Here is a 70697-nt window from a genome sequence, read left to right as displayed (position 1 = left end):
AAGAGGAATAAGGGAATTACAGATTTTACTCCATTCTAAAAGAAATTTTTATCCTCTCCTTTTAAAACACGGTGCTGTAACGCATCGTGCGGCACTGCACAGACCATGTGGCACAGGGGCCTGTGCAGCGCCACACGATACATTACAGCATCGGGCTGTCAAAGGTGACGATATATTCGTCCGTGGAGCTATATTTATGAGAGGGGTAAATGAGTTCTTGTCAAATTTCATAAATTCATAAACCCCTTGTTGCATTAGGATTTGACTAATTTTTTTACTGGGCAAGAGAATGCTATATGATCGTGCAACCCCTGCACCAGCACGGTGGCCAATGAAAGCGTGCACACAAGCATCTTGGTTGTAACCACCACCTCTACATAACTTTCCCCCCACATTCCTCTACGATAATACCTTCCCATAACTTCTACCATATTGTCTGTTCTGTTTCTCAAGAGTGGGCAAATCTACGGATTGAGCTACTCTCCCATGCGGCATAGTGTGCTGCACAAATCGAGTGGTTGGGAGAAGCCTTGATCCACACGCCAATGCACTGGGATGTGTGCCATCGTGTGGAAATTGGAACTCCCCAGCCACACGATGTGCACTGAGCATGCTGTACGATGCACAAATACGCTGGAGAGGAGCCGGATCCCAAATCTATTGGTTTTATTTGCAAATCTTCATGAACACAATCAATATTGATGTTCCAAAAAGTTTGAAACAACTATTGACAACAATATATCCATTTTACATTAAGTTCTATCCTATTTTTTCTCCTATCTTCTCTCTATCCTTTATTTTCTCTTTTATCTTTTATTTTCTCCCACAATATCCGTGCACTTATCAATTAAGCACACAATCATGGAGGTAGGGAAGAGAGCAAGAGAAAGAGAGACTTACTGTTTTTATTTTTTTTTTGGGTAAAGAAAAGAGATACTTACTTGAGAGTAGTGAAAAGAAGACACCTTGCTTTTTGAGCTTCCATCTTTTTTATTTCATTCATTCTCTTAATTAGTAAATCCCAACAATTGGGTTTCCTAATTGGTTGCATCTCTCTCTCTCTCTCTCTCCTCTATCAGATAAAGCCGCTAAATATCCAAGGTTGTTAAAATTAGAGAAGGCGTAGGAACCCATTGGGAATAATCTACCAAAGATGTTATTGGAAGTGTTTCCATCAAATCCAATTAATTAATTAAATTTATTTATTAAGGCCTCAGTAATCCTTAGGTTTAACCTGTTTTGTTCATGACTAGGGATGAGACTGAACACCATTTTCATATGGCCATCGAACTATCTATATGTAGAAATGGAGATTTTAGGGCATATGTACGAGTGTATATACTGTGTGTACATTGAATCAGATCATATGAGAATTTTACATGTGCATTACTATTGGTATATTTGGAACGCAATTCTCATCAATAGTGTACGATCAATCCTTTGACTTGAGAAGGCGTTTATCGATACAATTACGCATTGTGAATTTTGGTGCACCAATGATTGATGTCTCTCTGATTATATATTGGTGTACTAGATTCGCAGTGTTTGGCCATATTCAAAAGAGATTCCCACCATGGAATCCATTGCCCTAATTGGAAGAATATCGTAGAAAGAATGTCTATATTTGATTGGACACAAATCTAGTGACATTTTGATAAAATTGTGTGCAATCTTTTGAAAATAATACTATTTATTAATATTTATTTTCACAAATAGTTTTGGAAATGTTTTAAAGTTCCAATGGAAATTATAGAATCTAGGGGTGAAATAAGGGTAGGTTGGACCAGGTTTTTTAAAACCCTAGCCCAATCCTGAGTCCTCTTAGCTCAACCCAAGCCCAACCCAGTCCTATGTCGGGCTGAGATATCAGCTCATGCCCAACCTTGATGGGCTCAGCCCAGGCTGATTGACTTTGATTGGGCCCGGTTGGTCCTAATTGACACTGATTTTTGCTAGGGCATGGTTGGCCCTTATTGACCGGTCTCATGTGATTGGGTATTGGTTTGTTTCATACTCAATTGACTATTAGACTATTTTTCGGGTTAATAAATTTAGCCCAATCTTAAAATTTTAAATATTTTTATTCAATAGATAATTAACCTATTTTTTGGTAAGCCAATAGAAAATTAGATACTAAACATAAATTGTAAAGCATAACCTAACACAGGGCCGGACCAGGTTGGGCTTAGCCTAAGGCCTCAACCGGGTCCCAGCCTGACCTTGACTTCGGGCCTGGAAATTTCAACACTAACCCACCCCGGTTGAAAAATCAAGCCAAGGCCCTGTTCGGGCTCAGAGTGGGCCAGGGCGGGCTCGGGCCGAGAGGGTCAAACTTACACTCCTAACAGAATCTCTATAATTGCATTTTGGGTAATTTTTCATGGACACCCCTTGCAGTTAGGTTGAATGGCACCTACTCTTTTCCTTCGAATTCTGGACCTTTTGCTAGAGTATTTAACTGGCTGTGTAGGATAGTGATTCTCTTACATTATTGGATTACTGGATGACTCCTATCGAAATCAAAAGACCATATAGCCCAATACACAGATATTTCTCTTTAAAAAATGCATAGGATGATTGTGTGTCAGGATGTGTGCGGCATAGCCCAATCATATTTTTTTATGATGGGTTGTGGAATATACATTTTTTGATTGGTCAACCCAGAGAAGTGATGCAATCGTAGTAATGCCATAACTAATGATCATTCCATCAATATGATGATGCTGTAAAATAAATATTGATTTAGATTGGCAATATGTAAATTGGAAAAAAATTTAATAAGAATTTTTTTTTTTACTGACAGTCAACTATCAAAAGTCTCTCTTAGGCTATGTTTGGTTGCAAGGGGAATTAAAAGGAAGGGAAGTGAAAATTTTCAAACTTTAAAAAGAAATTTTTGTAATAATTACCCCATATGATTGTATAAACTACTTAAATTCCATACCATATTTAGTAATGATACATTTTACATGTAATTGTTATTTTATTTTTTAAGCCAAAGGGAATTGGATGCAAAGTAAAGTGAAATTTAATAACCAAATATTGAATGATTTGGAGCAAGTGATATAGTCACATGGGGTAATGATTACAAAAGTTTCCTATTTAAGTTTAAAATTTTCACTTCCCTTCCTTTTAATTTCCCTTGCAACCAAACAGAACCTAAATTGTTTACATAAAAAATAACTTACACAAAGAACAAAGAATATGATAAATTAGCACCACAAGAAAGATTCTTGTTTGAATTCAAATTGTGCAATCTCTTTTCAACTCTCTTGGGTTATTTAAAGGGGACTTCTGGACCTTCACAATCATCACAACACTACTACTCACTGCAATAGCAGCAATCCCTAGAGTTGATGCTTTGGATCCATGTAAGTATCTAATGGATGAGATCAAGGTATTGGTTCCAATTTGGAAGAAAGATGTCTATTTAAATGGAGAAGTTTTGAAGGAGAAGAATTCGGACTTTTTAGAGAGGAGGAGATCAGATCGAGTTTGGGACTCTAGAAATGACCTAACCCCCCCCCCCCCCCTCCGCCCTCCCCCCTGTTTTTGCTAGGTTGGATCCTACAACTCCCACTACGGCTTGAGGAGAGCTAGGTCCCTCCCCTCCTTGTCACCGGGCCTTTCTTTAGTGTAGTAACATCATACAATAGACAATAGATGCCCTTAGCTATTACATGGAGAATTTGCAACTATGAATCTAAAAGGAAACCATGATCTTCCTCTATCTCATTGATTTAGGTTTTGAATTGTGAACCCTACCTGTAGGAAGATCACCGTGATTTTGATATAAGAGTGTCAATTTGGAACAAAAACCCAAACTAACCGTATTGGTACAAATTCGGTACGATTTCAATATGGGAAAATAGAATCTCTCTTAGTATGGTAAGATATCGATTTCTAATACAAAACCGACGATACATACTGATACCGTATCTAATTAATCAGAAGGGCAATCAGAAGGGCTTTTTATCCACGTACTCATCTAAGATTGAACCGTGAGTCAAAAAGGTGTTGATGTGAGAAGCCATCTTTAATATCTCCTCATCGTCAGCTTCGAAACCATCACAATTCCTTGCATCAAGTAGCACCAACTCTCTACATCCTTGCAATATAATCTTGAGACTCTTACGGGGTAGTGAACTCTCCTGCAGCCTCAAATACTTGATGTTTGGAAGTATAGTTGCAATAGCTGATGCTTCTTTATTGCCAACAAAACCTTTTACAGATAGAACATTGAGATTTTTGCAGTTAAGTCTGATTTGAATAAGAATTTCCTGGAAAGAATGTTGAGTGTCTCCCAAGTATAACTGCTGCAAATCCTTCCATTTACTTGTGAGTTCTTCGATAAGTTTACCATGATATGGGCTTTCATAGAAACCCATTCCGAAAGGCAACTCTAAGCATTTCAATGAAGGACACCTGGTGACACAACTTCCTTCTATTAGTATTAGCTAGAGACCGAGAACAAATTAAATATGATATGGAAATAAAAAATTAAATTTCGTGATTGGTACAGCAAACTTACTCGTTCTACAAACTCCAAAGCCTCTGGAGTGCACTCTGAAGGAAGAAAAACAGAGATAGCAGAGTTATGACTTCGTGTTATAACAATTTTAACAAAATCTGTGAGAGAAAATTTCTGTATTCGGTACTCGTCTTTGAATCTTCGGACAAAACAACGATGGGTACTACTCTGGCAGCACCACACACATGGTTGTTGTTCGTTGGAGAATTCATGATAGTAGTAGTAGTAGTAGGAGGAGATTAAATCAGGGAAATCAAGTATTTTCCAACATTGAGGATTGAGGGAGGCTTTGTACCAATACTTGCAAACGAAGGGAATATCAGAGATTCTAATCCCGCAGATTCTGATCCCAGCATCTCAAACACCTTAATCAAGCAATCCGTCTCCAACTCCTCCCACTTCCTCCTTTCCTTCTTCTTCTTTTTCTTTCTTCTAAACTTTTAGAGAGAGATAGAGAATTATAGAATGATCATTTGGTAAAAAAAAAAAAAAAAATTTATCTTATTGAAGAATGGAAAGACTGGAATGTGCCCTCTCTTCTCATATAGCAGTCTCGAATTAGTTTTGATGATCTACTTGATAGATAATAGAAAGGGGTAGTGATGTTCAGATAACCTGGACCGTTGATTCCTTAGGGCATGACAGATTAATAGGAACTAGAATTTTAGGGTTCTTCCTCTCCAGTAGGCAAAGAAACCTCTGAATCTGAAACTTCTTTAAAACCTAGCTTGTATTCATTTTAGGGAAATCTAAAAAGTTAAACCTTGAGACACAGATTCACGAGCCTCAAAACCATGAGCCAAGGGTGTCAGTCGGGCGGTTCGGTTTTTTCAGTTTTGGTGTGGGTTTCAAGAAACCCAAAACAGAATCAATAAGGTCTTTTCGGTTTTGGCTCAGTTTCAATTTTGATCTGAGTTGAACTCGGGTTTGGCACAATTTATGATATTGGTTTTAATTTTGTTCGATTTGAAACCCGGGTATAGGCAACTTTTGGGTAGAGATTAGGTAGAGTTTGGGGGTTGGTTGTAGTATTCCCTTCGTTTTGGTTCGGTCTTATTGGGAGAGCCAATCGATGGCCCGTCGGTTCGGTCCGAACCAAGCCAAACCTGAATTGTGTTCTAAAATGTAAATCGAAGACAAACCGATAAGAGGTTGGTTCGGTTTGAATAGACTCAAACAAGTCTGGTTGGACCGATTTACCGTTTAGATTTTGACACCCTTACCATGAGCCCTTAGACTTGAAACTGCCTAATGTTGAACAATTAAATATATGGCTAAACCTATAACAACTTGATCAAATGGTTGAAAGTAACCCCAACCATGAAAATATGTTACCAAAGGTTGAAATACCAATCCATGACGGGATCCAAATCCTCTATTGTCGAACTGCCCGACAGGACTGTGCTGCCCAGACACGACTCTGCATGCAATGACCGCCTTACCCCCACTTTAACTCTTGCACAACGACAATGACACTCTTCTTCTTCAACACTATTGGGTTCCACAACCCTAAGGATTCTAGAGAGAGAGAGATGACTAAGATTCTCTTGCTGATTTAAGTTTTGAAGTGTAGGCCCCTACAGGTAGAACGATCCCCGTGAATTTTTCATGTGCCATGCCCACCAAAAATGCTATGTACATTTTGCGGAAGGGTTCCTGATCCTGTAATCATCGGTCCTAGACTGAAATCACTACTATCGAAATATCTATCTCTTTCAAATTAAATGTGGCATACCTTCTATGAGAGGTTTGGAATGCATAAGATGGCAGAATAAGATAGATAGATGTGCTTTATATTAAATAGATGTTGTCATTATGAAATCTAAAGACAATTCAAACAAAGCAAAGAGCAATTTTGGTTCATCAACAACATACAGAAACATAGGGAGCTAGGCAGCAAATCTAAAACACAAAATAAAGGATCTAATTTGCAACCCTCAGGTCACAATTTGAAGAAACCTTACATTAATCCTTCTTGAATAACTGACAAAAACTCTAGCACATCATCAATAAACTGTAAGGAAATTTAATTAATCAGAGCAATAATCATCATCAATACAGCCATCCCTGTAAGAAAGACTCTCCTCATACTCCTCATACTCGCACGAACCCTCAGTCATAAAGGTCTTGATGTGAGAAGCCATCTTTAATATCTCATCATCTTCAGCTTCAAAACCTTCACAATTCCTTGCATCAAGTAGCACCAGCTCTCTACATCCTAGCAATATCATCTTCAGACTCTCAAGGGGCAGTGTAGTCTCCTTCAGCCACAAGTAATTGATGTTTGGAAGTAAAGTTGCAATAGCTGATGCTTCTTTATTGCCAACATAACCTTTTGCAGATAGACCATTGAAATTTTTGCAGTTAAGACTGATTTGAATTAGGATTTCCTTGAAAGAAAATTCAGTGTCTCCCAAGAATAACTGCTGCAAATCCTTCCATTTACTTATGAGTTCTTGGATAAGTTCACCATGAACTGACAAGAGATTGGAAGGCAACCCCAAGTATTTCAATGAAGGACACCTGGTAATTAATGACAATTCTATCTATTAGAGGGAATACAATATCAATCAATATGATGGAGAGACTATAAAAAGTTAAATTTCGTGAGTGGAGTGGTGTATATGAGTTCTTACTGGTTTGATATAAGCTCCAAAACCTCTGAAGTGCAATCAGTAGGAAGAATAACTGCGACAGCAGAGTTATGACTTCTTCTAACAAGAAGTTTAACAAAGCCTGTGGTACGTACGTACGCTGGTTACCTATCTTGATGAAGAAGAGAACTAAGATTGAAGAAGAGAAAATGAGAATTTAACGGGTACTATAGGCTCTATTGAGGAAGCCTTGCCTCAATCTCATTAGAGATGTTTGTGGGTAGATAATCAGGTGCTTCTTCATTCAATTTCAAATAATAAATAGACTAATACACCACCACATACGGTTACTCCACTTCTCACAACTTCCCCACCCCACTACCTACTAACTTCCCTCATTCCCATAACTATCTCCACTCACAATATACTCCTACCTACAAAGATATTGCTGCTACGTGCATGTGATAACAACCACTCATGGAAATTACTAAATACCCTACACTCCCTACTACCATATGATAATAACTATACCATACCCACATGAATAAACAACCTACGTATAACTACCATGCATATAACAATTCCCTCCCTCTTAATTTCAGGTCTTGTCCTCAAGACCGAGTTCTTCGGTGTCTTTCCACGTGGCGTCCTCTTCGTAACAGCCTTCAATCAAGAATAATTTCTTGCATCGATGTCCAGGCACGAACCGTTCATTACAATTATAACAAAGTCCCTTAGCCCGTCTTTCTTGTATCTCAGTTGACGTGAGTCGACGAACGGGAAGAGGTTCGATGTCGTGGAATGCTCTTTCTCTCAAGTGACTGGTCACGGGCCTCGCTAATCGAGCCAATCCAATAGCGCAGAGATAGGGTAGTTGGTGTACCGCCAATACATCTGCTCTAATATGTTCCTTCAACCCACTCATGAAGAGGCTGACTTGCCGGCTTGGAGGGAGTCGTCCGACCTTGGACAACAGCTTCTCAAACTTAGATTGGTAATCGCGAACAGAACCAACCTGTTGTAATTTCGCCAATTCTCCAAAGAAGTCCTGGAATGGGGTTGGACCAAATCTGCAGTGAAAACCGTCACAAAATTCTTGCCAACATATCATCCCTTCATCCTGCTTGAAGATTTGGTACCATAGTTGTGCGTCCCCTTCCAAATGAAAGGATGCCAATGACACTTTTTCTTCTTGATGAGTTCGATGAAATTCAAAGAACTGTTCCCTACACGTCCAACTGGTCGTGTCTTCATTCCCGTTGTATCGAGGGAAATCCAATTTGACCAACTTAGGCATAAATGATTGGTGTGTGTTGGTTGAGAGTGGAATCGTTTGTTGAGGTGGTCGGTCATTAGAAGGAGGGATAGGAGCTCTTGAGCTCTCTCCTACCGCGTTTAAAGAAGGAGCTTGAAAAGCAGTGAACCTTTCGAAAAGTTCTTCCAGTCGATTAAGAATTTTTTGTTGCCCTTCATGAAGAGTGCTTACCTCCTCTTCCAGCTTCTCCACCCGCCCATCCATATTCCGGCTTTGATACCAAGCTGGTACGTACGTACGCTGGTTACCTATCTTGATGAAGAAGAGAACTAAGATTGAAGAAGAGAAAATGAGAATTTAACGGGTACTATAGGCTCTATTGAGGAAGCCTTGCCTCAATCTCATTAGAGATGTTTGTGGGTAGATAATCAGGTGCTTCTTCATTCAATTTCAAATAATAAATAGACTAATACACCACCACATACGGTTACTCCACTTCTCACAACTTCCCCACCCCACTACCTACTACTTCCCTCATTCCCATAACTATCTCCACTCACAATATACTCCTACCTACAAAGATATTGCTGCTACGTGCATGTGATAACAACCACTCATGGAAATTACTAAATACCCTACACTCCCTACTACCATATGATAATAACTATACCATACCCACATGAATAAACAACCTACGTATAACTACCATGCATATAACAATTCCCTCCCTCTTAATTTCAGGTCTTGTCCTCAAGACCGAGTTCTTCGGTGTCTTTCCACGTGGCGTCCTCTTCGTAACAGCCTTCAATCAAGAATAATTTCTTGCATCGATGTCCGCACGAACCGTTCATTACAATTATAACAAAGTCCCTTAGCCCGTCTTTCTTGTATCTCGTTGACGTGAGTCGACGAGCGGGAAGAGGTTCGATGTCGTGGAATGCTCTTTCTCTCAAGTGCGGTCACGGGCCTCGTCTAATCGAGCCAATCCAATAGTGCAGATAGGGTAGTTGGTGTACCGCCAATACATCTGCTCTAATATGTTCCTTCAACCCACTCATGAAGAGGTGACTTGCCGGCTTGGAGGGAGTCGTCCGACCTTGGACAACACTTCTCAAACTTAGATTGGTAATCGCGAACGAACCAACTGTTGTAATTTCGCCAATTCTCCAAAGAAGTCCTGGAATGGGGTTGGACCAAATCTGCAGTGAAAACCGTCACAAAATTCTTGCCAACATATCATCCCTTCATCCCGCTTGAAGATTTGGTACCATAGTTGTGCGTCCCCTTCCAAATGAAAGGATGCCAATGACACTTTTTCTTCTTCGATGGTCGATGAAATTCAAAGAACGTTTCGCCCTACACGTCCAACTCGGTCGTGTCTTCATTCCTGTATCCGTTGTAGGGAAATCCAATTTGACCAACTTAGGCATAAATGATTGGTGTGTGTTGGTTGAGAGTGGAATCGTTTGTTGAGGTGGTCGGTCATTAGAAGGAGGGATAGGAGCTCTTGAGCTCTCTCCTACCGCGTTAAAGAAGGAGCTTGAAAAGCGGTGAACCTTTCGAAAAGTTCTTCCATCGATTAAGAATTTTTGTTGCCCTTCATGAAGAGTGCTTACCTCCTCTTCCACTTCTCCACCCGCCCATCCATATTCCGGCTTTGATACCAAGCTGGTACGCACGCTCGCTGGTTACCTATCTTGATGAAGAAGAGAACTAAGATTGAAGAAGAGAAAATGAGAATTTAACGGGTACTATAGGCTCTATTGAGGAAGCCTTGCCTCAATCTCATTAGAGATGTTTGTGGGTAGATAATCAGGTGCTTCTTCATTCAATTTCAAATAATAAATAGACTAATACACCACCACATACGGTTACTCCACTTCTCACAACTTCCCCACCCCACTACCTACTAACTTCCCTCATTCCCATAACTATCTCCACTCACAATATACTCCTACCTACAAAGATATTGCTGCTACGTGCATGTGATAACAACCACTCATGGAAATTACTAAATACCCTACACTCCCTACTACCATATGATAATAACTATACCATACCCACATGAATAAACAACCTACGTATAACTACCATGCATATAACAGCCTGTGACAGAAAAATTCTGGATTCGGTACTCGTCCATGAATCTTCCGATAAAACCATCATCGTACCACCATGAGTCCTCGTCCTCGCAGAGTGAAGGAGGGAAACGAAGTATTTTCCAACATTGAGGATTGAGGGAGGCTTTGTACCAAGACTTGCAAACGAAGGGAATCTCCAATGTCAGAGATTCTAATCCCACCATCTCGAACACCTTAATCAAACAATCCGTGTTCAACTCCGCCCAGTTCCTGCTTTCCTTCTCCATCTTTTCTCCTGGACTTAGAGATAGAATTATAGAATGAATGAACAAGAATTAACATTTGGTAATTGGATTTATAAGAGATGGATCGAGAAGATGAGAAGAGAATGATAACAGAGCCATCTTCTTGCTGAAAATTCTCCAGTAAACAGACAATCATCCGAAGGAGCACATGCGGTTGCGTTGAGTGTGTGCACAAATTGTGTCAGTGCCAGGCAAAAAAAAATGTTTTACAATCCTTTCCATTACAAGATTTTATGGCAAAAGGATAAGAAAAATGTAAAAATGCTACCAGTGAAGATAAATCCAACAGACATTGAAAGAAAGTAAGATGAATGGCTAGAAAAGGACGCTGAAATTACAGCAATGCTCAAGATTTGTAACATGTTAAGGTTTTTTTCAACCCAAAATTGAAGAAAAGAAGAGAAATACCTGCTTGAGGCGTAGAAGGTCGGCTCTTTGAACTCAGGGAGTGAGGATGATCTTAGGGCTTGAGGATCCTTGGAATTCTTCAACACTACAACGAATCCACAAGTTTGTTTTCTGAGAACGAGATGGATCGAGAAGATGAGAAGAGAACCCTAGTCAGGGATTAATGGAACAAGGAGAAGAATCGCGAAGATGGTACCTGATGTGGGTTTCGTCGATCTTCAGAAGAACCTACGTTGCAGTTCGCAGTCGCAGGTGGTAGAGGAAAGTGGGTTTTTCTTTTTTGATGAGGAGGAAAGTGGGTTTTGATATGTCTTTTTTCAATCGGGATAGAGGCCAGCCAGGCATCGGGTTTTCACTGTTGACTTTTCTAAAAAGTTGGTCTTGGAAGTCAAAAAGTTGTCTAGTGCCTCTCACAAGAGGAGGGTGGACCCCACCCAAGCAGAGAGTTCAATCAGGTGCCCTGGGTAGATCCCACCCCCCTCTTGTGAGAGGCACTAGGGAACCGCACCAGTCAGGGAACCATAGATGATAACGATTCTTTGGCGTTGCAAGTCTCCTCCTCTTCCCCACTTGATTGCAAGAGATAAGCCCTTTGAATTTCAAACCCAGCTAAGAACCCACGGGGTTTTCCCTTTTTTCCTTGATGATAGCTTCAATTAATTTGTTCTCGTTCTTTACAGACCAAGTCTGAGGCGTTTGGTAAATGTTTGAACAGCGTTCAGAACAGGTTTTTCGTTCTTTAAGAACAAAAAAATGTGAAATTGCGTTCGGCTTGACGGTTCGTTTTTTTGTTCTTTAAGAACGAACCAAAGGAATCTTTGAGGAAAAGAACGTTCTTTATAGACCGTCTTGGAGACGGTCTGCAAAGAACAAAGAACGAAAATCACGTTTTACGAGAGTAAAATCCCGTGAACAAGCCTCGAAGAAAAGAGCAAACGCAAAAGCCACATCTGGGGAAGGAAGAGGAGGACGAGGCGAATTTGCAGGTACTCTCTCTCTCTCTCTCTCTCGCTCTCTATCCCTCTCTCTCTCGCTTCCTCTCTCTGCTCTCTCTACCTCTCACTCTCCCTGTCCCGTTTTCTCTCGCGCTTCCTCTCTCACTCTCTCTGTTTTTCTCTCTCTCTCGCTTCCTCTCTTTGCAGATCTGGGGATGAAGATCTAACTATGGATTTTTCTCCTTTGTCTAAGGATTTGGAGCAACAACCCTTACAATTGAAAGTTTCCTCCCTAGCATGACCCTATCTGGAACTGAAGTTCACAACAACGAAGGTGACTCTCTCTCTCTCTCTCCCTCTCTCTGTAATTAGGTCTTTGATCTTCGTTTTTCTTTTTGATTTTAGTAGATTAACTATGAAAGAATGCTATTGGCTCTGTAATTAGGTGATTTAGTTGGGGGTTTTTTTTTTTTTTTTTCCTTTTCTCTATTTACCTGAATATTCTGGTGTACGTTCTATGGGTAATATATTCCAAAAATTGCTCTGTATGTGTTTGTGTGTGTGTGTGTGTCTTAGAGAGAGAGAGAGAGAGAGAGAGAGAGAGAGAGATGGATTTGTTGGTTAATTGAACTTGGAGAAACAAGTTGCAGGTGGAGAGAAAGGGCCTTGAGGGGATACGGGTTCTTCAATGACAGATGTTATCTCTGAGCCTTTCTTCTCAAATCCTTCTATTTTCTTCTTCATTTATTTTGTTCTCCAACTCTGCCTCTTCTTATTTCCTACATAGGTCTCACAACAAGGTATATGGGATATACCTTCAAATTTTGAAATCAACCAGGGAAGAAGTAAAAATCATTAAAAATTGAAGCTTTAGATTAGGTTTGCATTTGACATATCCATTAGTATTGTGGTATGGTATGTTATATTGTTTTAAGATTACTATTTCAACAAGGTTACTTTGGTTTTGATTTTTATTGGTTGTTTGCTTGGATACTCTTTATATTTTGGTGCAAAGTTTCTGATATTTTCTTGGAGATAAAGCAAGAAAATAAAGGATATACTTGGACTTTATCATGAAGAGATGAGAAACTTTAATTCTCTTGCCAACATATCTGTCTTTAGAAGGTAATGGGTGGGAGGATATGTTACTTATATTCAGATTTTAATTCTCTTGCCACTGTTGGTCATCCTATCTTGTGATTCCTATGGCTTAAGAGGAAGATATGTAGTATTTGATACCTTCATGTAAGTTTGATGCTCTCCTAACTTGGTTCTTTGTATAACCATGAGGATCTGCCAAGTAGAATCTCTAGTATCTGTCCTATGAGTTGTGTTTCAATATTTTGTTCTGAGAGCAAAAAATAAAATAAAAAAGTAAAACTGAAATCTGCTTTGGATTTCAAATTTCTCTAACTTTTACTCTTAATTGTGTTTGTTTTGTTGGTCCAAACTACAATATAATCACATGATAATCTTTGTTAAATCAATTTCATCTATGTAGTGTTATACCCTCAATTTCCTCGGTGTGGGTGTGACACTGTAATTCTCATATTGCTCAGTGTCACAATTTTATGCCTGTGATAGCTTCTGAAGGGTACTGTTATGCAAGAGATATATATGTATATAAGGTGAGTTGAATTTACATATTTGTAGCTAATTAGCAGGTGATAGTTGCCATGACTATGTTGCCCGTCTCTATTATGATTGTGTTGTGTGGTAAAAGCATTTAATCATTGTTGTCAAATTCTATCCTCTTTGCATAGATATTTAATTATGAGAAGAGGATCATCGATTCATGTAGTTTCTTGATTTTGGATCGTAATACTAAGTATAAATATAGTTATCTTGATTGTATCTAATGTTCATAGCTGTTTACAATTTGATTTTAATACTAGAGCTTGAGATTGCTTTAATATAATTTAGTACTCCTCATTTTGTTTTGCTTTCATACATCCCTTCCTTTGTTAGTCAGCCTTGATGTTGGTAATGGATCAGTAGAGCCTTGTGCATAACATGTGTATATCATCTTCTTTTTAATATTGTTTGTTACCTATATTCAGATTTTATGGCTACTGCATCAAAATCAAAAGGAAAAGCAAAAGTAGGGCCTGTCTCTTGGTCCAACAATGAGACTGCCATATTAGTTAGGTTCATGGTAGAGAATGTAAGGTCTGGCAACAAGAGTGGGGCAACCTTTAATAGGAATGGGTGGAAGGACATTCATACTTGATTAGAAGCCACGCTTGGTAGGACTTTTGATAGGGAACAGATAAGGAACAAGTTCAACAAGATGAGGATAGAGTACGAAAGTTTTAAATCATTGCTCCAAATGACAGGCTTTGGATGGAACGCAGTTACCAACACAGTTACCGTTGATGATGACAACGTTTGGGATAGAGCTATAGCGGTAAATACTATATACTTCTATTTTTCCTTGGTTGAATATAGACTACTATATTTGTATCGTATAATTCTAATATTTTACTTTATACCGTGTATAGGTCAATCCTGCATGAAAAAAATTTAGGCATTAAGGATTGTCACATTGGCATGATTTTCAAATTATATTTGGATATTCTTATGCCCATGGAGATGGTGGACTAGATCACACGCAAGACTGGGTGACAACTGGACTTGAAGATCTAGAGGTTGAAAAGGAAATTACTACACCACCCCACAACACTCCAACCAATGTAGATATTTAAAATTATGTTAGTATGTTTTTATAAGATATTTTTTAATTTAAGTTTGTTATGTAAGACACATTTTATTTTATTTCCTTGTATGGATGGCATTATTGTAATTAATATCAATCATCGTTCAAAACAGGTTTTACCAAACACTATTTTCATTCTGAACGGCGTTCTTGAGACCGTTACCAAACAGTCATTTTTGGTCTGAGAACGCCGTTCTAAACAAAGAACGCGAAAGAACGTTCTAAACAAAGAACGCCCATTCTTTGTTCAGACATTTATCAAACTCAAGATTCCTTTCAGTTCGTTCTTAAAGACCAAAAGAACCAACCGATTATCCAAACAAGATTTTGTGTTTTTTTGTTCTTAAAGAACGAAAAAACACCAAAGAACGTTCTTGAGACCGTTACCAAACGTAGCCTAAGACATGCTCGTTGCAATGATATTTTAGAGTGATTACCAGAACCCTCTGTCCCTTCACAAATTTGGCACTCAAACTAAAATTCAAAAACATCTTGATATGGAGTCCTAATATTTTAGAGTGCTTAACCCCTTTCTTAAACAAATCACAACATTCCTAATCCTGGTTTTCTAGCCAGTTTCTATTTGATTAACCAACGGTTTTATGGTTTTAAATCGAACCGATAATAGAACCTATGAACTCACGATTGTATCGTTTTTTTACGGTACGATTTGGTTCGATCGTAAACGATTGGTTCCGGTTTCGATTCCATTGTGACACCCTTAATGATATGAATTTTCAAATTCATCCACAGACTGATGGGGAGGGATCAAAAAAAGGATTCATTTCTTTTGTACTATTTAGTTCTCTTTGCATAAACAAATGAATAAACATTAATAATCTATTATACAAATTTAGAGTGGCGTAGCGGAAGCGTGGTTGGCTCAGACCCCACAGGTAGGGATGTAAATGAATAGCCAAAATCCGTTTCCGTATCCGTTTAGCACTGTCCGAATCGGTCCGAAAGCTAAACGGATACGGATACGGATAAGTTATAGCTATCCGAAAAATTATATTTACATGTAAACGGATAAAATATTTGATCCAAATCCGTGTCCGTATCCGTTTAGCACTATCCAAGTCCGTTCGAAAGCTAATCGGATGTTGATGCAGATATAGCACTATCCGAGCCGTGTCCGTATCCGTTTAGCACTATCCGAATCTATCCGAAAGCTAATCGGATGATGATGCGGATATAGCACTATCCGAGCCGAAGTCGATCCGTTTACATCCCTACCCACAGGTCTCCGAATCAAAACCTCTCTTTGATAAAAACAAATATTTTCATTTTTTTTAGTCCTACATCGATTACAATTAGTAATATAAGCCAAGTTATATGCTCATATGTAACCATCTACTGCACGACCTTACTTGAACAGGATCTGTTCTATTGGCTCGTACCTCTATATCCTTGAATTTTAAGGAGATAGGAACCTAAGTCTGGTGAATGAACCATGACCGTGTGATCAGAGCATGGTCACACGGTTGTCTGACAGACTCAAACCATAATTTTTTTTTTTGGGGGGTAGAATGTTCTTAGTATTAGTCGAAGTATGTGTAGTAGTGGATTCAATCCTTCACATTCTCATCTTCAATTTTCATCTTCTCCAGTTTTCGGCTGCTCGGCTCTTGGTTTCTTCCTGAACTTTATCAAAACAAGAAAATTTTCATCATAAATCAAAAGAGACCCCAAATGTTTTAGGAAGGATCGAGAACCATCCGAATCAATAAAACAACTACCGACCAAAAATCTGAAGAACCAAGAATATGACTGGAAGACCAAACTCCAAAGAATGCATATTTTATTCCATAGATGCCAGGACTCACAAAGGCAATTACAAGGATAACTAAGAAAAGTTTTCAGAACAAGAGTAAAGGAGTAGAACCAACAAAGAAGCGTTGATTTTATTTTTAGCATATACTTTGCCATCAAGCAACATTGAAGCACTCAAATTATCAATAAATCAAAAAGCATATAAGACTGAAAATGGGCTTCCTTTATACTTCTGCAATATATTTTTTCCATTGTAAGTCACATGGCGGACACATAGAACTGTAAGATTGTCTGCCTTCTCACTCGGATTGCAATCCGCTAGTTGTAAAAGATGTAATAGAGGAAAAGAAAAAAAGGAAAGGAAAAAAACAGGGGAAATATCTTAGCATCACCAATCACAGACCTCTGATTCGCAGCTGCCAAGAGACGGCTTCTGGTTGCATTCTTTGGCGGCTTCTTTGGCAAGCGATCAAGTGAGGGAGAAGCAACTGCACGTGAGAGAGGAGAGAACTACGGGAAAGAGGCAAAGAGTAGAGAGAACTATCGGGTATTAGGGTTTATCAGGGTTCGGCTCTGGTTGCCATCTCCGAACGTGAGGTATCTCCTGCAGCGAGAGATTGAGAGAATGCGAGGAAACCCCTACGTGTGAAAACCAGATGATTCGAGAGCAACACAAATCCTCTACGGCCCAGCTGCCCAAGTGGCCATAACGGCGCAGGCACATGGCCATGCATAATGTCCGCCTTACCCCTGCCCAAGCGGGGGTAAGACGGTCATTACGCACGGCCCTGTTTGTGCGCCGTTATGGCCGCTCGGGCAGCTGCGCCGTAGACGAATCCGACGGTCGAGCAACCAGAGGTGCACTGGAGGTGAAATAGGGGATCCGTGTACTGGGGCGATAAAAATCCGTCCCAAAGCCCGACGGTAGTAAGAGGTTCGATCTTCTTCTTCCCTGTCTCTCCATCGCTCTCGCTCTTCTCTCTTTCATAACCCGTTCTTTACCCTCTCTCTCTCTCTTCAGAACCCTGATTCCGATTTAGGTTTTTTTTTGTTTTTTTTCCCTGATTTGAACCTATCTGCGGTTAGGATTCTGTTATTATTTAATTTGTGCTAGTATTTTCTTGCAGGCATTTGGTTAAGGTTCGTTTCCTGCTACTAGAGCATACTTTAAAGGTGAGTTTTTCTTGTATTCTCTCTCACTGACACTCTCTCTCTCTCCCTGTTTTGATTTGGGTAATCTTTTGAAGCGTTTGATTTATTGATTTAGGTAATCTTTTATTCGTTTCCTGCTTAGTCCCTTAAAAGTGTTTGATCTTCTGTTTTGTAATGTTTATTTTGCTGTTGTTTTTGTTCAATTCTGCTTCTTGTGTTATAGATATTCCCAGAAATTAACAGATGACAATGTCATAAATAAAGAGTGTATCTCTAACATCTCATCGTTTCTATTCTTATATAGATATTCTGTGATCCTGTACCAGCTAGAGTTCCTATATTGAGAAGGATACTCCAGCAATCTTTGTAATCCTATTTCTGTACAGAGTGGACACAGAGTACTTCCTTCTTTCTCCACTGTGCATATCGGTTTCGGCTCATCCATCTCTCTTCCTCCTGGACTCCATTGCTGCTTCTTCTTCTTAAGTTTTTTTTTTTTTTTTTTTTTTCCCCATCTGCTTTGTTTGTGGTATTGGTTATAGTTTATTTATTTATTTTTTGATCTGCTTTGCTTGTGGTATTGGTTTTGATTTCAGTTTCTTGTTTCCTTTAAGGTGAAGATATTATAAGTATCACGGTATAATATTGTATATGCATATGTTTATACAGATCCACAGATCAACGATGAAACATTGGATTATTTTTCAATCCAAAATTTATTCCGAATTGTAAATAAGGATTCTTGGTTTTTGTCCAAAGATGATATGCAGATGCTGGAATTTGTAAATTTATAAGAGAAACGGCTCACCCATCTCTCATACAATTTTAAAGATCCTTTCATTAGTAGTCAGAGGGAAAAATCTATTTGAAGGCCAATTTTTGTAAATCGAAGGGTGATGTTGAATAAATTAAAAATATCCTTTTATTGGTAGTCAGAGGGAAAAATCTATTTGATGGCCAATTTTTGTAAATCGAAGGGTGATGTTGAATAAATTAAGGATAAACTGTTGTTTTCTGTCGTCTTTTCTATTTTTATCATCTCACATGATCCTTTTAGAGCATTCTCTGCATAAAGGTTTCAAAAAGTGGAATCAGGGATTCGAATATGCCAAATCCGCCGATTTGGATCCTCTGCGGCTTAGGGTTTAGCGACCATCATGTTGCGCTCAACCCACAGGTGGTGCCGCCACATGGAATTAATGCTTATCTAATCGTTGGTAGATGGTGGCCTGTCATTTTGAATTTTGATCTACCAACCATTGGATCGGTATTAATTCCACGTGGCGGGCTGTTGTGGGAACTGGCCAGTTGATTCCACGGATTTGAAAATCTCTCTCTCAGCATAGAATAATATTAAGGAAAATCTCTTTGGTTCATAGGATTTCCTTTTCAGACTTACAAAATTGAGTGGTGGTTCTGGGGTTGGGTTCATCCCTAGCTATCGATTCTATATCCATATTCATTCGATTTCTTACTTCATCTCTCTCATAAGCAGGAGTGATCAGCAGCAGCGCATGCACAGCCCTCATAGCTACAGTAGTACTCTCAGCAACATGTCTGGCAGTAGTGGAGAGACAAAGACGCAGAGTTGTGTGGAAGTGATGAGATTCTTACAAATATTCTAATTTGCTTGCCAATCAAAAGGGTCTTCAGATTCAAGTGTGTATCAAAGAGGTGGCACAGCCTTATCTCCGACCCTTGTTTCCTTAACAGTTACTTGTCCCACAAAAAAAGTAGAAGAAGAAGAAGCAGAAGCAGAAGCAATAGCGGCCCACTATTGGGTTTCTTTCAAACAATACCTATTGGAACATTCTTGGAAACACTACCAAAAGTGAAGAAGAAGAAGAAGGTTTAGATATCATTATCAATTTAAAATCATCTCAAGGAAATTCTCAATGAATTCGGCTACATCATCTGTTCTTCCAATGGCCTTTTTCTGGTCCGCAGTCTCCACCCTATACCAACTTATTACATATACAGCCCTCTGTCCAAGGAGTCTTACCAACTTCCTCCTCTTCTTCCTCCTCCTCCGCCGCCTCCTAATCCGCGGTTGCTGTTGGTGAATATGGGTCTCGTTGTTGCTGCTGCAGCTGATTTTGAAGATGTATGCTCGCCCAATGCTGCTGCTTCAATCCGATACAAATACAAAGTGGTGCGTGTGATGACTGTCCGGTCGAAGATGAATATGAACACTATTGGGTCAATTGAGATTGTGACTTTCTCCTCCGAGACGGGCGAATGGCGGCTATCCACTGTGGCGGTCACTGTTGAGACGTATGAGCAATTCTGCTTGCAGAAAGGGGAAATGAAGTCTACTGTGATAAGAGGAGCCATTCACTGGCTCAGTAATGAGTATCCCGGCGGCATAGTTGTGTATGATCCGTATAATAGAGATGACCATTAAAACTCCTCCTTGTGACTACTTCCTACCCACCTCCTCTCTCATAGGGGAGTCTATCGATGGCCTACTCCAGTTGGTAGCGCTTAATTCTAATCGTTCGCTCATGAAGTTATGGGTTTTTAATTCAAACAAGTGCCAATGGTCGTTGAGACGAGAGCTTCAAATCTATCCATATTTTGATTCTCGATTAATCCATTGTCACTATTGCATTCTAGTGGCGTTCCATCCTCATAACCCCAAAGCTGTGTTTATTAGTATCAGTGGTTTCATCTTTCTCTTTCACCTTATCAAAACTCCAAGAGTGGAAGCAGTTCAGTGCCGTTACCGTATATGGACTCCATAGTCTACACTGAGTTACTGCCATACTTTCTCCCACTGTGGCCCATCTCTCCTCTCCCACTGTTGGAAAGATAGACAGCTCGATTCCCCTCATCTGGAGCTGTCTATTTTAGCAGATTATGGTTGTGTTATGTGCTGATACGTGAGTATTTTGATTTGCAGTTGTAAGTAGTTAGTACAGCCTATAAAACTATGTTAGTGGAGGTAGTTAGACGCTAGTACTTAAGAGGTTGGAACTACATCGAGTCTTGTAGTCGGTTGTTGTATCAACTCAACTATTTATTTACATTTCAAATGAATGAAGTGACTTTTGATTGTGTTGAATCTTAAATTGTTTCTGTCTGTAAAACAAATCTCTATTCTCTCTCTCTCTCTCCTCCCTATTATTTTTCTTTTTTCTTATTATATTTTTAGATTATCTTTGCATGTATCAGGTTGTCAATTTATTGCAAAAAAAGTATTGGTGAGTTATTTACAAAATAATTGAGGTGAAAATTATGAACTTCCCATTGCTACTAGGAGATCTTGAGTTCAAGTTTCTTGGTTCACATCTCCTATCCCTCCCTCATAGAATAGGATAGAGTAGAACCTATCCCAAAAAAAAAATTATGAATGACTTTGATAGAAGCATTTCTCTTCTAAATAAATGAATCTCTTTACCTCCCCAAAAAAGAGAAAATTACAAGATTATCTAAAAATAGGTTTTCGTTCACCAAATTATCCACTCAATGTTTCATTTTCTTACATTTTTGTCCCCCCATCTTCCCTCTATCGCTCTGTCATGAAATCTGCATCGATAGTGGTGGTGGAAGCTCCTATTACTTCCAAGAGAGAGAGAGAGAGAGAGAGAGAGAGAGGGGGGTTCGGGTTTGCATCCCACCGGCAAAAACTTAAATCCATAACTCAACGATTGTAGCAAATCCCTGTATGAACCAAGTGACAATCTCTGCTCCTCCATGAACATATAATCTTAGATAATTGAGTGAATGTATATATCCACTTGTCATTGCTGGATTTTATGGAAAAATATTTTTACTAATTAAATAAAAATAAGTTTTTTGGTGCTATACTAGATATTTCCATACCATCAAATATAATTTTGTTTTGTGTATAAATCAAATATAAAACATCGTAATTATATACTTGTGAACACAATTAAATTAATTTTTGTCACAAACATTTTTAAGATTTTTACCAAAAAAAAATATTTTTAAGATAGTATCCATCTATGGATGGGGCCTCCTATTGGAGCTCATGCAAATCACATGTATCACATTTCTCACATGTGATATTACACCTGAACACATTGATCTTCTCTTGATCTTATTCTTTCTTTCTTTCCTTTTACAGATTATTTTGTATTTTTTACCACAACACTACTATCTCTGAACTCAGTTGCTCCACTCTCCAATCTCTAGTAAGGATGTAAATGGATAGCCAATAATTCGTATTCAATTTGTGTTCGGATTTGTGTAGGAGATCTATAATCTAAAATTTGGTTTAAAAAAAAATAATTCAAATCATTTCAAGACTTTATTGGTTGCGAATATGGTCAATGTTATATTCAATTTGGATTTAATCCGTTCACATCCCCAAAATTTACTACGAAGAAGTCCTTTCCGAGTTACATTTGTATGGTACATTTTAAGTACTCAGAAAGAGGGAGGGGAGGGGAGGGGAGGGGGGATAATATTATTGTCACAAGTGTTTAAATTGTTATTATTTCAAACTTTACGGGCAGATATTCTTCTACGATGTGGATAGATGATGTGTATGTTTAGACTATTAGATAGAGAGGACATTGTCTAGACTCTAGATTAGCCATATATCAATTTTCATAGTCTAATTCAATTAAGAGAAAGAGATCGTTGTCAGGCTATGTACAGCTTGTGCCCAAACATAGGACCACATGAAATGACAACCCCACCCCCCTGAAATGAAAAAAAAAAAAACCTCACCTCGTTGATGCCCTTGTACAAGCTCTCATTGGCCCCATGCTTGTGCAGGGGCCACACAGCCTGGCAGCATTCTATTCATGGCCCAGAAAAGCAAGATTAGGGAGAATATTCTTTGTGCTGCAACGCAGGCTACGCCCAGGCACATGGGCCTGTCACTCAGGGGGGCCGGGTGGTCATTGCGCCCACCCCCATGTGCTTGGTCGCAGCCTCCGTTGTAGCACAGACAACAGCGCCCCTTAAGATAAATAAGGTAAAATAGTCTCACAGGACCTCTAAGCTGAGAGTTACAAGCCAGAGTAGCAAAGTAATGCACTATAAATAAGTAAAAACTTAAATCGACAAACTTAAAATTAGACAACACCTTTGAAACTAAGAAAATAGCAGGGAAATGATCCCACGGTCGCACCGTTCTATTTCTGGTGTCAAACCATTGAACCATATAACCAATAACGGTCAATACGTCGAGCTTTACGAATCTCATTTTCATTGCCCGGAGGCCGGAGCAGTCTACCTTCTCTCTCTCTCTCTCTCTCTCTCTACCTTCTTCGATATTGGAAAACCCCACCCAACCGTCCCTCTCTGTTCCTCACTTCACATCCCTCCATTAACCCAATGCTCCTGCACTGACTCCACCTTACACCACCAAAGTTGTGCCCAAATCCCAATATATCTACTTCCTCTGCAAGTCACCCCAAACCCTTTGCATTTAGCCCTTCCAGTCTGAAATGTCCAAAGGACACAGGCAGGGTTCATTAAGCGTTCTCTTGGCTGAGAAGGCATATCAGATGAAAATACACAAGGAACAATCCAATACAAATGGGTCATATGATCCAGTGAACTACCAAATTTGACACCATTAGATTCTACACTTTCCAACATTTTATATACTGGAAGAAGTTTCTGAACTTAATCTAGATCAAGTATGGATATGGAATATAAAGAAAATGGGTACCCAGAATAAGCAAAAATGAACATGATAAAATCATAAGGGGAAAAAAAAATTCAGTACATGTATTGCAGTTGAAATAAGAGAAATATGACTGACATGTCCATCAACAAAAATTCTACTGTCCTCAGTTGAAGATTTCTCACATTTATGCAGGCTTTTTGAAGGTCTAATTCAAGTCTCAAACCTGTTAGCTTAGGAATATCTTTCAAAGTTTTCTCTTCAGTGAATCTGTATGCAACATCCTGGTGTGATTTATCATGGTTCAGACAACTTTTTGAACAAGGGAAAGATAATAACAACCAACAATTTCAACCAAGTAAAGAAAGAATACAACTCACAAGTCTATGATATAAAAATCTTCAAAATCATTCAAAGACCAAAGGCGAGGATACCACATCTGATTAGGATAATAGACTGTGTATAAAACAATACACTCAAAAACCTCAGCATGCATCCCCACTCCCACCCCATTGCCAAAATACAGGTTTCATTTCTTTAGTAATGTTTACTTCTGCTCGAAGAAGTAATCAAAAACTGAGGATCTACCTTTCAAAGCCTATTCAGCAGCAAACCTTGTTGGCATTTGTTTGTTTCACATGTCATGATACAAATCTATTACGTGTAGTGTAAACAACATCATTGGCAACATCATCATCATCAGAGAAAGCCAACAACCAAAACCATTAAGAATTCATTAGTCCAGCGACCCATCTGCTTTTTAAGAGAAAATTCTCTACTGAACCCCATGCCTTCACATCACTATGATTTCGACATTGAGCAAAGCTTAATCTGTACGAAGTGTATCCGTTTGAGGCCTCAATCTTCCAATCATCAAGTATGGAGATACAACTATGCAAGCCATAAACAATGAGAACTGCGACAAATATGACAATGATGGGTTAGAATATAAATGTTACATTCTATACAGATATTGTATGATAAGCCAAAACAGGGTACACTATACCAGAAGAGGGAGGGTCAAAAAACTCCAAATTGGCCACAAAGCAAAGCACCACCTATAAGAGGGGAAAATTTCAGCTGAGGCTTCTACGCACTAGGGCATTAGAGCATACAGTGACACGAAAATAGAGACAGATGGAACAGAAAGTTTGACTTGTCTTACAAGCAAAAGGAGAGAAGCCCAAGTACAGCCACAACTGGTGCAGCAGATGGAGCCAACATTTCCAATTTCTCTTCAGATTTCCTGAATCCCCATCCCAGAAGACTTGTATAAAATATGATCCCAACATTCAAAACAATAACCATCAGTCCTAGATATAACGGCCACCTACAAGAAAAACAAAAGCAGTTAAGTTTGACCATACTAGATGGCAATTCTTCTCTGTCAAGTAATGTATATATAGATTGGCAGTCCAGGACTTCACTTTTATCCCATACATACAGGGATCTTTAGCATTTGTGACATATTGCCATGAAATTGGACTGTCCAATTGTACTGGCCAATTGAAAGATGAATTTCACAACTGATGTAGAAGCATTCTTCAGGAGGGTTTCAGTCGTTTGGTTGCCCACTGCAGTCTTACAGGTTGTCCTTTCCCCCATTGGGAGAATTGTATTTATTGTAAGATGGCTACCGTGCAGAATAGTTTTTAGAGAAGGAAGGCAATTCCCCAGTCAACAACCTAGAGTAACTTGCATAGTTTCGCAAAATATTTTGATTTTGACAGAAATCAAAATGGGGTTGAAATCTGAAATTTCAAACCTTGGTAACTCATTAGTTAAGGTTAGTCAAGGGAGAACTATTATAAGAACTTCAGCTGATCTAGGTTACATCTCCTATGTAAGAGTTAAAAGGTCAGAACCCTTTTGATGGTTAACTACTCAAATCAAATATCCGTGTGCTGTTTCAAATATCCTAAAAAACTAGTTGCCAAGTTGGTAGAATCCTAAAGATAATTAACTTTACTCATAAAATAACTACCACAAATTTTTTGGGGTGCATTTTCTTTTCTTTTTTTTTGGGGGGAGGGGTAGAATAATATTGAGTTTATTTTAGTGGCTGCCACCACGAAATATCATGATTTTCTGTTGCACATTGTTCTATATCTCCTTTCTTTATTCTTTTTTCTTATTTTCTATTATTCTCCCTTTCTTTTCCTGATAATTAATAATTAATTGATGAAAAGAAATGAGTGACTAGCAATTCTTCTCTCATTTCTATTCTTTTTTCCTCTTCCTGATTCCTTTTATTTTCTATTTTCTTTTTTGATTTTACAAAATTTTACCTCTCATTATCCACTTCCAATATAACAAATATTAACACTTCCTATATTCTGTCATTATCCACTTCAGATCTGGTTATCTTTATGCCATCTGGCTCAATGCAGAACTGACTGTTTAGTTGGACTTAAGGTCCTATACAGTAGAAGAGCTCTTTGATGACTACAACTGTGCAATCAGTTAAGTTTGGTTGGTGGATAACCCATCGGTAAGCCTTGGAAGCTCCTTAATTTTATTGCATCCATAGCCTTTTGCAAATCCAGTCAAAGAGCATGAAACTCCAGCTATATGAAGTGCCTCCACAATGTATGATGCTGCAAAGAAAATTATGATATCACCAGATTCAACATTACTCCAGCTATATATATTTTCCCAGCTCTCTCTCTCTCTCTCTCTCTCCAGTCAGTATAGTGATGTGTGTACCAATACCGATTCCCCATTTAAATGTAATTAAATTCAAGATTGGTGCTTTCACTTTAGTATCTTAGTAGAGGGCAATGTGACATCAGTTTCAAAATTATAGAAAATTAGTGTACAACATGAAATCCAGCTAAACCATAAGAGGGGATACAAAAGACAAAAGAAAAAAAGGACTACCAGAACAAAATTGACTATTTAGTACACCCTCAACAAGAAGATTTAAGACCAAGTACACAGTACACATACACACAAAACACAGACTAATTAAAAGACATGGGCATATAGATAGATAGAAACACAAACAGAGAAAGAATATCCTTTGAGGAAAAGGATAAAAATTATGCCTTCTCAACTGAAGGTTCCTGGGCATATAGATAGACAGAAACACAAACAAAAACAAACAGAGAAAGAATATCCTTTGAGGAAAAGGATAAAAATTATGCCTTCTCAACTGAAGGTTCCAAATTAAGAAATTCTGAATAACAGTAAATATGTGTCTTCCTCATAATCTTTATTGCAATCAAAACAAGTACAAAAAGGAAAAGGAAGTCTACCATTATACACGTATAGAAGAAAAACAAACAAATTATAATTAAAATCAAATAACAGAACACAAATCAAATCAAGAATGAGAAATTAGAATGAACAATAACAGAACCCAAATCAGGAAATTGGCAAAGATTTTAGTTTATACCTCCTAATCCTATCATCCCGCCATAAAAGATATATGAGATTAGAATGTCGATCACCAAAGTAGATAATGAATGCAGCAGAGGCAATCCAAAGAACATTCTCCACAACCTCAGTCCATGTCCTTGCCTTTGGGATTTGAGAGGTCGCTTGCTGAAATCTTGAGCAGGCATCATCCTCAAGGTCATCTCCACTAGAGCCATATCCCTGACTATGTCTCTGTCTCATTAACCCACCTGCAACTGGTGTCCCGCCCGACATTCTTCACAAACAAAATGGAATACAACTACACAAAAAAAACACAATTAATGTAACCAACCCTTCACCAACGAAAAACCCTTAATATTTGGGATTACGTTTGAATTTCAAATTCTAATGTTATCTCTTCGTCTAGATAAATCTTCTCAATCTCAAACTTATCCGTTACATGTAAGATTCTAAACCCTAGTAAATGAATTGCCTACAAAACCCAGCTAAGCTCTCAGCATAACCCAACAATGGGCCATTCACCGACCCATCATCTCAAGACCAATGAAATCTCTGCAACTCCAAAGTAAACAAAAGTTTCGATTTTCGTACAAAACCCATATCACGCATTCTGCCCACGACAGCGAATCTGAGATCCAAACCGACTATTTATTTCTCAACGAACCCATTGTCTGCGGCGGCGAAACCTCTGCAACCCCAATGCTTCCGCTCCTCCAAAGCTACTTATCGATTGAGATTTTCTTCTTTATAGGCATAATCATTCCCTATGTTTCTAAAAAAATTCTTTCAATCCTGAATTCCATCAAATCTTGGTGGAACCAACACCCATCATTAAAACCAAAAATTCAAATGCAAAAGAACGAACGAACGAACGAACTAAGAAGACGACACGACAAGGGTTGACTCTTGGGTTCTGTTCTTCCGGTGAGAATCCGTTAATCTTATAGGGAGAGGAGAAGGACCCTTCAAACGAACGTAACGGGACTGGAAACTGGAAAGATTTGCAGGAAGTAGGCGGGATTCGTTTCGTGTTCCAATAGACCACATAAAACATTGGGAATCTTCGATGCTATTTTGGAACATCAGTCATCGGAGGATACTTAAGTCTCTAAATATTACGATTATTTCCAATCTTACAGGATCACTGCCAATGTGTGACAACGTGATTTCCATTTCCTACTACCACAAGGTTTGAGTTTGACTTTAAATTAGTCATAATTAGTTTTTATTTTTATTTTTAATTTTTTTGGTAGAATTAATCACAATTAGTTAAAAAGATGCTAAAGAGGTAGTGACCTTTAGCTTACTTGTCTTGGAGGTTAAGTTTGACAAGTTATGGTGCAGTCAGTATAAAGAAAGCACAGAAATGGATGGAATAGACCTTGAACTAGGATCCTCTCTTTGCTCCCCTCTTTGCTTTAATGTCCATGTTCCCACCATACACAGGAACGGAAAAAGAATCTCAAAGTATCTCTCTGTGTGAGTGTGAGAGAGAGAGAGAGAGAAACCCTATTTTGGATGTTAAGTAGGGAAGCTGATAAGATCAATTTATGTGTTTTCATTAAAGATTGTAGCTCCACTAATACCTAGTTTTGAAGAATAATTGTTATGAATAGATGGGTATTCCTCATAATCTATTTTTGGCATAGTGATGCATTTATGAACAGCATTGTAGGTGCCATTCTATTCTAGGTATCATTATCGTATCAGTCGTAAATACATATCGGTATTGCCGGAGATCAATATTTTGATATGGGTATTTATTGTATTAACCGAAAAATGGATTTTTTTTTTTTAATTATTGAAAAGTGTCTTTTTAATCTCAAACCGGTCTGATATGGCCCGATACAGTCGATCTGTACCATGCCAGAGATCGATACGGTACCTGATACATTGTTTTATTACCTTTGATTGGAAACTTTCCTTTAATAGATCACTAGTTTAATCATTCTTAGCTGCAAGTCAAGGATTTGAATGTGAACTTTAGGCATTGAATTTAGATTTCTTTGTAATATGGATTGCAGGACTGGACTTGAACAACATCTTTAGCTCAAAATTTTTTCTTGAATCCCAAGTGAATCCTAGGTGTTTGCAATCATGATGGTGGTACTTTGACAAGAATCCTAAAGTTTACATTTTGATCTTAGAACTTAAAGCTTATCCATATAGTTCTTCAGTTGCCTTTTTCATGGGAAATTAGGGAATTCAATCAACTAAAGTTCAAGTGGGTCCCTGGATGTATTTGATAAAATATGGGATATTTACCACTTTAGGACTATGGATGGATCCAGCACTTAATTGGCTCACATGGAGATGGAGTCCAGCATGGGAATTGGACTTTTAACTGTACAAAGCTCTCTTCATAATTACAGTGTTAAGCTTTTGCCCCCCAATGAATCATTATTTGGCTTTGTTAAAAGCTAGCCTCACAAATAGAACTCTATTTTTCCATGTATAAGACTTTGAGAATTGAGAGTAAATTTTACTTGTCCGAATGCCAAACTCAACTTAGAAAGTAAAAGTAATCAAAGATCGTTAGAGACCTGGGGTGCTCAGAACGTAGTGATTCGCCAGTTAAAACTAAGAGGTAGAGACCAATCTGTTTCTAACAAGTAACCAGTTACAAACCATGTGAATCCATAGTAGATGAACCCACCACAATCTGATCAACAACCAAGACTGGTGGAGAGAAGAGTGACAAATACAGAGAGGAAAACAAGATTTTAGTTATAATAACAGCAATACACAACTTTCCTGATTACAAGAAAATTACTTTCAGCCCAAGGGGGGGGGGGGGGGGGAAGACAACAAAATTACTACAATTTCCTGCCCTTCTTCTCCTGCTGTCTTACCTTCTTCCTTCAAGAATCAATGGTTTCCACTGCTACTACACAAGGTCAAAAAAGCCATTAATGTAGAATACAATGCTTCCAAAGATAAGTGCCCTAAATATCTCCTATTTTCAGAGCCACCCACAGTGAAATCCATCTGAAGCTTGCCCTCTTCCATCATCCCATCCTCCTTAACCAACCACCATGAGATGCCCCCATGTGTATCTTCAGGATCCACGTGTGCAAGTAGCCCCAATATCTCACCCTGATCCAGCTCAAAAGACAAACATAGAAAATCCCGGCTCGCCTTCATTCCCACCATAAGAGCTTCCTCATGAAGCCAACGAACAACTTGACTTGCAACCTGTCATAAAAGCACATCACTGAACACTTAGAATCATAATGTAACCATACAGGAAGTCAGATTTGTGTCAGCATGCAACAAACGGCATGGAGTATTTTCTACGACTGATTTCCAAAGCTATCCAAATGGTTTTGCAAAAGTGCAAGCATCAAACGCAGGGTTATAGGAAGACTACTGATTGAGGCTATCATGACATGCCCTACAATGTTGTCATCTATACCTCCCAAACAAGCAAATGATACTACTCTCAGGCTTAAAAATGAAAACCGAAAACATTTACTGTCAAGATTCTCTTCCTTTTTCTGTTTCAAGGGAAATTATACATCCTCTTTCGATAAATCAGTTAATGGCTGACCACAACCTAAATACTTCAGCAGACACAGAAATACTATTTATATGAAAGATGAGAAATTTTAAAATCCACCATCAGAGTATCTAATTGGAAGAGACATACTTGCTGCAGGAGGACCACAGGAAGATCAGGCAAATTAAATCCATAACTGTTCATTGAGCAGATATTTTCAGAACTGCCCTTGAACAAGCCAACAACATTAGGTGCACCCTCCCCTTCTACACTGATCCGGTCATCATTCACCACGACTTTGGTCTGAAACTGTGACCTGACAACATTCTTCGTGCTTTGGACTTCCGATGGCCTGGTTCGATGGCCAGCATGAAGAATGGACTGAGGAACCTTCATAGACAATGACCATGAAGAAGTCCGAGAATGCCAAGTAGGATGAGATAACAAATGGAGATAAGGCACCCTGCTGGCCTGCATGTATGGAGACAAAATTAGTGAGGAGACTGAAGATTATCTCTCCTTTTTAATTAATAAAAACAATAAAAAAAGGTTAATACCAGAATTTCCAGCTCTGCCAGAACTTTGTTCGAAAAAATTCTATGAGCCAAAGTCATACAAAAATGACCCAGAAGACCAAATCCATCTGCTGCTACAGGCTGACCAGATATTTGAGTTCTAGCAGTAGATGGGCGGCATCTATCCTTTGCTCTCACAAAAACATTTTCATGGAGAATCTGTTGCAGATAAATTTCATAACCAATTGGATTAAGAAATCTTGACTTCCATTTCAGGGAATCCTGCTTGTTTCCAGCTGCCTTCACCCCCTCAGGTGGGTCAGAAGATAAGACTGCAGTTTCCAAATTATTGGCAGTTGCATTCTCTGTTGTTTGATCTGCATCTTGCCCAGAAGGCACAAGTGAAATAAAAACTGAGGCTCCTTGACCTATGCCCAACTGTAGATAGTTTTCTCTTATACCAGTCACATTAACTCCAGAAGTTGGGTTAAAAGCTTCACGATTCACCAAATCAAACACCTGAATTAAATAAGCCACCAATCAGTCAAAATACAGCTTGGACAGGCATGGATGATAGGAAGAACCACTGAACCATACCTGCTCATCAAAGATTGCTTGATGAACTTCACGTAGAACTGAATGAGTTTCTTTAACAGATTCATCAGCGTCTTCATCACTCATAGCCTCTTTCTTTGTTTCTCTCAAATGATTCTCACCTGAGTCATACATTTTGATTTTATTGGGTTTCTTTGGCTTGTAACCTGAATGGCCACCAAGAAACCCAAAATGCATAGAGCGACAAGACTTTGGAGGTAGGTGTATAGCCAGCATTCCAGCTGAGTCATGATCAACACGAACTGTAGATATATTAGATGGGCGAACTATAGCCGTTGGATCAGATAATGAATTATCAAACAGATCAATTGTGAAGCCTTCACTGCTTCCTGTGGGAACTGCCAAGCGCTGTCGTTTAACTTTCCAGTTCTGCTGCAATCTATCCGCTTGTTAGAAAGTAAGGTACATAATGGATGTTTTCGAAGACAAAAATTGTTGCATGAAAACTAGCCATTACCATGGCAAAGAAGAAGTGCTAGCATGCTAGACAATAAAACCTTAGGAACAGTTAATATGCCTAAAATTGGCAAGTAACACAACCAAAGCATTACTGAGGTTCATTGGACCTCAGCTGCTCAGCATGTGCATGCATCATTAGTAGGTCCAGGTACAGAAAAAAAACGTACAGGCGGGTATTAAATGGATCTAATCTTCAATAATACTTTAAAAATCCAGCATAAAAAAGTGTTTAATATGCATTTAATATGGTTCCTCTGTTAAAATTTGGGAGCAAAACTACGCACATATACTGACATTCACAACAGGCATGTAAAATCATTCAACAAAAAGAATAATAGTATGTAGATGCTACGACGTGAGTTTATGGATTAAGGGGTAAAAAATTCTAAGATAGAGGAATCTAGAGGCCCAACCAATCTGAAGCACTCCAATCATTTTTCTTGATTGTAACCGTCAAATTAGCATCTTCATCCAATACATAAATTAGAATTCAGAACTGATGTCTATTCTTAGGCTAGTGACTGCTTTGGAGGCCCCCGACCCATCAACTCCATGTGATGTGATCATAATTCATAAAAAAATAATAAATCCATGTGACGTGCCCACTGTCCACTGAGTTTTAATGAGGATAAAAAACCAAAAGAATAGATCAATTCAATGAACCCCAACTCCCATCAAAAGCTGAGTCATCCTCTCAGATTTGTAAAATGAAGAAAATTGGAAGTTGGGGGTTTCTGGTTTCTTCTGAAACTGTGGGCTTCTTGTTCTTACATTGTTGCAAATGCAAAGCTGAGGCTGAGAAATTACTGCTACAGCTCTACCCAAATGCCATCATGAAGGTGTGATCAACCAAATTGGCGGCGGATGCGGTGTGGTGAGACGGGCTGACTATACAAATGCCCAGACGAAGACAGAATAGGCGGCAGAGGATGCAGGTCAGGGATATGGCGAGGAGGAAGAGAGTCTCCAAGAATGCTTCAAACAGGAAGTAAAAAGTAGAATTTCTTGTCTCCGATCTGAATAAGGTCCAGAGAAGAAGAGAATGACTGTTGGAGAGAGGGAGTCAGAAAGCAGGAGAGCAACGGGTGAAAACACGAGATTCACCAATATAGGGCATTATTTTAAACGTATTTTATGTATTAATCATATAATACGTATTCCATACGTGTTTCTATAAAACCACATATTTTTCTGTATCTTCAGATAGATTCGTAAGAATTTTTTTATTGATTAGTTCGGGAATTATAGGTTTATAATACGTGAACTTGCTACGTGTGCGCACCTGGATGTAGGTGGACATCCCCCCCCCCCCAAAAAAAAATGATATTCATTGGCACTTAGCAAAGAATCAAATGTTGATTCTGGCCATCTGATCTGAATCATGTCTGCAATTTTGAAGAACTTCAGTGATTTTCATAATATTATAGCAATTTTATAGGAGTTCAGCAGCTTTCAACTGATATCATTAAACTATTTTGATTTATCAAAATATTTCAGCAATATCAATGGAGATTTGTCGACATTTGATTGGACGCAGCTAGGTGACAAAAGTAAAGACAGAATATTCCATGAAAAACTAGGGACCAAGTCCCCATAACCCCCTCCTTCACTCCTAAACATTGGCATACACTTCTATCCAGCAATCCCTCTATCAATCTATGCCTCCATTTGGAGATTCTATCATGATTCGTCATCTCTACCTTTTTCCAAAAGCAAAATCTAATAATATGCCACTGTGCCTTGTTATGCTTGGTTACCTAAGCACTAATGCATAGGGACATAAATTAAGTTTGGTAGACTAGGCACCAATTCATCACTCACAGTTTATTGCTTACAATAGATGCCTCAACTACAATTAGTATAGTAAACTGATAATAGTCAGTGTTCTTAAAAATGAACGACATGCAGAAAAATTAATGAGAAGTATGACTAGGAATATAAAATATGAAAGATGGAGCATATTAAAGACTTTGCTTTCCACATCGCTTAATTTAACTCATTAAAATCTGGCACTTTGTCCAATAGGCATTTATAGAAGATCTGTTTCCTCAAATATTATGAGAAAAAAGCAACAAACAAGACTAACTCATGCAAAGATATAAAGTACCCATTTGTGACACAAGAAATATCTATAAACTCCAAATATCATTTGAAATCACAGGAGAGAAAAATCATGCAAATATTTTTTTTAAATAATTTGAGGCACTTCACTAAGCCACGGGCATTGCTAGCCTTTGATTAAAGTACCATATTTGGCAAAGCGTCGAAGCGGATTTTTGGGGGTCCAGGCAATGGTCGTCTTAGTGGTATTGAACGCCTTGGCCCCTTTTTATGCCAAATATCATTGAAGTAAATATTTTATATCATTTACTTAAGATATTATTCATAAATAAGCAAATACCCCCTATTTGAATCCAATAATAACAGTTAAAAAATCAAATTCCAAAAAGATAAAAAGTCAACTCCCCAATTCAAGAACAAAAACTGGATTTTTGGGGGTAGATGAAATTTTCAACTTTTTAATGTTGGGGTTTTTCTCAAATATAAAAATTCCATAAATCTTAATATGGTAAAACATTGTTAAAAACCAAAAAAGCGGTAAAATATTCATTTGTTTTGATATCTTAAAAAGTATTTTCATTCAGAGCGATTTTGATAGCATTCACGCACACCAAATAAGGTTTGACCAGAACATAACTCCTTCAATATAAATCAGGTTTAAGCAATCTTGGATTTGTTGGAAAGCTGCTTTTGTGTTCTACCTAATACAATAAGTCTCATGTAAAAATAAAATCATTTGACCAGTCAAACTTCTTAGATAACAATAAAATTTCTCTAAATAGAGAGCAGTTTAATTACTCATAGATAACATCATATTTTCCAAGAACAGTATAAACCAAATGTGAAACTAGGTATACCATGACAATGACCCATTCGAAGAACAGTATAAACCAACTGTATGTTTGGATTGTTTCAAACTTCCAATAGCTTGCTTCTTCAATTCTGCTGTCTTCTAGTTCTATATTGATTTTTTATGACTTGATGTGGCTTAATGTTGATATTTGATGACTTGATGTGGCTTAATGTTAATTTTTTATGATTTTATGTGAATTAATGTTGATTTTTTTTATGATATAAGGTATATATTGTAACATACTAAATAATGTTAGAAAAGAGGGGAAGTAAAAAATAACACTTGGGGCCTTGGTGTTGCCTACGCGGGTCCCTTGTTGCCTAAGTGCTTAGGCACCCCTCCACTGCCTTGGGTTGCCTTGCCGCCTTGACAACTATGGATGCAACTGGAACAATGGTAGACAGAATATGATGCAGTACAAGGCCACCGTAGGAGAAAGAACCAGCTCAACTAGCCCCCACGGTTTGGCTAAAATCAGACCATATTGGGCCTATATTTTGATTCACTTAAAGCCCATATTCTGTCCATAATATAACATGGTAGATCTAATGAAGAGTGTGGGCCCCATGTGACTTGCGTGGAGAGGAGATCTTCAAGATGTTTGCTGAAATATTATATTAGGTTTGCTACTATATAGTTTCTAATTTTTGTAGTAGGCCTAGTTGCTAAGTCATTAGCAACATAGTAGATTCTCTTTTGGTGTTATTACTTTCCTTTTTGTGTTTTAGCAACAAGATCTTCTAGGGAGTTTCTATTTTATTAAGTTGTAAGCTTCTTGCTAGCTAAGTCTTTCTATTCTTGTACTGCATCTTTTCAATTTTATAATACCAGACCCCTCCCAATGATTTTAGCTATAACAGTTTGTTTTTTCTACATTGTGAAGTTGACGGCTACTGTGGTGAAGCAACAGCAACTCCAAGGTGGTGGATCTTTGGATTGGGACTGGTGGCGATGTCTTTTCTGCAGACCTTGGTGATGAAGCCATGTCACATTCCCCTCTTCTTCTTAAGTTTCCAGCAGATTCAACCCGCCATGCGTAGGAGATTTAGAGGTGATTTGAAACTCAGTTTTGAGGGTGTCCCTTTTAATGGGAAAGGAATCCTTGCAATGGATGTGGAGTTGGCTGAGACCTTCTTTTGTTTAGACACCTTCGATGGCTCGGCTACGAGGCGTATACAGATGGTCCCATTGTCAATGAGCTTCTGCACTCGCTCCAAATCACCTTTTAAATGAAGGAGATAGGAGTCCGTCAGCTGCCTACCCTTGAGTCGAGAGGAATAAGAGGATCCAGCCAGTAAGGGAAATTCCATTGAATTCAACAGTGTCTCAATGTGAAGCAGCACCCTTCCATTTTTTTTCGTCTGAATATTCACGAGCTAAGACCATTCCAATGCCCCTTTTCGCATGCATAAAGCCATAAACAGAACCAGATAAGCACGAAAATAAAAGCTTCTATAAATACGGATACACCCAATACATTGAAACTCATTGCCCATGGATAAAGACCGCTTCGACATTAAAAACAACAAAAACTAAAGCAGTAATAGCGGATTCAGAATTGTATAACCAATGGAATGCTTAGAGTGTCTCCATTGCCTGATAAAATGATCTTGTCAGTATCGGTATGAATGATCTTTCCCTCATGTTCTACTATAACAGAAAACCCCAAATCTATAGCCGCTTGCCGTTCCAACCCTCACCACAGACAAGGGCAGCCCTGGAGCATGAAAGACGAAGTAAACTGAGCCTAGAAGTCACTTTCCTGCTGGAATCGCTAAGCCACTAACCGCAACAGTAGGAATTTCTCTAAAGCAACAGATGCTGTCATGGTGCAACGGTAAGGTTGCTCCATTGTGACCAAGTAAGTGCTCACGGGTTCGAGTCTTTGGAAACAGCCTCTCTGCGAAGCGGGGACAAGGCTGCGTACATTATGACCCTCCCCAGACCCCGCAATGGAGGTAGCCTTGTGCACTGGGTACGCCCTTTTTTGAAACTCAGTTTTGTAGGTCTGAATACATACTTGGATTCTTCTTTCCTACTGTTATTATCTGAGTCATTGGTTACCTTCCTTTTGTCCAAGTTTTAATGCATTACAGCACCTGCGGTTCACAGTTTTTTACTCTTCTAGCTTCTGGTTTTGGACCTGTATTTTCTGCCACTCAAACCATCGGATGTGGCCCAATTTTTTGACCAGTTGTTCTCCTTTGTAAGCACTCCCTTTGACCAAAACTGGGAGTACATTTGACCTTTGGTTGGGAAGCTATCCCTGTTTCTATTTAGTTTCTAATTTCTGCCCTTCTAGTTACTAAATTTATTCATCATCAGATTTGATCGATCCAACCGTTGGATCAAACTGATCTTTGGAGTATACATTCTACAGGTTCTAAGCACTAAAAAAGGGTGTACTAATGTAAAGCTAGGTTATAAGTAACCCAACCTCAGGCAGGATCACAAATACAACCCAAAACAAGTACTGATTTCAGATAAAAACAGCAGGTTAGAGTAACTCTTAGAAATCCCAGAAGTTCGGCCTTAGCAACCCAAAGGCTGGAGAGATCGTCTAGCTGCAAGGGTTTCAGAGAAAATCCTCTAAAACCAGTATCGCGAGAGGGGAAGGGGTGGTCTTCAACAGAAGCAATAATCCAGAAGCTTGTCACCAACTGAAGGCAATAATGATGAGGATCAGTATCCTTTGTATGAGTTTCGATTAGCTTCAATAAGTTAGAAAAAAAGGGAAAAAGAAGGGGGGGGCATAGGGATGGGTCTCTCACCCACGGTCTCTCACCGTACCTGCCTCTCAAAGGAACCGTCTCTCACAGCCATCGCATAAAGTAACAATCAATTTTCATTCATATAAAATCGCTGGAGGATGGATAAGCCCCTTCTTTATTTATAATATTGCAAGTACAAAGTGAAAAAAGAATTACACGCGTGGCCTAAAGAGGCCTGCCTAAATCGTGACTAGATTCTTTCCCTTATAACTTAGAAACCCCCAAAAAAATAAAACTCCTAAGTTCTAGTTACAATTAAATAGGAAACTAAATATTTGCTTAACAAAATAAACTAACACAGAAATCTTATCTTCTATTGCTCCATGCACCCATAAGGTCTATTAAAAGATCTTCATATCTTGGATTTAATCTCCCATGCCAAGCTGTCCATGGGCCCCACATAATACCTCTCTAAGCCTTCTATGCAAGCAGCAAACACTCCCACATAAGCCTCCACGCATATAACAAGCTGGCCCCATGAAATCTGATAAAATCTCTTCCCATGCAAATCAGTTACATCAAGAAGATCCTCCATGCAATCTGTCCTTGTGTCCCTTAGACTATGCTCCATCGAACCAATCCAGAACCAGGTTATAACAGTACAGGCTGTCTCCCACAGCGATTCTGGACTGGTTTTCGGGCCTTGTTCTTGCAGCCCACACCTGGGCTGGAACCTGTGATCTACACCACGTACCCAGTGTACAAGGCTCCCGCCACTGTGGGGTCTGGGGGGGTCATAATGTACGCAGCCTTACCCCCGCTTTGCGGAGAAGCTGTTTCCCGTCTCGAACCACTAGACTAGGTCGCAATGCAGCAACCTTACCGTTGCGCCGAGGTCCACAATTCTACAGATTCTAAGCACTGTTCTATCTAATATTCAGCCCCATCCAAGCGTTAGATGTTTAGTTATTGATTCAACTCTATTCTGGCCTGTTTCTATTTAACTTTTACTCACCGTGATTCAGTTCCTGTGGGTGTTTCTTGTTCTTTAAATCTTATGTGGTTTTGTAGAACTCATCAGAATGGAATCCATATGGCACCAGTTTTTCTTTTGGGTGAAGTATGGCACCAGTTCATGAGTAATAGATATACATAAAGATTCTAATATGATGGCAGAAAGTAAGGAAAAAAACAAAAATAATAAGCAAAATATATTGGCCCTGATTAACAAGAGAACTGAAAAGACAGTCCAACACTGATTTTTGAAACACCTGTTTTGTAACCTAATGACAAGGTGTTAAGTTCAACAGGGTTATAAGACTCACTCACCTGATAAGAGCACCATAAAATCTTGCTTCCCTAGCAACTTGCTGCTCCAAACCATTGGCAGACTGCTTAAGGTATCGCCCAAGATGCTACAGATATGAAATAACAAGAGCGGACGGGTAAGAAGTAGCTATACACAATGCATATGATTAAAACTAAGGAAAGGATTTATTGGAAACCATTAAATCGTAACTGGCCAACTCAATTCCCATTCAAGGGCATGTCATGAATTCTAACAGATTAACTCTTACAAACTACAAAAGAAACAAACAAACAAAAAAAAAAAAAAGGAAAAGAAAGTGAGTACATAGAAAAGGCAATAAATAATACTTCTTCAATCTACAATCAATGTTATAAAAACTGACTGTACCTACAACTGCTGTGGCCTGGCAGTGAGTGGTCTCGCATCAGACAGTCCAACAGTTCAGATTGTGACGGTACATTTAAGGGAAAAAAACACACAGTAATCAATGGGAATGCCAAGCAATGTGTTTGTTGTTTTAACAAATTGACAGCCTCTGTCCAAGCTGTGCTGTCCCTACTTTCTGAAGAAAAGTTTAAGTTTTCAACTGAATGATTCAACCATTTACTGATGGTCAGTCCGGTTCAAATAAAACCGAAATCAGTTAATCTATTGAAGATTCAACAATTCTTGAACTAGGTCTAGTCCTGGCCTCCTGGGGTTGGTGCAGACTGGTCTGGCAAAATGCAGTTTGAATGGTCCAAATTTCCATTTTCACAGTCCATTAGAAACTGAAATGAACAATAGTTATTCACTACCACAGGAAATCATGAATATCAGCTAAGAACATGCAAATGGAATAAGTTCTTGCACCTGAGTTTATCAGGCCCGATGAGGCAACCAATTTTTTTTTCGTTTGATACAAACAAATAGTGAACCTGATGGGCAACAACTATACACAAATCCACATCTTTTTTCATAGACTAAACCATAGAAAGATTTTTGGAAGAAAATTTTTAAAACCTACTAATTATTATCAGGGTAAAGATTCACATGACAGCCATCTAGACAAACTTATCTTGAATATCCGCCTTTTTTAATCCACATGAAATCCCTCCCCCTTGGATTTGCCATGTGTCAAGTTTCAAAAACCATTTCTACTGTATGGCCTACAAAGTTAGGACCTTTACCCTTTTTAGCAGTTAAAGGAAGTTGCAAGAGTTGATATTTCAACTAATTTTCACAGCTGTGTCTTCATGTGAGAAAATCTGATTGGGCTGGAACTTATCATACTGAAAGATAATGATGTGGAGAGCATATCCACAAAATCTTAGCACTGATATAACTGCCACATGGGCCACGTCCTAGACATTGAGGCCATTAAACAAACTTACTGTGACGGGGCCTTGAGGTGTTCCTTTTCGCTTGTTACTATAAGTATGTGGAGTGTGGACAAATGGTTAGGACATTCTCTCTAAAATTGTTTGAATGAAACAAATTAAGGGCTTAAGAGAAACATAAATCCATACATACTTACATATTTGTGAGCATAATACAAGATAATGTTTCGTTCATGATCTGTTAAAGAAAGGCGACGTCCAGTCTGTTTATGTTTTTTTTTTTTTTTGAATAAACCGGGTGAAAAATTTTTTTTTTTTTGTTGGAGAAACAAATTTGAAGATGCTTTAAAAAAACAGTAACAAAAATCTCTCTCTCTTCACCCAAGGTCACCACAGTTGATTTCACCAGCGACCCACAGGTAAGCCTCTCCATCTCCGTTCTCGATTCCACTCTTTCTCTCCTCTTCCTTCCCTGGATTCGACACCAGAATTGACTGTGACTCCATGAGTGGAGTTTTCTCCCTTGTATTCTGGCAACTCACATACAAGATATGAACCTTCAAAGACTTGGTTCTGGTTTTATACCCTCTGACCTTCTTCAGAATTGAGCTCGGATTTTCCTTGCCCTAAAATCTTCTCCAATTCCAGGTACACTTTGTGCATTTGCATTTGTTTTATTTCTCATACTCGACTTTTCTTTGCAACTTTCATTGTAAGGTTAAAATCAAGATCACTTTGGATTTCTGGTGTATATTTTCTTTGGTACTAGAATTGCTAATTGATTTTATTGTTTATTCAATTGTATTGTGACGATCGGAGCAATCAATGTTTGGGGAGCAGCGGCTAGTACTTTAATATAGTCCTAGATTGGTAGGAGACCAACTAGGAGCCAGTAAACCAGGATCTGATATGAATAGGTAGTTCGAATAGGTCAAAATTAGGGTTAAGGTTAGGGTTTGAGGTGTTGGTTATGCTAGGCAGGTGTAGAGGAGTCTATCAGTGAAGGTCCTGAGATGTTTTAATGAGCGGAAGTGTATACACTAGAATGGAAGCAGGCTATAGGGTTAGGGTTTTGGGTTTCTTGAAAAGGAATCAATGGAGTTTTAGGGTTTAGGATGAGTGGATGGAACTAGGGTTTGGATCGATTGCTAATGGAGCTGTGATGGTAATTTGATTCTAGTTTGGTATGGTTCTGATGGTTGGATTGGTCTGTGAAAAATTTGGGTAATGGGATGATCTCCAGAAATAGGTGGGATGTTCTGGTTTGAATGGGGTAATGGGAAAACAGCTTGGTTCGAGTATTTCAATTGGGCAGGAGAATACTCGATCCAATTGTGGGAAGGTGTTGTTAACTGAATGGTTTGTTAAGAATTTTGGGAGATGGATGGGAAAATCAGGGTTTTGGGGTGGTTTGGAGGATTAGGAGAAGAATGGGTGTTGATGGGATGATTCAAACTTACTATCGTTGCAAGGACAGCTCAGTTGGTTAGAGGATCTTGAATAAATCTTGAATCTTGATCTTGAACTTGAAGGAGATCATCAAAGAATTGAAAGAAAGTTTCAAAGAACCACCCGGGACCGCAAGGTGTCAATCGGATCAAACACCAATCCCACTAGACTAGATTAAACACAAGAAAAAAATCTTCAATGGAGAAGAAGAGCAGCTAAAGCTTGTCATTAATATCAAAATTCGTGTTTTCAATTCTTGCCCCCCTTATAACCATATATAAAAGACTCAAAAATAGACTTCTACACTAAAAAAGAAAGGCCTAACCCAATCCTTAACCTATTAGGTAATCTAAACTGACTAGGAAAGTGAAATAACAAAGGAAATAGACACAAAACATGGCTGGACTTATGGAGTTCTAATCCAGCCCAACTTAAATAGTCGCATGACCAATGTTGTAAGATGATCACTTAAGTGATTACATGACCATTAATAATATAAAAATAAAACTAAGTAAGGAATACGGTATGCAACCTACCCATATTTTAGGTCCATAAAAGTGGCCTATTACATAGAAAACCCGTGGGATCAAAGGCCCAACATGTATATAACCCAACCCTAGACTTATTCCCATTAAAATAAGCCTATTTCGGTGATGATTCTGCATCATACTGGCTACTGTTTCTCTGTATTTCTTTTCTGTGTTCTTTCATTTCTTCTCGTTTCTTACATGTTTTCCACTTTGTTCTACACTGATTTTGATGGTTTCATCTCAAATTTCCAGCAGATCTGGTACTCCAACAACTTCTCATTTTTTAAGAGATTGAGTGTGAAGTGTCACAAGGTCACTTCACTTCCATCCTTCTTGGCTCTTTTAGGTAAATTTTGTTACCTAAAAAAAATTCTTTTGGTTGATATCTGTAGTTATTTCCAGTCGATTTTTCTTCTTTCAGTTTGTCTTCCTTTAGTTGTTATTATTGGGGGTATTTTAGGTCCTCTTTGGCTGGGTTAAGAACGGGGGAGGTCTTTTGTGTTTGGTCTATGATTCTCACATTGTTTTAGTCGAACTCTGTTACTGATTCCTTTATTTATCAAGTTAACACTCACAGTTGAGAAATGTGAAACCCTATTGTCGCTAATGCTTATTTCATGATTTAGGAATTTTCCATTTTGGATCATTGTTGCAGCACCGTATAGTTTTTCTACTCCCTGATATTTTTTATTGCTTGCCTAGAAACTATTTGAAAAATCAGTCTTCCACGTCATATTCTCCTCCCCACCAGTTGAACTATAAAAAATTCTGCTGGACTATGCTTATGGCAGGTGTCTTCCACTTTTGGTGGCTGCTTTTTTTTTTTGTTGTTGTTGATTTCCTTTACAATTTCAACAATCCTTGTTTCTGAGATTATGTGGATGTGAGGTTCATATAATATTTTGTTTTGCTTTTAAATGAATTCTTAGTTTCTGCTTTTCCTCCTAAATGGAGGCACTCCCCTCCGAAAGGAATTCAAAGCACAAGTATCAAATGGTCCTTTTAGTCCTGTGTGTTGTTTATACTTGTGCTGTTTAAAGCAAAAGTACCATATTTCACAAGAACAGTGTTGTTAAGTAAGAATTTGAATCAATATTCTCCTCATCTTGACATTGCCAGCATAGTAAGAGGTGAGTTCAAAGCCTCGAGGCTGGAAGGTTATGCTGATGTAGGTGGGTGACAATTTGAAAAATAAAAACATAAAAGGAGTAAACCTTTGTGACAGACTCACAAGAGCTCATTCAATATAAGTCAGATGAATTTGAATTATATTACTGAAGGATCTTTGGACCCCAATATTGCTAGATTATGGTGGTAAGGGTATTCTGGGTATGCTTTGTAGTCATTTGTAGTAGGCTGTAATATATGTAAGGGCACCTATGTAATTTTATCTTCTTTAAGTCAATGGCAATATGGAGTAGAGTAAAGTGGTTTTCACCACTTAACTCATTCTACCTGATATCTCTCTCTCTCTCTCTCTCCTTTTGTTCTCTTCTTCTTCTACCTTCCATCTTCTTTCTTCTTGCTTAGTCAAGGCTACAAGCTAACTTGGTATCAGAGCAGACTGCTGGTTTTGAGAGTCGAACTACAAGCTCTCTTCTTCCTCTCTTTGGAACCCTAGGTTGCAAGGGATTCCAAGGAAGAGGCCTCCATGTGAAAACTTAAAGAATCCACTATGGAAGTAGCTGAATGAAGACTCAAGGAGCATCATCAGAAGTTTTTAAGTGAAGATTGGAAGTGTGGAGGTCAATCCAAAGTAGTGCAGGCCATGGACATCTTATCACCAGCCCTAGAAGATTTTTTTATTTTCTCCCCTTCATTTGCTGTCAGTTGGTGCTGTGACCTGGCAATTTAAATCGCCCAAGAGGTCTCCTGATGTAGATAAGTCACCTAAAGGGTTTATTTTATTGAAAATAAGCTTTGGGTTGAGTGATATATGTATTAAGACTTTGATCCCATGGGTTTACTTTGTAATTGGCCAATTTAATGGGTAGAAAGTAAGAAAACGGGATTGACAAAAGTGATGAATTGACCGAAAGTTATCTTTTCTCATCTTTTAGGTTATTAGTATAAGTAAAAGGGGAGGATGGGTCCACCTCTCCTTGGGTCGATTCCACCCCTCCCCCCCCAAATAAGTACATCTCCTTAATGTTTTTCGATGACAGACTAAGTCTAAAATAGAGATATTGAAGTCCAAAAATAGCAGCAGACTTGATTACAAGCTAAAACCACTATCAACAGCTAGAGATTCTGCATAAGATTTTAAAGCATATTTTAAACCTTCAATATATTAAACACAGCAAAAAGAAGAGGAAATGTACGCCACTACTAATAAGCAAGGAAAGAGTACCCGGAAGCATTGTAATTTAGTTGCTGCAGATACAGCAAGGTCCGATAGAACTTCATTAGGCAACTGTTTAGGCCTGGTCATGCCAGCCACAGTAACTGCATCATTAGCTTCCACCTACGCAAAACATGTCAAAAGACAAATTATTTAAAAAGAATATTATTCACATGCTCTAAAAAGTATTTATGCAACAACTCAGCCTTATCTCAACTACTGTTGGCCATAGTTCAAAATCTCGCGAAATCTTGATCGAGATTTCGGAAATTTTGGATATTTCGACCTCCTCGAAACGAAATGCCACCTCGAATCATAAAAATACAAAAATTCGATCGAAATTCTCGAAATTTCGAGATATCTCGAGATTTTTTCAAAATTTCGCGAGATTTCAAGTTTCTCGAGAAATTGCTTTATATAAATTAACATGTTTCGTCAGTCTCGGTCGAAATTGCTCTGGTTTTGCACTTTTGCTTGGTTTTTGAAGGTTTTTGCTCATTTCTTCACAGTGGATCAGTGGGTAGTACTTCTTCACAGTTTGGTGACCTATATCCTAGGATAGGTTACCTTCAGCATGTTGATGATGCAATTTAATTGGCCACTGTGGATGACTACACTCGCTTCTTCTCCCAGACTATGACGTGGCATGCATTTGTCCTACAGTCGGAGAGCAATACACATCGGCTCCAGCAGACCATGAGTGGGGTTGATCCTGGACGGCGGAATAGTTATTATTAGCAAATTTGTAAACATTTGAGATGAATGATGACTAGTTGACTACTTGACTTGTAGCCTTGTAGGGGACAATTGGGGATATTGACATATTGTGATTTGGAATGTTTGATATCATTTTCTTAAATCTTAACTCTTAAGTTGTTATTTGTTAACTTGTTATTGACTTGATGTCTTATGTGCTTAATATTATGATTTATGACTTAACTTATGAGTCATTATGTTTCCAACTTAGTTCCAAGTCAATTTACTTGTTTAATGTACAATGTGTATGTGTAAATGTGTAATTAACTAAGTTATACACTTATACATTAGGGTTCGACCGTACGTTGCCAATCAATGGTGCACATCCAAAACACCATTTTGGGTGACTATTTTTGCAATTTGAACATTTAAATGTGTTTATATAGCCTAAAATAGGGTTTCCATGAAGTTTCAGGCCTTAACTTGGCCTAAAACCCACCGAAATTACCTATCGAAACATACCATAAAAAATACATTATTTCGACCAAAATATCCGAAATTTCGAATATTTTGGTTAGCCCGAAATACCGAAACGAAACGAGTTCTCGAACTATGCTGTTGGCTACATGGATCATTACCCTCCAATCAGCTCTACTCGATGTCACACTTGATACAAGGCCTAAGCTATATATGTCCTTCCTCACCAATTCTCTCAGAGTCATTTTAGTTCTGCCCCTGGCTCTTTAGCTTCTTCAATCAACATCAAATCACTCCTCCGTATTGGAGCATCTAAAGGCCTCCGTTGAACATGGCCATGCCACCTCAAACGACTTTCTCATAGCCTATCATCTATCGGAGCTCCTCCAAATCAGCTCTAATTTGATCATCCCTTACTTTATCCTTCCGAGTTTTGCAACATCCATCTCAACCATGGTTCAAGAACTTGGTCGAAACCAGTGGTACCACTGAGATGAAACTTGGTACAAGTCAGGTTTCAACCATATTTCACACATTTCAGTAGTTTCGACCAGTTTTGACCCAAAATACCAAGTTTCGACCAATTCTGACCAGTTTTGACCTGCCCAGTATCAACCAGTTTCGGTAGTTTTGACTAGTTTTGACCACCAGTTTTGACAGCACATGACATGTCAAGTTTTGCCCAGAAAATACCAGGTTTGGACCTAGTTTTGGTCAAAACCTGGGAAATCTTGGTTTCCTGGTTGGTCGAAACCAGCCTCAAAACCGAGATTTAGAACCTTGGTCTCAACATCCTCATCTCAGCTACACTGAGTTTATATATATGATGTTTCTTAACTACCGAACATTCTGCACCATACATCGTTGCCAACCCTCTCTACTTCATCCCTCCTATTTTAATTCTCTGTAAAACATCATCCTCTATAGTCTATATCACCTTCTTTATTTATGATTAAACCCCAGGTTTAAAGCATCGGTATCGGGTATCATATCGGAAGGGTGATCTTAAGAGACGTATCGTATTGGAGATACGGATCGTACGCTACAGATACACAAAGAAATACACTTCTGGAGCAAAAAACAATATAAATAAGCAATATATAACATGTATCATGCATAAACACTTAAATGGAGAACAACGCATAACGAGACAAGAGACTTTCATCGATTTGAGTACACATCCTTGCAAATGATCAAGTTTGATGCATCAACTAACTTAGTATTACCTAAATTTATCGATTTCTAAAAAGGAAAAAATAGGATAAAACACCATGATTTAAACTCAAAGATCAAGTTTTTCTGAAACCTACCTTTTTCTATGAAATCTCCGTCAATATCTGATCTCAACAACAAAATCATAGTCTAATAGTCACATGGGCCTTTAATGGCCGCATCAACGTGTATCATTGGAATTGACCGTATCGGTTTGTAACGAGCCATATCAGTCGATACATACCAAATTACCAATACATATCGATACTCACAAAACCCTTTAATGTATGTATCAGTATTGTATCGGGCCATATCAGCCGATACAATACAATACCAATCGACACATACTATTTAAAAAAAAAAAAGACAAGTATCAGTATGTATTATATCGGTATTGACTAAACCATGATTAAGCCCCGATACTTAAAATATAATCACTTTGCGGAATCTCCCTCTTATCAATTTTCACTACCTCATTACCCGTCCTAGTGTAACTAAAGTTTCACACCATATTCTCCATCTCCATTCTACTTACCTTAAAACTTTTTTATTCCAAGGTTGATCTCAATAACTTGAATTTGGAGTTAATCCCTGATTTTGTCTCATCCACTAAAACAATATCATCAGCAAAAAGCATACACCAAGGAACCTCATCTTGAACATCTCTGGTTAAATCATCCATGATAAGCGCAAACAAATAAGGGCTTAAAGCTGATCCTTGATGTAAACCAATTGTAAGTGGGAATTCTCTACCTGACCCCCCCCCCCCCCAACAATTCTTACACTAGTCACCACTCCATCATACATATCTTTAATTATGTCCACATACTTACTTGAAACACTGCTCCTCTCTAGTACTTGCCAAATTAACTCTCTAGGGACTCTATCATAAGCTTTTTCTAGGTCAATAAAGACCATCTGGAGATCCTTATTACAACCTCTAAATCTTTCCATGAGTCTCCCAAGTAAGTAAATAGCTTTTGTCATGGATCTTCTTGGCATAGAACCAAATAGGTACTTCGTAACATTAGTTTCTCATCTTGGGCGAGTTTCAACAACTCTCTTCCATAATTTCATACTCGTTAGTTTTATGCCTCTATAGTTATTGCAGCTCTGAATATCACCTTTATTTTTATAAATCAGAACCACAATGCTTCTCCTCCATTGATCTGGCATTTCCTTCTGCTCATAATCTTATTAAACAGATTGGTTAGCCAAGATAAACCACCAATTCCTAAGCTCTTCCATAATTCTATTGGAACCCCATCTGGACCTGGTGCGTTGCCTATTTTCATCCTCCTTAAACCTTATTTTGCTTCAGGCACCCTAATTTTTTGTATAAATCTTGATGGGTAATGCAGCCTTCCAGGGCACTATTACTCAAAATGTCTTCATTTAGCAGGTTGTAGAAATAATCTTTCCATCTCTCCTTAATGTCCTCATTTCTTATTAGTACTTTACCATCTTCACTTTAATACATCTAACATGGTTGAAATATCTAATCTTTCTTCCCATCATTTTAGCTATCTTATAGATAGCTTTTTCCCCTTTGTGTTCAGATTGTTATAAAGATCTCATCTCTTTGCCTTTGCTTTTCTCACAATCTTCTTAGCTTCATTTTTAACAAATTTATACATTTTTAAATCCTCTATATCCTTAGTCCTTTGCCATGTCTTAAAACTAGGGCTGCTTGAACCTCATCATTCCACCACCAAATCTCCCTAGAGAAATGACATTTTCCTTTCGATTTGCATAGGAGATCTTTAGCAACCTTCTTAACACAAGCAGTCATCTCAATCCACAACGTATTAGTGTCTCCATCAAAATCCCACCTTCCTTGTTTGACCAATTTATCGATAAATGATTTCAACATATCACCTTTTAAGCAACACCACCTTATCCTAGGGAAAATAAACTCACCTTTCTTATGATTCGGTGCAATGAGATACATATCCATAACCACTAATCTATGTTTTGCGGTTAGGCCCTCCCGGTATAACATTACAATCCTTACATAACAACTTATAGGACGTTCTAATTAGGGGGGGAAAATCTATTTGCCTACCATGATGCCCACTTTTGTAGTTAACTAAATGTTCATCTCTCTTTTCATGTGTTTACAATGGATAATCATAAGCCATATAAAATTCTAAAACTGAAGTCCCCTCATCATTCCTTTCTCCAAACCATACCCTCCATATACACCGTCATGGCCTCCACAATCTCTCCCAACATGTCCATTCAGATCACCACCTACAATAACTCTTTTCTCCTTGACTAAACCTTGCACTAACTATAGGTCGCAGGGGGTGGATCCTCGGCAACTCCGTCCCATACCGTTCGTTTCCCTCTCTAGAGCTGCCTCATCGCTCCACGGATGGCACGTGGGGGGCGACTGCGACAAGGGACGAAGAGGAGGATTTTATTGAAGGTAGCCTAGAATATTATTTTATGCAACGGGAGTCGCCACCAAGATAAGGGTCTAGGACCCATACATGCCTTTCTTCTACAATAAAGAGAATTGATTCACGATGGATAAGGCAAAGGTCTTTTCAGATTTCTAGGTAGGTACAAGGTTACATGCTTGGAAGATTTTACACAACCAGCCCCGTCCGCCGGCTGGTCTCTTTCTATGTAGACCATTTGTACTAATACTACTTGCTTAATAATTAACATGCTTCATAATAAATCCTAGCTTATGTTGGGCATAATGTAAGTATATATGTAACAGGGGGGAAATAAAAAGGGAGAAGATGACTGAACCTGGGCATTAATATAGTTGCCCAGACTGCCTACATACCCTCATTAAGGATTGTTGAAGTATATCGGGTCCAGGGGGAGAAGAGAATATCTCGATTCTCGAGATTCCTCTCCTCCTCCTGCGACTCCTATTTTGAGTATGAGTCAGTCCTAGTTCTACTTTGAGTTGTTAGTCCAAGTTCTACTTTGAGTTGTTAGTTGTTAGTCCTAGTTCTAATTCTAGTTTTATTTCATTGTTCTTTTCCTATTGTAACATGGAATCCTATCATGATTAGGAATTCCTAACATGATTAGGAGTTCCCCTTTCTATTGTAATTTGAGATTATAAATACAAGCAGTGTGAGGTAAAATAATATTTTTGAAACGTGAAATCTTCAAATTCATGAGAAATTCAAATGCAAACCGAGATCGAATAGCAATAAGAGAGACCAATTGGCAATACCGTGTTGATGAGATCAATAATGACAGAAAGCTCTTGATGAGCCAACTGCAAATTGTCCACCAAGCTTTGCCATGGCCACGGAGTCGAAGTCTCCTTGGAAGTCTTCTGCTTCTTGGCGTCTTTCTCTACTGCCCAAGCAAAGTCGATACGCCGAATCAAGGAAACCCACTTCTCATCGTGACCTACGTCACTGACATGAAGAACATATATCGAAATTACTCGGAAAACAACGAAACGAGAAAAGATCAAGGCGAGAAGAGAAACAGGGAAGAAGAGTATCATACGGAGGAAATCTTTCTAGTCCATTCTCTTCAATGGCGTCCAATCTTTTGATTGGGAGCTTATCGAGCGAGATCTCCATGTCTCCGTCCATCTCTTTAGTCCCTTCTTTTTTCTTCAGAGATTTAGAATTCGCGCGCAGTTGGGAGCTCGAACACTAACGCAGTACGACAGCCCTACATCAGAGTCGGACTTCGAAGTTCAGAACCCCTAAAACATTTCAAAAGACAAATTTACTCCTCATATTCTCAAGATAAAAGGGATAGAAATGAGGAAAACCATATGGGTATAATAGGAAATAGATTGCTGATTAAGGCTCGCTGATTATTGGTTCTCTTCCCTTTCATCAAAGACGGATTTGGGCCATAAGTCCAGAATATATTTGAGGTGTTCATTTGCACAGCAACGCTGATTGGCCTCAAAAAATATAAAAACAGGGGTTTTTGGAGCCTAGCAAAATAAATAACTGTTGCATCTTTGGTATATTTATGAACCACAATGTTGCGTCAGGAAATCTCCAGTAGGTCCTTCGGGTACCATAACCTGCAAAGGACGTCAGGGACAAGGGAGAACCAGTATGGTTCCGGCCTAGGACTCTCCAAAGCCTAAGTTAGATCTCTCTTAGTAACATATGAATTACTGGAATTCAAGATGAATAATGGGTTGGAATACCTGAATAGTTATAGTTGAGTATGGCGGTATGGAGAGTCCTCATCCATGATGAATGTGCTATGCGAGATAGATCATCACGTAGTAGAGTTGTATTCGGAATAGTTCCTTGTGCGATGTAGAGTCCTAGTAGGAAAGAGGTTCTCTAAGCGTCATCTTCTCGTGTTTGAGTTTGGTTAAGCCTATACCTCTTTGGGATAGTCCTCCCTTTGACATAGCTCCAGTTACGATCTTTTAGTGATAGGATAATGTAGATCTTATCGATGACGTCATGGTTGGACCCCGTGGCTTGCATGGTAGACTTGGCCTTTGGGGTAGCCTCTTGGGTCCTATTCCTCTTGGGCTACCAAACTGGTTCTGTCGCGGTCGGGCTTGAGCTGGCCTCCTCTTCGGGTCAAGACACGTAGCATCTCGGGATTGGCCCGTATATTTTTTATTTATCGCACAAGTACAGGGGTTTTTGCTTCTTAAGTAATTGATATATTCCAGCTTGCAACTGATCAATTGCTGCAAAAAGAACATATTGATTCAAGTACAGTGATTCTGGATGTTCAAGGCGTGGTAGGTCTCCTGTTCTCTTCTTTCCCTTAGTTGGCTACCTGGAATGGTTTTACACTTTTACTTTTACTTTTACTTGTGGGACTATAAATAATCTTGATTCTATGTGTTCAATTTATCTGTTTTTTTAGGGTTTGAAAAACTTCAGCAAGTTTTGTGTATTCCCTCTAATAACTTGAGCCTTTTAATTTTTGAAAACTAAAAACCAAAACCACTTTCTTTTTAAAATATTTTCTTATTATTATTATTTTTTAATTTTCGTTATTTTTTGTAACCGAACTCTTTATTTGTGGAACTCCTAAAATGCCCTAATGAAAAGTGGTGGACCCTCTTAAGAAAAATACATCGCAATTGCCCGGTACAAATTGGAAAAATAATCCTCTCCAATTCCCTAAAACTGTACAGTGCAGTAGTTCGGAATGGAGATGTCTGACACATGGTTACTCAGGTATCCAACAGTATCGAGCTCAAGAATAAAAAAACGGAAGTCAATGAACTCGGACCGTTGGATGTCCGAGCTGCCACGTGTAGACATTTTTGCCCCGAACTGCCCCACAGTTTAGGGAATTGGAGAGGATTCAAATCTCACAAATTGCAGCGAGCGATCTTGGAAGGAAGATTCCAGAAACTCTCTTGTCAGAGATATATCAAAAAGGGCCAATATTAGGTTTCAATTAAAATGTCAAACTTGGCAAATCTAATCTCTGGTTGGGGCCTGGGGGACTATTTAAAGAACCACACCAATTACAGAGGGGAAATAGGGGGGTAGGGATCATTGATAAAGTTGATGGTGACCACATCAAGGATTTAACCAGGGATTAGTAAAACTAATTAATCAACAACATATTAAGAAGGTAAAGAATATAGGTCAAACCAACTAGCAAACACTTCAAGAAATTACCAGGAAGTAGGAAATCATGGATTAAATCGATAGCAGTTTACTTCAAGAGGCTAATAGGGTTAGGGAATCAAGGATTGACAGAAGAAAAGAAAGATGATATATTCTGTGACATTTATAGGGTCATGAATGTTTGCACTCCATCATGATTTTCTATAAACACTATCTTACAAATGCTTGCCAATGGCACCCTTCATTTCAGAATGAAGATTTTTACATTCATAATTGTCAATAGCCTGAACATTTAATTGGTCTCTTCACAAATGTGATAAGTATATACATTATACACAACACACCATAGCCAGAGGCAAGCTACCTTGAAAAGGAAGGAATTGTATGTAGTAAGAGCAAATTCAGCATCCAAATTTTGCACTTGATACAAAACATGACAAGAAAAGCTTGTCCAGGTTACCCTCTTCTGTTGAAGTACAATAGCCGATGTCTCCAAGCAGAATATAATAAGTCTCTCTATTCTCATTCGATAGAAATCCTAATCATCAAACATATATAATGCTGCAGAAGTATCCATACATCAGACAGGAACCCTATAGGATGGATCCACCATTTTCAAGATAAACAAGTTACCTTTGTCACCCCTAGAAATTCTGCACCAATAAAGGAAACAGAAAAATGAATATATCATTCTCAGGAACTGGAGCATTGGACAAAAGAGAAACATGTAAGAATTGATCTTCTAGCTGAGAGACTATAATTGAATAACGAGGTTATGTTGCTTCTTTAGTTCAAGCCCATCCTGCTGTTGTACATTGCAGAACAAATCAAAGTGTTACAATCATTATCCCAATAGCTCGTACTGTTAAGGGCCACCAACAATGTATATCAACACACAACACCACTCTCCCCCCCCAACATGTTCAGGCCTACACACACACACACACACAAACGGCTCTACATGTGGCACCAAGGGGGCACAAGGCATAGGGGAAAAACAACACAATACAAACCCCTCACACTTACCAGGGGATCGAACACCCAACCTCCTGGCTCTGATACCAAACTGGTTCTCCCAAAAGCTCGAGTTGTTAAGTGAGGGCCACAACAATGTATATCAACACAGGACAACATATAGAAAGCAAGCTCTAAAGTTACTTTATAATTTCTGGGCTCGCCACTATTTCTTAGCACAGACACTAAGGATTAATCATTTACAAAGATTAGTATGAGTTGACCATGCGTACAGAACAGATCTGAAAGTAAAAATTATTCCCAAAGTTGCTCCCAAATTTAAATAATCCAATTTACTTCCCTGGCAATGCTACAGTAGTTTTCCACCCTTATCTATCATCTGTTTGTGAAATAAAGCAATGACAACTGAGAAAATGCTGTGGACAAAATCTCCACTATATTTGCAACTTAATTCTCAAATTAAAGATATTATTTGCTAGTTTCCACCACCCCCACCCTCCCTTTTCACGGTCTTAACAGCAAACCGAAGTTTTAAAATTCAGGATCCATAGCAGGATCAGAACCGGCTAACCCACCTGAGTTTAGCCGAGTTTGGAAGGAAAACTTGAGGTATTAGGTGGATGAAATCAACCAATTTGATCAGTGATACTAAACAGTCTTAACACCATGCTCAAACCTATATCAAATCAAATATTCAAAACAATATTTCAAGTATAGTTCCTCGAATCCTCCACAAGCCATTTCCTTGGTATTCAAGGATAGATCACATACATTTAGAGTACGGTTGCCAGCTAATGATTTGGAAAAAAGAAATGGCAAGACAAATCTTCAAGATTAACACAGAATGCACCTCATTATCTTGACTTACCGCAACTCATCATCCAAGTATGTGATTTCCAATTCACCAAAACGAGCTCTTTCAGGTGCCTTAATAGGTATCTGAATACCATAAAATTGAAAATTAATAAATCAAACAGAAATAATTTTCTTTTTGCAAGCTAAGAAAATATAAACATTAAATACCAGAAGGAATCACCTACACAAGGATTCTATGAAGAAAATAGTTGCAGTTACAATTCAATTCGGCCCATCCTCCCCATACAAAAATTCATCCCAATCTTTACCAACTCTACAAGTGTTTTATCCCCTGAACTCTGGGACAATGGAAAAACCAAAAAGATAATAACTTCCTTACTCTTTTCAGTTTTCCTTGTCCTCAAAGATTAAAGGATGTTTCTCTCTCCAAAGGCATCAGCACACAGCAAAGTTCCATACACCAAGCTATTGAAGCCTCTCCCTCTACAGGCCCTCCCAACCAGCTCTCTAGCACTGATAGAATGGAAGCCAAGAAGACCATCTAATCCTCACGACACTCAGTAACTTCCCATATGGCAGCTGCAAACTTGTATCTTGCAAACAAATAATTGACATTGTCCTCTAATTCGAACATGACCTACACTAATTCCTAGTCTTCCAACCTCTTCTAATGTGAATATCAATTGTCAAACTTTTTTCAAATTCCAATCAAGCTATTCACATACAGAATGCCACGTTTCAAATAACTCTGCATGGATACATAGTGTGAATAACATCTATGAAAACCCTAATACAGCAGCAAACCTTTTCCAAATGTTGAAAGCAACCAAGAGGAAGGAAAAGGAAAAAAAATTAAAAAAAAAACTACAAAATCTTGTTTCATCACAATGCTTTATTGTGATTTTTCCTCATGTCCATTCCCTTCAATGCAATGTCATTCAAGAAATGAAAGAACAAAATCTTTCCATGCAAGAAACGAAAAAAGATTTCATATGCGCTGTCATTTGTGTTACACTAAGAAACTGGATTACATAACTTAATAGGAGAAATTATTTTTAACAAAAAAACATGAAAGAGCATGGTAATATCAAAAACAGAAATGAAAATATTGCCCATGTGCAAGAATTGAGTTATTAAAATGGTGAAGCAGTATAAAGAAGGGAGTGCAATTATCACCATCAAATGAAAAATTATACAACTGCTCTTAATGTGAAAAATATATGACTACGATAAAACATCTGCACAATAGTTCATAGCCACCAGAAATAGATAAATACTTGAAAGACTGGACTTCCATAAATAAAAGATATACCAAATTAAAATTGGATGAATTTTAATTCCAATTACTATCAAAGTTACATCAGTAATATGGAAGGAATTACTTTCCATCTGCTTAAACCATCACCACCATACAACATCAAAATTTTTTGACAGATTAACTGATGTCCACAACAATTTAGAAATTACTCACCAAGCCCAAAATTTTGAAATAATCGAATTTAACGGCCACCTTTCTTGGGTTAAGAGGAGTTAAATCCGCTGTGACCTACAAAAACGTTGCAGTGAACTTGCTAGAAACTTCAAAGCATCATTGTGTACAAGTAAAATGCAAGAGAAATTATTCCTATTAAAGATGAACAGTAAAATTATGCAATTACAAAGGACTTGGATCAACCAAAAAATTGGCCCCCCAGTTCCCTCCAGAAGCCTGTTAATAATAAATTACCAAGAAGACAGAAACCCAAAAATATGCTTATAGATCATAAATAAGAAATAAGCAGCTCAAATAAGCAATCCCAAGCACCATTGGTACTGGATAAGCTTGTTTAGCCAATCCAAGCTCAACAAAAATTCTAATGAGCTGAGCACGAGCTCAGCAATAAAATTTCATCAGAAGCCCAAAACAAAGCATAATATTAAGCCTAGATAAATCCTGTTCCAATGTGTCCACTCTATCCGGGTTCATATCTTCCATTAAAACATAAGCTCGGAAGCACCCTATCTTCTCTCACCACTTCATCCCTGGCTATGTTTAGCTTCCCCTTGCACTTTTTCCACCATCAACTTGAACCATATAGCTATAGTCGAAGTCCTACGAAAGAAACCCAATTTCCAATTATAGTATACAGGTATGACCCAGACACGGAGGAAGTCTCAAGGTGTGTTGCATCCACCTTCTTTCAAGCCTTAATAACGTGTTTGAATTTCTAAGCCAGGACCTTGAGCCCTTTTCGTTGACCCTGGCCTCCAGGCAACATTGATGCATATGCAATCACTTAACTTCTAAAACATTTCCCAGTAGAAGCAACTTGCTGGGAGTAATAGGAAAGGCTTTTCCATAATTTTAATTTACGACGAGACTGACATGCTAATAGCTTGCAAAAACAAATAAAAGAATAAAATCCCACAGAAGGTAAAGTAGGACATCTATAGCCACACATGGATGTTCTTTCGATATAACCCCCAGCTCAACCGTTTCTTACAAGTAACAGTAGTAACACTAGTTCTATGAGTTCTCCTGACATACATAAACCCAATTGGATGCAAAAAAGTTGGTTCGGAGTAGCCAGACGTAAAATATCAGACTACTTCCCACTGGGAACCAAATGAATTTTTAAGTAGACAATGCTTAAGGTAATAATATTTATTAAAAAAAATGCTTGAGGTAATAATAACATTAAAAAAATATATAAAAAGAACTTATCACAGGCCAGATATCGCAATGGCATCAAAGAACTTCCCCAGGATATGGTCCAAATTAATTAGAGCTCAAAGAAGTTTTCCATATGAGGATCATAGAAGCATCAAATCTGGCAGACCTTCATACTATATGACTAGACTACCAGAATACTTATTTGAATCAAACTCATGATAAATGTTAAGGACTCAGATAACAGTTTCCATCATTACTACCAGATTAAAGGCCTAAAAAATAGAAATATTTAACAGAAAATACAACAATAAGGTCCGACGTTAATTGAAAATTTCACCTGATTAAAGAATGGCCAAGATTCCATATTTTGGGCTCTCAATGTATCCACATTAATTGCCTGGTAGTTTACACTTGATCGTAAGAATTTGGGCCTCTGTAAAATTTGAATTAATGAGTAACAGTTCCATATAATAATATCTTTGAAAACAAGAGGGGAGAAATCATATGCTGAGTTTATCCCACGTGTAAAAAACATGATGTTATCTAATCAGGCTAGAGACACATTAAAATAGACCACGAAGATGGGGTAAGAGTGTGAGCAGATTTACAGTAATGGTTGAAGACTGTTTCTTTTTAAGGAAAAAAGATTGGATGTTAATATTGATCATTACCACTTTTTGTTAGAAAATTGAACAACTGAGGGTACTGAAACCCAGACCGAAATACAACCTAACAGCATAAAGCCTCATTAAACAAAGAGCCCTTAAAGAGAATAACACAAACAACACCAAGGATAAGCACAAAGGCAAGAAAAATCTATGCAACTAGGAGAGGATTAAAAAACCATATACTGTGTCCAACCGATCCCAAAAACCTATTTCCTAAATTGCAGCAGCCAACCACCATAACATTCAGTTCTTGATCACAAAAACCTGTTTCTTCCACAAAAAATTATCAACTCAGCTACAATTCAGTAAAAACTAGAGAGATAAATTCTTATTAATTGACAAGCATAGTAACAAAGAAGGAAACTTTCCGTATGAACAACATACGTTACAGGGTAAAATAAAAGACACACAGTAACTAATTTTGCAGAAAAGGAAAGAACTCTGTTAACATCTTATGTTTGAACAGTAAAAGTAGTCTCACACATTCGGTATGAGTTATCAATAATGGATAGAATTTATAAATGGCTTGAGGTTAACATCAAACCTCAGTTTGCAGGATGGACCTCGAAGTTGTATAAATAAGCTCCCACTTTCCATTCAGCAAATCAGACTTGAGTGGCTCCTTTGTTGGATTGACTACTTCAAGCTGACGTGCAATCTAATTGTCAAAAGAAGTTCCAGAACAAAGAAACAGTAATCAGGAACTAGAATGACACGATATCCTTTCAAATTAGAATGAAATATTGTACTTGCTTCAGTAAGTTTCAAAGAAAACTCTCAAATACCTATGTTAAAGTATATCGGGTCCAGGTGGAGAAGAGGAAATCTCGATTCTAGAGATTCCTCCCCTCCTCCTGTGACTCCTAGTTAGAGTTTGAGTCTGTCCTTTTTCTACTTTGAGTTGCTGTAGTCCTAGTTGTTAGTCTTAGTTTTATTTCATTGTTCTTTCCTATTGTAACTTGGAATCCTATCATGATTAGGAATTCCTAATCTGATTAGGAGTTCCCCCTTTCTATTGTAATTTCAGGTTATAAATACAAGTACTATGAGGGAGACTGTCATATTTGACAGTTCTCCTCTTCTCCCTATTACATTCTTCTTTTCATCTTCTTATCTCCCATCTCTCGGTTCTGGTTCCCTAGCTACTAATCTCGCTACAACCTATTAACAGAAAAGAGTGAAAACCTGGTGTCATTGTGACCTCTACAGGACATAGCTTATTTTGGACCATCAAATGAATTTTGATCATAGGAAAATCTCTGTAGTCCTAAAACAATAACTGAGGCTTACAAATCCAGTTCATTGGTAACTTCTGCAACAAAAAGGGCTTTTGAAGGTTTACAACTCATTAGCTCCTACATAAAATGAGGATGTAATTCATAAAGCTCATTCTTGAATGCAAAATATTTTGGAAGGACCAAGTCATCCGAAGATTTTGACTTTGTTACTACCATGTTGTAAACTATCCGACATATGCTGACAATTTTATTCAGATAAGTCCTAATCAGAATACATCTTGTATTCCCTGCTGAGATTATCTATATACCATTTGTGCAGTTCTTTATGCAGTTATACACATAATCTATTCGGATTTCAGCTATGCAGTCAGGCTACCTTTAAAAACATATTCCAAATTGTGCCACATAAAATGTATGGCCTTGTCTACCTGAAAATATTCACAAAGTTTATGAGTTGAAAGCTAAAACTGGCTGTCTTCTTATTAGCTAGCTTCTTAGTTCCTTCTTCTTCTTTTTTTAGGGGGGGGGGGGTGAAAAGCTTATTAGTTCTTACAATAACTCATCTGAGGAGAGTCATGCCAAAACAAGGGTTTTTATGGATGTTCACATTTAATACTATGTTTTGCTCAATCATATTCAAAAAATGTAAGAAAAGCACTTCAACCATAAAATAATGCAAAAGATACAGTATAGCAATTTCACAAAGAGAGAAAAGGCAAAATTCCACAAATTCGAAGCACAATTAATCTCCTGATGGCATCTTTCGAAAGAATACTGGGAATGCTTCTTTTGTAAGAAGACAAGGAAGAAGATATACCTCCTTGGGGTCCCAACATTCCAGCCAGTTGCTGTTCCTAGTCTGCAACTTTGGTAGCTGGAAAACTTCAACAAGGTGGTTCTGGTATCTTGTGTTTCTCAGGCAACACAATGGCTAATGGATGCTTTGTGTATATCAACTGAGACCAGGACCCTTGTTTATATATCCTCCCCCTTATTCCATCCATTACAAAAGAAAAAAACACGGTTACTATTCTCCACTCCCAATGGCTATGGGTGTTAAAATCCAATGCCTGTACAACCCAACAGCTATGTGCTGATGTGGCCAATGGGCCACATCAGCTTACCTCTTTTAGGTCTCATTATACTAACATTTGATTAATTACCAAAGGACTGTTTATCTATCTCAACTCCCTATGAAGGGCAAATCAACAAATGCAAACTAATTGAGTTCTAATAATCATGCTGTGTCATCTAGACACAAATTATCAGATAGAAACCAAGTTCGAATGTTCATCGTAGGTCACATCAATGAATCACTTGCCTTCTACCTCATGGTGTCTGTTCTATACTTCTGTTTCTAGCAATCATTCTTCTACATCATCTTTGAAATTCAGCAAAAATTCTATCAATGAAAGAAAATCAACTGAATTAAGGTAATCATGCACTCATGATCAACACTCCTCCTTATAATCTAGACAAAAATTATCCATAGAATACAAATTGGAATTTTCATTGTCCGCAAGCTCGAGATGTTTGTTCTGTTTCTTGTAATGCTTCTTATACATATTTTTATCTTTAAAATATCACCACAAAATCAATGAAATCATGAACTTTCAACTTTTCACAAAAAAGCAAAAAACTCTGGGTTTCATGAGAAACCCTACACAGTGCTCAAAATTCTATACTGGGATCCAAAATTTCAATCTTACAGAGTGTCTGAAGCTTACCTGATCGACTTCTTGTTGATCTTCAGGAGAGGCGTTGGCGCCACGATCAAGCGGAGCAATGGTCTCAAGAAGCTCATCCTTGAGGGTCTTAGTGTCTTTACCTTTGGTCAAGAAAGATTGAAGGAAAGAAACTCTAGTCCTCCATTTCAAAGGACTCGTTGAGGTACAGAGCTGGTAGTTGTCGCTTTTGCAACTGGGTTTAGCAGGGAAGCAGAAAGGGATGGATGAAGAGTGAGCATGGATGGCAGGAAGGAGAGGATAGGTTAGTTGGAGTGGTGCTGTGAGGGCGACAGAGGGAGTAACAGAAGAAGATAAGGCCATCGAGGGATGATGCAAGCGTTTGTGAATAATTTCAGTGGAGTTGGTGATGACATAATCACGGCTTTGTTTCGCTGCTGACCGTTGCGAGCGTAGAAGACTCGTGCAGAGTGAGACTCTCAGCACGCTCTCACTCGGAAGTATACTAAAATGCCGTCTGTATACTACCACGTACCAGTTTCAGGTGGCTTGAAAATATATGCATGGGGAAGTGTTTGCTGTAGGCCAGTGTGGCCCCTGCAAGCGCACATAGACCAATGAGAGCATGCAGCTGTAGGGATTTTATCACCTCCAATTCCCCGGTGGAATTGGTATACTAGTTGGAATAGAAGAAGCACTAAAGCAAAGATTGCATTCACTCAATTACTTCATGCGCTATTTCAACATCTCCTACCAACGGGTAGGTTTGGAACCCTGCTTTTTTCTTTTAGAAAACGTGAATTTGTTAGGTGGGTCATCCCGTCCTACTTGGTCACGAGTAGCTCAACTATGAGGCCATAACTACGGAGCAAACCATAGAGAGGCAAACCAACACTTATCGTAGCTCAATGAGGTACCAATCCAGTCATACTGCCACCCACAAACTTAAGGGAACGAGGCACTTGAAGAGTCCAGACCCTTTCTTTGTCATTCCGCATAATCAAATCAAGATGTGGTGTCTGCCTATTCATTACATCGGTGAGTGTACAACCCTAGGCATCTCTCTTGTCTTGAGGCAAGGGCTGAGACTTCGGGGCATGCCTGGCATCACCTCGAATAGCAGTGTTTGGTGAACGGTAGATGCCTGAATAATAGTGAATTGAGGCATTATCCAATTCGCCTCTCAAACTTGTGGAATAGAACCAACAAACCTCGGTTGAATATCTCAGCCTTGCCTAGAAACAAACATTTTTGAAGCAAGGTTGGGGCTAGGTCAAACCTTTATGAAAAGTACAATTAGTCCTTCTGTACTCTTCAGAGCCTCAACTATTCATTTTCCACAGGGAAAGGAGAAAGGAAGGACCCCAGTAGAGTTTTTTACTCTTTATATATATATTCACTTGTCAAATTTCAATGAATCCAAATTCACCCAAGTGGCAAAACGATGTATTGAAAATTATTACCAAGGAAAACAAAGGTGCATGAGGGCATGTCCACATATGAAAGAATACATGAAATCTCAGTCTAAAGTTTGACATGTGGAAAATATATATAATTTCCTAAACATCCAACCGTAAGAATTTTCAATTCACCCTTTCACATGGCAAAAAATAAGAGTTTGATGGTTTGTTCTAATAAGTGAGACTGTGAGAGTATGCTAGAATTTTTTTTAATTCTTTTATTAAAAAAATTATTATATTTAAGTTTACTAGGATGAGCCATTGTGAGGACTCTGGGCAAACACAGGGAACACCATGTGTCATCCACTTTATACTTTTTAGGGGAAGAGAGATGAAATGAATCAAATAGAGTCATCATCTAAATTAGAGTCTATGAGCCACACAAAACAAAAATTGACCCCAAGGCTACCAAGGGGGGAATTGGTTGAACCGTTTGTCTGAGTACAGGTCAATGTTACAATCTAGGGAAAGTGTTAAGCATCTTGGTCTACCTAGTAAAAATCAATCTTTATATTAATTTACTAAATTGCATCTAACACATGCATATAAGCTATCATACAATGAAAATACAATGTTGAACATAAATAGGGAAAATTTAGAAAACACATATCAAAGGTTCTTTTTTTTTTTTTGTAAGCACATACTAAACATTCAATTGCAAGGCAAAGGTTAGTATACTAAATTTAAATACAAAACATTCAACATGACCATGAGAAGACTCAAAACCTAACCCTAATGCATGGAAAAATGAAGGAAACCCCGATTATGTTGACTAGACCCTAAAATAGTGGGAAAACCTTAATTTATGTGACCTAACTAAAAAAAATACGTATGTACATTTGTGTATAATAAAACATGGTGAAATTTACCAAAACAATCCTAGAGAAAAACAAGACTAGTAAATCTAAAAAAAAATCCCTAAAAATAATAAAAACCATCTTTAGGATAAATCAACGATGAAAACATGATAAAAACACTGGAAATATGAATTTGAAGATAAAATCATGTAATCAAGATTAAACCATGAAAAACCAATAAAACCCCTATCTAACGGTGAAGACCATGAAAGAGAAGGTAACTGAAAACATGCTAGCAAAACATTGATTAAACTAACAATGAATGATCTTAAGAGTTCAACCCCCCCCCCCCCCCAAAAAAAAAAAAAAAAAAAGAATGATCTTAAGAGGGGTATCTCGGTTAATGGTATTGTAAATAATATTTTATCTTTATTTTAATGCTTACTTTTATTTTCTCTGTCAAAAAAAAAAAAAAAAAAAAAAAAAAAAAGAAAAAAAGACAGACACCAGAATGAATAGAAACCTAGATCTAACATGATAAATGAACTAGAATATAATGCAAACAAGAATCCTTGGCTATGCATGCATACTATCATGAAGATAACATCATAAACTACATTGTTTAATGGACTACTATCACATGATATATCAGAGATTAGGTAAATCAATATAATCATAATATTCATCATGAATTAACTAGAAAAAACATGGAAAATAATATGTAACCCTAACATACAAAAACCTAATCCATAGATGCATAGAGAAGAAGAACAAGATGCCATATTTAAAGCAAGCAACATCATCCACAAAGAGACTATAACTTATCAACATGAAGGATCTATGGAGATCCACCTTGGAATATCATGAAACAAATGAAAACATGACCTAGCCTAAGCATGTATAGGATCATGAAACCAACATGCAAAATCTAACCTACGAATGCAAAGGTAAAAGAAAAAGAACAATGTGCATGATTAGAAGACATGAACACAACCTAAATAACATATTGGAAAGCCAAACATGAGTGTCTGACCACTACCTAAATAGGTAGGATCACATACCCTTTGGGAATGCAAAATAAGCACAGAAGAAGTGAAGTACACAGTGGAAATAATTTAAAAAAAGGTTCAGGATCGTACCTTATTGAAGAATTATTAAAATAGAAGATTAGAGGCTGCTCTTGACTCAAGAAAAAAGCTCAATCTCAAATTCCTGGGTTAGTTTTATATATGCAATTTAAAAAATAAACCTATTTTCAGACCATAATTATTCATGTGTTAGTATAATACAATAGACTTATATATACAATTTCAAAATCATCGGCATGCTGTTATAATGTTAATTTTCCCAAAATTTTATACTTTTATATGTTATAATGCTGATTTTCACCAAAAATACCCCCAATAATGCCATTGTGCTACCAAATGTAATGTTCAAATGATTTTCAAAAGTTATATGCATATATATAACATGATCCCATCTCCTTTGCATGCTATTATCCCTATGTTGAATTACGTCGGACCTTATCCTTAGTAAGGGTACGTAGGCAGCTTGGCGAATTATGCTCATGTTCGGTCCCCCTATATGTTTATATTATATATATTTACCTATTTTCATATATGCTTTACTGTTTTTGGCCTTGATACCTAGACTAGGTCAGATTTCCTGCTTTGAATATACTTGCTAGTTAGTAGGACTAGTTAGTAAAATTAGTTAGATAATTAAAAACGGTCCAAATAGAAAGAAATCGGCCATCAGTCGGGTGTGACTGGACGCCTAACACCTTCTCAGCTTGTAACTTTGAACCTACCCAAAGACCTTGAAAAACCTTTGTCTTATCCATTGTTGGGTCAAACTTTTTCCCCTCGAAAAGGCCCGAAAGGGGAAGACATTTATGGGTCCTAAACCTTTTTCTAGGTGACGACTCCTTAGAAAGAAGGAGAGAATCCTAATCCCTCTCTCTCTCTCTCTCTCTCTCGACCAAATCTAGGCAGAACCAACTGAACGAAATTTGGATGATATAACCCCAAGAACGAGGACAGAGGTGCAAATCTCCAATAGTACCCTAGGTAATTTATTTAAACTATTCAGTTGTTTGCACAAGAGTATAGACGTTTGTCCAAGGGTACATATGTCTTCTTAAAGATGCAACATACAATGACTAAGGACTTTGCTTATTAACATCAAACATCTTTGAAAAGGTGTGGACATCTTTTCCTTGAGTATGAATGTCTCCTACTGAGCATGGATGTTTGCTGACACAACTTTGTGTCTAGACTCTAGACAGTATTTAGTCACTATTGTAGCCACTTAAGTTTGGAGATTGTTCAATTAAGTCTTTCATGGCCTTTTAAGGGAGTTTTAGGTATGAGAGATCTACAAAAATAAGATTACAATAAAGCTACACTATTGAAATCAAAATCCTATGCTACAAAGATCTTTTTCTTCTTCGATGCTTCCAAGACTTGGTTTCTTCATGACTTGAGTGATGTTTTCCCCTCCATGACTTTTGTTCCTTGATGTTTGGTCACTAAGTTTTATATTTCCTTTGATGTATCTTTATACTCAAGGGATTGTTTAATCCTCTCACATGCACACACATATTATTATCTCAGATACCATCATCCAAAAAGTTGCTTCATCACCAAAACAGAGGCATGAACCCAAGGTTGTTGAACAACCACCTTAACAAGATAGGCTTTGTTGGAACCTAGAATACATGAGAAGAATAAGAACTAAAATTAAGTGCAAAATTTTATAAGGTTTTATTATCTTTTAGTAACATTCTTGGAGCTTGGTTTTTAGTTGAACATCTTGGTGATTCCCCAAACTGTATTGACCAGAGCAGAGATTTAGATCAAATGAGGGAAAAAGCAAAACTTTTATTATAATGATAGAGGTCAAATAAACAAGTATACCCGAAAACAAACAAAACCCAAAATCTATAATTTGTAAACAGGGAAAGGGTTCTCCCACGATGTCAATATGAAGAAATATTTCACGTCACACCAATGACAGTGCGAAAAACGATATCATATCCACATGTTGCTTACATGATCAAGACTCAAGACAGAAAAGAGAAAAACAATAAAAACACACCATGAGAGGGCTTTATTACACTAAAAGTCATGGGAAATTTTTTGATACTTTTTAATTGTGGGGAATTGTAGGGACATGCTACACCATGTACTACAAAATAAAGAATAATATGAATGCATCTCATTTATAGTTTTTTATTCATGTGTTTTGGAACCATCCTTTGAATTATATTCACGTTGGGGACAAAGGTTAGTCATGGTGAGGTCTTCCTTATCTCTATAGGAGTTTCAAACCAAACCAATCTATTAGGGTTAGTCAAAAAGACAGAAAAATCATTTTTCTTAATCACACGCCCCTCACTGTTCACTATTCCTCCCTCCACCCTAACCCCACCCACTTTCACGTTCTTTCTTGTATTCATTATTGTGAAATGCAGGTGGGAGTGGTTGGATATGAGAGGCAAAGAATTCAAAATGGCAATGCTAAGAAAGGCTTGTTGTCATTGAGTGGAACACGAGTTGTAATAACTTGAAAAAAAAAGGAACACAAGTATAAGAAAAGGGAAATCTTCACAGGCTTCCAAACACCCAAAAAAATTCAATATAATGCAAATGGCTTGTGTGGATCCAAACATGCAAGAAAGGCGCACTATTTTCACCACCCACTCCATGTGCCTCCTTAAGTGTAGGGTAAATGGCAACACAACATTATCCCACCACAGGAAAGCAGGCACATGGCCTTCTAACATTAGTTAAATACAGAGCAATTGATAAATATAGTATCTTCACCCAATTTGGAGTTCAAATCCAGCCGCATGATCCTCAATTTGCTGCATTTTCAGTCAAGCTAAGGAAGTAAGAAAGAGTACATTAGTTTCCCAAAATTGATCTTCATTACCTCTTGGATACTAAACAATGTCACCCAGGTTGATTGCAGAAGGTCCCGCATTGGTGTAGGCACTATATGACCAGACAATGATCTCTTCCCATAAATGTATCCTGAATAAATAAGGGGATGAGTTTCCTACAAAGGTAATGTATGAATGAATCTGCACACTACACCAATGAAGGGCTCAAAAATGGTATTATCCATATTGGATCCACATATTGGGTCCACATGGGGCCCACATGATCAAAAAAGGAGAGTATCAATGTGGGTCCCATTATTTATTATGTGAGAATGGTACGAAGGAATCTGAACAAAGGCGCATTCTTCCTTCTCCCATTAAATGAATTCTGGAAATGTTCTTTAAAAGAATGCCACCGTTTCTGCTAAAAATGTAGTGTTAGTTATTGTCAGTGTAAAACCTTCTATTTCCATTTGGTATTTATTAAAAAACAAAACTTATTTCCATTTGGTAGATCCCAACCCCAGGTGGAAAGTGAGAGGAAGGAGAGGGGGTTGGGAGGAGGGTTTGTCATTAATTCAATTTGCGAAAATGAGACAAGCTTTACTATTCCAGAATCAATCCTTTCAATGGAAGTCCTTTATGAGAGGGATAACTTTCCACCTGGTCATGAGGACTATGGAAAATCCTATCTTACAGCATTGGTTCATGAGTTCTGGAGAACTGGAGAATTAAACCATTTTGAATTTGAATGGAATTAGAGAAAAGTATTCAAATACTAGACACCAAATTGTTGCAAAAGACCTAAGACATTGGTGATGAGTGAGGCAGACTTGGACAGGAACAGCTCTTGAAAATTCATTTCATTGATATACATATGGAATTCTGTACATGTTACAGTGTGATCAACTAGATCATCATCTACTTCATCAAAAACAAAACTAGATCATCATCATCTACTGTTAACCCTCTCTCTGTCTCTCCGGGCTAGCTTTTCCCAACCCAGGATACTTACCCGCTGAAACACATTAACTTAGCCAATTTACAGTTGTGTATGGGGAGACTCATGTCTTAAACATCCATGTCACAAAATTTCCCATCTATTCTGTTCTGAACAGCTTTGATGGCTGCAACTCTAGCAGCAGTAGCAGCTCTGTTCGCAGCAATGACGGCCTTTTTCACTAGGTCATCAACTGGGGGAAGACGACTTGCATTCTCTGCTGCTTTTCGAGCTGACTGAAGTTCAAACAGAAAAGTTTAAAGGCGTTGGAACCCAAGCACAAATAAGATTAAAACAGTCAATGTGATATTAATGATAATTGATTATACCTGAACTGACCGGAGGACTGAATCAGTTAATTGGGGTAGAGGAGTTTTGAGGACACCAGAGTCCAACTCTCCACATCTGGCATCGCCATTTTGAAAGGTGTACATACCGAAACCTTGCTTCCGACCTTCATGCCATGAACCCTCATAACAGTGGCCATTGGCAAATTGATAGACCCCAAACCCATGGATCTTGTCTCCGAAATACTCTCCAACATATGTATCTCCATTCCTGAATCACAACCAGATGTAGCCGTCAGCAATTAGATGCTTAAACAGATTACTTGTAATTAAACTTAAAAACAGACAAGGATTCATAGGATCGCAACAATAAGATTGTGAAAGATTGAATTCTTCATTCCCTCCAAACTGAAAATAAACTAATGAAGTTTAGATATAAAGCGCCTAACACCATTTAACAGGAGGAGATCAATCTGTTTCCACTTTCCTCACTGTTTTATGAATCCAAATTCGGCGACTGCTCACTAATGTAATGTCAGTAGACTACTCATTCTTCAATGCTCTAAACTTTATCATGTCATTTCGAAGAGTAACATTAGAAGAACTAGGAATCCACTCGACCTCCAAACTTAAAGGATCAACATGATCAAGTAATCAGTCGATAACAAACCAGAAAAAATAAAATAAAATAACCGAAATGCAGGACAGAACCCACCTTATAACGAGAATATTAATTAGACATCTAACACAATACTTCTGGGGTGTCCAAGAAAACAAACAGAAACCCTAATTGAATACCAAGCAAAATTTTACAGTTCTATCCATCAGGGTACAGCATAAAAATTCCACAGCAACACAATAATAGAAGCATTTAAGCCTCCAAGAATACAAGTTCTCTATTCATCCAAAAGAAGGCACCAAGAAAACAATTGAATCAAATTCCGACTCTTTAATCCAACATTTTCTTGCATAGCTATGGCTAAAACAACATTCCTTTATAAATCTATCATTTTCAATAAGAAGAGAACTACTTCCACTGATACTCCAGAACATTACTAGGGTTGAAACACAATTCCTTACATATTAAAGAAAGATAATAAAAGACAGAAAGATTAATTTTTTTTTTTACCTGAAATGGTAGCAACCAAGGCCATGCTTGACACCACACTTGAATTCACCAACATAACAGCTCCCATCAGAGCAAGTCTGAACTCCCATACCATTGCTCTGTCCATTAAACCATTCCCCAGCATAGCTATCCCCTGTGTAGAACCTGTAAACCCCATACCCATGTCTCAAACCTAGCCTATACTGCCCTCTGTACCTACTCCCCCTCGACCAGCTCTCAATGCCATATCCTTCATATCTCCCATCAATCCAATCTCCCTCATACCTGCCATTCACAAAATAGTAGTAAACACCACTCCCATTACACTTCCCTCTGTGAAATTCACCTTCATAGAAATCACCATTACTGTAAAACTCCACACCTTCTCTTATAATCTTCTCTTTTTTGAAAGAAGAAGAGCCTTCGTCGCCTATAAACCATTCAACAGATTCATTTCTTCCCTTTGAAAGTCCTAACTTCTTGTTCTTCTCATCCCAGAATTGTTTTAGAAACAATGCGGTCTGGATAATGAAACCCTTATTCTTCCCACCAAAATAAAGCGCAACGGCGACGAAAATAAGAGCTAATAACAAGTTTTCCGAATTGGGTATCTCTTCTCTTCTGAGATAAAAGTAGAAGAACAAGAAGAGAGAGAAACTCAACAAAGCCGTGCCCAGAACAGGGATGAGACGATTCAAACGATTCGAAAGACGATTTGAAGCTCCTGAGACCGATTTGTGAGTTTTCTGTTCTTCTGATGCAGATTCTTCGTCACGTATAGCAGAGAGACTATGGATTGAAGATCGAATGGTTGGAGAAGATCGAATAAGAGAAGATTGAGTTCTTGTAAGTTTTGACTGACTTTTCTGGACTTCCATTGCGGTTATCGTTTGTGCAATTGTTTCTGCTGTGATTTCTTTTCCCTTTAAAGGGGATCTCTATAACGTGAGATTCTTACCACGAGGATTGAATCGGGGAAGGCCTGAGACATGGCAGGTGTGCGCAGGATAAGCAGACGGAAGTGCGCAGGTTAACAAGAAGCATAAAGAAGAAGAGAAGATGTAAAAGTAGAAAAAATCTCAAAAATGAAACCGTTCTTATTTCTTCTACCTGAGGGGAGCAATCTTCAAAACGTATTGATGTTGTTCAATTTTATCCGTTCGATGGTATCTAACAGTTATGATGCGTTGGATTGGTTGATCATTTTGTCCTTGGATAAGTCGCCATAGATTGGACGCTTGGATTTTGAGGGTTTTTTTGAAACGTTAGATTGAAACAAACAGGATTTCCCGCGTTTGACGATAAGATATGGACGTCGGATCTAGATTCTGATTCTGCCTTTTTGCCTTTTCTTTATTTCGCTGTGCGGCACGTGCGACTGATACGATTAGTTTTTTTTTATCTTCCGGCAAGAGCTCTACCGGTCGTGTAGCCCCTGCACTAATTGTAACCAATGAAAGTATACACTGAGAGGATCAATAGGGACAGAATGATCTATTCACGCACAAAAGCCTTGATTTGTATCTGGGTGTAGGAACCACGCTAATCATGAATTTTTATCATCTTAAATGCGGTGTACCACCCAGTGCATCACACTTGAGCATTCGACGGTAGCCATGAGACTAGAAGATGAACTTTAAAGGTGCACTGTTTAGTGTACTGTTGGATGCACGAGTGAGGTGCACTAGACAGTGCACTGCAGAGGCGCAGACGTTCTTTTTTTTTGGGGGGAGGGGGGGTGGTGTTTGTATTAAAAACTAAGGATTAGATTAGGAGAAGCGATT

At 38.2% G+C, this 70697-nt stretch overlaps 6 protein-coding genes and 1 pseudogene across 9 annotated transcripts; 1 reads left to right on the top strand and 6 right to left on the bottom strand.

Moving 5' to 3' along the window:
• Positions 1-3959: 3959 nt before the first annotated feature.
• Positions 3960-4388, bottom strand: LOC122654943 (putative F-box/LRR-repeat protein 22). The gene has a single exon (XM_043849198.1). It carries the CDS (start codon positions 4386-4388, stop codon positions 3960-3962), a length of 429 nt encoding a protein of 142 aa, XP_043705133.1.
• A 2173-nt stretch (positions 4389-6561) lies between these two features.
• Positions 6562-10748, bottom strand: LOC122654942 (F-box/LRR-repeat protein At3g48880-like). Its single transcript, XM_043849197.1, has 3 exons — positions 10462-10748; positions 8067-8195; positions 6562-7054 (listed from the first exon to the last, which is right to left on the bottom strand). The coding sequence occupies exons 1-3, from the start codon at positions 10746-10748 to the stop codon at positions 6562-6564; spliced, it is 909 nt and encodes a 302-aa protein (XP_043705132.1).
• A 5437-nt stretch (positions 10749-16185) lies between these two features.
• On the top strand, positions 16186-16323 carry LOC122657169 (annotated as a pseudogene).
• A 7428-nt stretch (positions 16324-23751) lies between these two features.
• LOC122653744 (transmembrane protein 128-like) lies at positions 23752-27078 on the bottom strand. The gene is made up of 4 exons (XM_043847680.1): positions 26753-27078; positions 24521-24685; positions 24362-24413; positions 23752-24271 (listed from the first exon to the last, which is right to left on the bottom strand). The coding sequence occupies exons 1-4, from the start codon at positions 27007-27009 to the stop codon at positions 24182-24184; spliced, it is 564 nt and encodes a 187-aa protein (XP_043703615.1). The 5' UTR covers positions 27010-27078; the 3' UTR covers positions 23752-24181.
• A 2523-nt stretch (positions 27079-29601) lies between these two features.
• LOC122656072 (mediator of RNA polymerase II transcription subunit 17) lies at positions 29602-50400 on the bottom strand. Its single transcript, XM_043850504.1, has 8 exons — positions 50269-50400; positions 49985-50174; positions 44407-44520; positions 38779-38864; positions 31348-31744; positions 30793-31269; positions 30386-30706; positions 29602-29931 (listed from the first exon to the last, which is right to left on the bottom strand). The coding sequence occupies exons 1-8, from the start codon at positions 50355-50357 to the stop codon at positions 29605-29607; spliced, it is 2001 nt and encodes a 666-aa protein (XP_043706439.1). The 5' UTR covers positions 50358-50400; the 3' UTR covers positions 29602-29604.
• Positions 50401-52553: 2153 nt separating this feature from the next.
• LOC122656614 (probable plastid-lipid-associated protein 4, chloroplastic) lies at positions 52554-60804 on the bottom strand. 4 transcript variants are annotated; one of them, XM_043851213.1, is made up of 7 exons: positions 60418-60803; positions 57997-58110; positions 57122-57217; positions 55603-55677; positions 54184-54254; positions 52927-52993; positions 52554-52891 (listed from the first exon to the last, which is right to left on the bottom strand). In XM_043851213.1, exons 1-7 carry the CDS (start codon positions 60736-60738, stop codon positions 52886-52888), a joined length of 750 nt encoding a protein of 249 aa, XP_043707148.1. In that variant the 5' UTR covers positions 60739-60803; the 3' UTR covers positions 52554-52885. The 4 variants fall into 4 exon arrangements, with proteins under 4 accessions (XP_043707148.1, XP_043707147.1, XP_043707149.1 ...); XM_043851212.1 differs by having other exon boundaries at positions 52554-52993; positions 60418-60802; XM_043851214.1 differs by lacking the exon at positions 55603-55677 and having other exon boundaries at positions 52554-52993; positions 60418-60804.
• A 6659-nt stretch (positions 60805-67463) lies between these two features.
• Positions 67464-69981, bottom strand: LOC122653822 (radial spoke head 10 homolog B-like). The gene is made up of 3 exons (XM_043847771.1): positions 68935-69981; positions 67848-68076; positions 67464-67754 (listed from the first exon to the last, which is right to left on the bottom strand). The coding sequence occupies exons 1-3, from the start codon at positions 69789-69791 to the stop codon at positions 67590-67592; spliced, it is 1251 nt and encodes a 416-aa protein (XP_043703706.1). The 5' UTR covers positions 69792-69981; the 3' UTR covers positions 67464-67589.
• Between the last annotated feature and the right edge of the window lie 716 nt (positions 69982-70697).

Source organism: Telopea speciosissima, chromosome 3, assembly GCF_018873765.1.
Source record: "Telopea speciosissima isolate NSW1024214 ecotype Mountain lineage chromosome 3, Tspe_v1, whole genome shotgun sequence".
Classification (NCBI taxonomy): Eukaryota; Viridiplantae; Streptophyta; class Magnoliopsida; order Proteales; family Proteaceae; genus Telopea; species Telopea speciosissima.
Note: the sequence above shows the minus strand (reverse complement) of the source record. Positions and strands in the feature narration are given on the sequence as shown.

Excerpts from the sequence above, each read along its gene's own strand:
- LOC122654943 (XM_043849198.1), bottom strand. The coding sequence starts at position 4,388 with ATGGGTTTCTATGAAAGCCCATATCATGGTAAACTTATCGAAGAACTC.
- LOC122654942 (XM_043849197.1), bottom strand. The coding sequence starts at position 10,748 with ATGGAGAAGGAAAGCAGGAACTGGGCGGAGTTGAACACGGATTGTTTG. Across the intron at positions 8,196-10,461 it reads TATATGCATGGTAGTTATAC|ATTTGGTCCAACCCCATTCC; the intron begins GTAGGTTGTTTA and ends TTTTCACTGCAG. Across the intron at positions 7,055-8,066 it reads GGACGACTCCCTCCAAGCCG|GTGTCCTTCATTGAAATACT; the intron begins GCAAGTCAGCCT and ends ATTAATTACCAG.
- LOC122653744 (XM_043847680.1), bottom strand. The coding sequence starts at position 27,009 with ATGTCGGGCGGGACACCAGTTGCAGGTGGGTTAATGAGACAGAGACAT. Across the intron at positions 24,686-26,752 it reads CGGGATGATAGGATTAGGAG|GTGGCCGTTATATCTAGGAC; the intron begins GTATAAACTAAA and ends TTTTTCTTGTAG. Across the intron at positions 24,414-24,520 it reads GGGCTTCTCTCCTTTTGCTT|GTGGTGCTTTGCTTTGTGGC; the intron begins GTAAGACAAGTC and ends CCCCTCTTATAG.
- LOC122656072 (XM_043850504.1), bottom strand. The coding sequence starts at position 50,357 with ATGGACGGAGACATGGAGATCTCGCTCGATAAGCTCCCAATCAAAAGA. Across the intron at positions 50,175-50,268 it reads GGACTAGAAAGATTTCCTCC|TGACGTAGGTCACGATGAGA; the intron begins GTATGATACTCT and ends TCTTCATGTCAG. Across the intron at positions 30,707-30,792 it reads TGGCAGAGCTGGAAATTCTG|GCCAGCAGGGTGCCTTATCT; the intron begins GTATTAACCTTT and ends CCATACATGCAG.
- LOC122656614 (XM_043851213.1), bottom strand. The coding sequence starts at position 60,738 with ATGGCCTTATCTTCTTCTGTTACTCCCTCTGTCGCCCTCACAGCACCA. Across the intron at positions 57,218-57,996 it reads GGTCCATCCTGCAAACTGAG|AGGCCCAAATTCTTACGATC; the intron begins GTTTGATGTTAA and ends CAAATTTTACAG. Across the intron at positions 55,678-57,121 it reads CTTGGCCATTCTTTAATCAG|GTCACAGCGGATTTAACTCC; the intron begins GTGAAATTTTCA and ends ACGTTTTTGTAG.
- LOC122653822 (XM_043847771.1), bottom strand. The coding sequence starts at position 69,791 with ATGGAAGTCCAGAAAAGTCAGTCAAAACTTACAAGAACTCAATCTTCT. Across the intron at positions 68,077-68,934 it reads CTTGGTTGCTACCATTTCAG|GAATGGAGATACATATGTTG; the intron begins GTAAAAAAAAAA and ends GTTGTGATTCAG. Across the intron at positions 67,755-67,847 it reads CAGTCCTCCGGTCAGTTCAG|TCAGCTCGAAAAGCAGCAGA; the intron begins GTATAATCAATT and ends TTTGAACTTCAG.